Here is a 72,089-nt window from a genome sequence, read left to right on the forward strand (position 1 = left end):
TCCTAGAAGAGACAGTAGAGGAGTCTGAGAGTTTAGTCTGTTTTCTTTATTCAGCAGCAAGGGCAGAACTTTCATGAGCAGAGTGGATAGCAGTTCCCCTCCTCACTGAGAAATCACTAAGGTGTATCTTGATAAATTGCATATTATAGGATGAAATAGCAATTCAAAAATCTTGTTTATAAGTATAACTAGTTGAAAAATAGAAAAAAACAATTTTGCAATATTATCCAACTGTTTCTGTTTCATAGGGTTTGGAACAGAATATTTTAAATTAAAAAATTGTGAAAATTTTGGAATTTATTTTGAACTTTTCCATTTTTTCCCCTTTTATCCCTGAGTGCACTAAAATGAACATTGTTCAGGATTATTTTTTTCCACATTTTTGTTTTTCCTTTTGCCATATTGTAATTTTTCAAAACTTGTAGAAATATTGAAAGGTTGAGTGGCACAGTTAGTTATATTTTTTTCTTTTGCGGCTTTGTAACTTTTCCAAAGTTGAGGAAGTTTTGAAAAGCTACAGAGTTGCAAAAGGAAGGGGGGACAGGGGACTCATACATCTCATCCATTCAATTGCAGTCAGTGCCAAAAAAGAATAAGGGAAAATTGGAAAATGGGGAAAAAACTAGAAAAAATAAAATTTGTTTCATAAAAATAAGATTGAAATAATTAAAAATTATTGAAAATACTTAATGTTTGTAAAAGAGTAATAAAAAATCCAACCAGCTGTGCTTAACCTTGAAACCCGGGGACATCTCCCAAAATAGCATCTTTGGGCTATTATTATATCCTCAGGGAGGTAAGTTGTTCATTCAGATAATCTTCTCCTTGCCTGGGTTTTGGGTTCATTACAAATCCAAAAGTCACTGAGTTCTGAAAAAGCTTTGGGGGAAATAGGGGTAGAGTTTTACAAAATCTCCCTCCTCTTGGTCAGGTTCCAGGGAAGGACTTCATATTTTCTGTGAAACCTTGAGAAAAAGCAGATTTTTTGTAGCTTCAATCCAGAATGTTTCTTCTTTTAGAGTTGTTGGTTCATTTAAGCTCAAAGTGAAAAAAAAAGACAAAAAATGTAAAACCAGGGGAGACAAAATTAAAAGTAAAATGTGTCAACTGCCTTGCCAATAGGAATCAATGAATTCCACAAGGCTTTTCTCTCTTTTTGATTTCAGGGCCATGCACTCTTTGCTTCCAATTCGAATGCCAGTTTCTCACACTCGTCTCATCTCTTTTCTGCTATCAGGTAATGCTTTCTCACTCTTTTTGCTGCCAGGCTCTTGGCTATCACTGTAGGTGAATAAGGGTCATTCTCTGGTTCCCACCAGGTCCTCTCTGTCAGATACCAAGTTCCCATCCTGCTTGTTCATTCCTCACTCGTTTTCCATCAGTTAATCACCACCTCTCTGCAGTAGCTCCTGCATGCTGCAAAAATATTCTCTCATTTAACACCACCCTATCCTTCAGATCTGCTAGCTTATCAAGATGTCAAATCCCCACCTTTGCTCTGCACCTTTGATGGCTCACTTGATTGGGATTTGTAGGTGCTACCACAATGGAAATAATAAATAAATCATAATAGTCATTCTCTCCTTTCCTGACCCTTTCTTCTCTGTATCCTTTTTGGTCTCTTTCACTCCCCCAAAGTCACCCCTGTAACCACACTTTACTAATACTGTCATTTGTAATGGAATACATTCAAAAGATTGAATCTTACCAGGACAACTGTGAAACCTTAATGTCAAGTGTGTTAATTTTCAGCACTGAGTATTCAATCTTCTTCACATGATACTCTGTTGTGATGGGGTATGTTATGCAACCTAATATAATAACCAGAATTTTAGAGAAGTATTACAAAATCTTTTACTGGCTGGACTATGCAAATAAAGAACTTAATTTACATACGATCACAGAAATATAAACGTAATGTACTTACATCAAAATTAACTGTAAGAAAACAGGGTTTATTCCTGCTATAATAGCATGGTATAAAACATGATAGGTAATGCAAATAGCATTGTCACCAATTTCCACATGTGTATTTAAATACTGAAGTTGAAGTGATTTTTTGTATTTAATGTTAGCAAGCTTTTTAATTACATTATACTACTTCTGTATTATTCCCATATTTATATCACATGGCCATGTTTTTCCCCTTCCTTTTCAGGGAAAATCAGCTTTGTTTCCAAACAGAAGGCTATTATGGAGTTACAACAGCACTCAGAAAGGCAGAAGTGTGCAGCTGTACTACCCTAGAATCAGACCATAGACTGAGTTGCGACTAAGAGTTCCAGAATCCCCTGGAGTGGAAAATAATCTAGGCCAGCTCCTCACCTGGCATAAATTACATTTTTTGCCTCAGGAACTCAGTTGCATAGGCCAGCAAGTTTGCACTTTGGAAGGAGGCATATTGTGTGAAAGAACTCCAGAAGCTGGAAGACAGGAGGGTGTGTGGCTAGGAAGAATGAAAAGGCCAAGGGCACTGGTAAGAGTGGCTGGCAACAGAAGAATCTGAAGATTGTTTCAGGAAGTATTGTGTCAGAGGTAAAAAGGGATTGGGGGTATATCACACAGGAATGTCACCAAAGGTCCTGAAAACAACATGGAAACCTACTAAAGCTAAGTGAGTAGCCACAAGAGCTATTCAATGCAAACTTATGTCAAAGAATTGCACTTGTCCTGCAGAACTTAATTGAAAAAGACAATTCTTCAGCAAGGAGGAACACAGGAAGGTTATGTCAGAACAAAACATCCAGATGTGGCAGGACAAATTCTTACAAACTCTGGGCTACACTGTGGCAGAACCTGTGTGCATAAGCAGCCCCTTGTTAGCCTGTACAGACTACCTGCTTCCTAGGTTTATATTGTGGGGGTTGAGCACAGACTGCACAGGTTTACAAATGCCCCTCCCATACAGGTAACTGAGGAAATGGGAAAGCCAGCTTTAATCTATTTATTAAGTTCCATACTTTCATGGGAGTAGCACATTCCAAAATTAATGCCAGTATTACTTCCTTGCTCCCTCATCACTGACTCTTGGGTCTGTGTTGCTATTGAAAAACTCAAATAGGAATGCTCCTCCCAGACCAACGTTAATTGCACAGCAATTTGTCGCTAAAGACCACTCTGGCTTAGGCCTGGACTTCACTGCTTTTAAAAAAAAATGTATTTTTTTAAATTCTGGGTAACTAATGTGCATGAGCTAACCCACACTAACACCAAAGTGTTAACTAACACCAAAGGCTGCACTGTAGTTTTACCGTGAGTAAACTAGGTGAGGTCAGCACTATATCGCCACCTCAAGTTGATCTTGTCTAGTTTATCTCACGGTAAAAGTAAAGTGCCTTGTCTGGATGGTGGTTTTACTTCAAGATAGCTCATGCATGTCAGTTACCATGGGATAAAAATAAACTACACCTTTTTAAAAGATGAAGACATGGCCTTAGGATGCCCCTCTGGCCTTGACCAATATTATTTGATTAAATATATTCAGTGCAGCCAGCACGTTTCACTTGGGAACTAAACAGGTCATCTCAGTATGTATAAGGTTAGTCATCATTTGGGTTGTCTCATGTGGCCAGTTTACAATCTCAGGAGCATGGTATCTATGCAACATGTCTCAAAAATGTATGTCATGCCCCAAAGCTTGCCACTGTTTCATGACTCTGCCAGCTGTATTTAAAATAATTCTTATTTGAGCCAATAATACCTTAGAAGAAATGCTTATACTGGGGTGAGGAGGGAGGGAAAACTTCCAACCAATATCAATATCAAGTTGAGCTATAAATGGCAGAAATTATCATTAAGCAGTTTATCTTTATGACAATAGTCTTTATTTTTCTTTCAACTTAACTGTGACATCTTAATGCCTTGATAAAAGAATAGTGAATCTTTATAAATATATTCATTTCGGGAGACTTAATTATACTGAGTAAATGAACAGAGTGGCAAATGAATTATATTATTGGGTAAATGAATTATATTGAGTGATTTAGAATGAATAAATTATTAAAGTGGTTAAATGAATTGCAATGTGTAACCACAAACAGTGGTTAAAATTAAGTGCTTCCGTTTCTGCCAGCTTAATTATTTTGCTTTCCATCATGTACTGAATCTTTATTTCAGATCTGATTGAAAAATAATTTTTACCATTTCACCTACTTTATTTGATGTTACATTTTCTGAGAATTTAATGTCATTTTTATATTGTTCTGCTGAGGGTTTCTTTAGGTCAGCCCTTACCTGGGAACAGACAAAAAGTGTGGCTTGGAAATTGCAGTGTCCTCAGTACTGCAACAATATTTTTGACTAAATTCTCAGGTGAGATCCACACCTCTGGACAAAAAGTGAAACAGTTTAGATAACAGCAACTCCAAACTTCATTCTAAAAAGGAAACTGGATCTGGATAGGCTTGAGCACCCAAAGGTGCATTGGGCAGTGGCCATATATGTCAGATGTCACAAATAATGGTCTTTTAGTAAATCTTCAAAATGTAACTCATTAAAATTATGAATGTAAGTTATACATGGTTTTCATTTCATCTCACAAACAGGATGCTGGGTAGTTTACCTGGAACATGGGGCAAAAACAGACCCCCAGCAATACCCCATGTTTTATATTCTACTATCTGACTGGAGACAGAAGAGAATGGCATGAAAGGGTTGTTTTCATTGTATCATGTATAATAAAATAAAAGGGAATAAACCCATTTAGAAAGTGGTGAGGCAGAGTCACCTTGAACTTGTATTTTTATCCTTTTGGGTTGTTAGGTAAATGCACATAAGTCATGTCTTGAGCCGTTTGCAGTAAATTTACTCACCAAAGTTAGAGTTGAGTTTGTGATGCCAAACAGAGTCTTCACTGGTTTAATTAAAAACCTATTCTGATCCCCATGCCACTTGCCCCTCCCCCAACTTGAACTCCCACGTAGACTATCATCCACTAACTTAAAGTGAACTGAACATGGCTCACTGAGTCTGTCCGTAAGAGTGTTTAAGAGAGTGTAATCTGGTGTAATCTCTCATTCCAAGGGGCCAGAGGAGAGAGATGTAGCAGGAAAAGCAGCAAACAGGAGTGAGTAAGAATAAATAATTTAAAGTAGGCTGTTACTTCAACTTGTACTTTCTTCTAGTTCTTCAACATATAAGAAGGTAAAGGTCAAACAAACATACGTACCCTTAGCCTTCTCTAAACCCTCTTAATGCAAATGTGTAAGAATGCTGGAATACAAAACATTTTAATCTCAGGAGATGCCTATTCTGATCTGTGAAGGCAAAGTTAGCCACATAGTGGACAAAAACATGTACATAAAGACCCTCCTATGAGAACATTATACATGCTAGCAATTTGAAGTAGCATACAGCACATCATTTTCCATATAAATGTTTTTGCTATTCCTATGCTACATTGGCTTTCCAGATTGAAAAGATGTAGCAAACTGATTCTGCATAAGAGCAGGTGGCTACTCATGAAGTTGGTGCACAGGAGAGATGGTCATTATTTTGGACTCTAGTTCTCAAATGGATTCACTAATTCTGTATAAGTTTACCAAACTGAAAGAAAAGATGTGAAATTAAGTGTCTGGCAAACTTGAGGTCACAAGAAATGATTCAGGCTCCAAAAAACTCTTAAGAAGAGTCCTTCTAGTTCACTAACCTCAATACATTTCTCTGTCACAAAACAAAATAAATTAAAATAAGAAGCTTAATGGGATATTATAAAGTTAAAGTCTAGTCAATTTATAAAAAAAAAAAAAAAGTTAAAGCTGCTATACCTGATCTTAGCAATCACTGTATGGCACTTTAAGAACTCAAATGATTATAGAAATCCATTATATTCCCTCACCTGTAGTAATACGTCTAGTACTGGTTATCCCATCTCAAAAAGGATATAAAAATAGAGGGGGTTCAGAGACAGGCAACGAGAATGACTAATGGGCATAGAACAACTTCCTAATGAAGAGAGGTTTAAATAGTGTGTTCTTTAACTTTAGAGAGAAGATCAGTAAGAGTAGACATGATATACAAAATTATGAACAATACAGTTAAGAGATGGTGGGCAATTCTATTAATCCCTTCTCAAAATGAAAGAACAACTGTATAGTCAAATAAATGAAGATGAAAGAAAGGAAGTTGTGATGCTCCCCAGGATTATCCAGGGACGTGTGGCACCTCACCACTATCTGCCCTTAGCAGGAAGCAGTCTTGTCTGTGCCTGCTGCAGCTCAGCTCCCTGAAACCATCAGCCTCTGGCAACCCAAGCACTGCTTTTTAGGCCTCCACAGGCCTCACTCTCCTCTGTACAGGTAATGAGAGGCACACACCAGTCCCCAAGTCCTCATATCATTTCCTGCAGCATCCAGCCTCTTATCCATTGAACACTCAGAATTACCAGGCTTTCTGTTCCTGAAGGAACAGTATACTCCAGCTTGTGAAATTCAACTCAGGATCACCATTTTGCTTAACACCACAGCACTTTGATGATATATTTATAGTGAGACAAAGAAGTTTACCTAAGAACAGAGATTCTGGTGATAGTGAATAAGAATTTTGGAAACAAATGGTTACTTATAAACCAAAATCATAATATGCTTTCTAGAGACTAAACTAACAGGCTAATCTCCTGTCTAAAGAAGCTTATCTCATCCAAAGCGTTCTCCAGCGTTTTCAGCCAAGCCTGACTGAGAACCCTTTTTCCTGAAGCAAATTCACTGTTCTTTTCCTTCCCCAGTGAAAGGTGCCCAGGCATCTCCTCTGCCTCCCAAATAAGTAAAACAAGCCTTTGATGTAAACCTTCACATAGGGTTCTATCGCCCATATGCTTTTTCCTCTCTTACTGTTAATTTCTTTCTGAAGTCTGCACAATCCTTCATTTGCACTCAGTACAGACCTGACAGGAGACCTAGTGTGAATTAGACAATATTCAATTCACATGTAAAGAGATAGATGGCTAAGCATCTCTTCTCACAGAAAACCTGCTTTTCATCTTTGCTGGTGACCAGTCCCCTAGACAAAGACTTTAAGAACATATTTTCAGTATACATTCATAACTCTTGACATAGTATCTGTGAGTACATTTCACAATGAGATTGATGACCAAAGTGACACAAGCTTGTATTGAAGACCTCATATGAGATTCTTTTGGTGAGCTAGAATATAAATACCAAGTCAGGAGATTCCTGTTAATAGAATCATAGAATCATAGAATATCAGGGTTGGAAGGGACCTCAGGAGGTCATCTAGTCCAACCCCCTGCTCAAAGCAGGACCAATTCCCAACTAAATCATCCCAGCCAGGGCTTTGTCAAGCCTGACCTTAAAAACCTCTAAGGAAGGAGATTCCACCACCTCCCTAGTTAACCCATTCCAGTGCTTCACCACCCTCGTAGTAAAAACGTTTTTCCTAATATCCAACCTAAACCTCCCCCACTGCAACTTGAGACCATTACTCCTTGTTCTGTCATCAGGTACCACTGAGAACAGTATAGATCCAGTTATCCTTATACATCCCCTCTGTGCTCCTTGCCAGTTGGCATTAAGAGGTTCCCAGGCCACAGAAGTTTATAATCATCGATTGGCACATTCCTGGTGATTGGTACTATTGTATGTGTATTTAGAAATTTTGGGCTCAAGGATAATGCATAACAGAGGCTTGCTAGATCCGTGTTCCATTAGTTGAATAGTTTACTACTTGTGCACAGACTGTTTTTGATCCCAGAAGTAATTTCTCCCCATACAAGTGTACTAATTATGTGTCTGACAGGCTCTCGGAGGAGTGAGTAGTTTCTGGATGACACTTACTGATCTTTAAGACCTGAAAACTTTTACAGTCTCCTGAAAAGAAACAAAGATTGAGGTTTCCCCCCTAATGTGTACTTCAGCACATTTACTATTTTTAAATTATATATATATAATTTATTTGTTCTGATATATATAAATCAGAACAAATAAAGAACCCAGGTATGAGGCCAGATTCTCACTTTGTGTAAATTGGTGTCGCTCCATTAAAATCATGGAGCTAATGATTTACACCTGCTGAAAATCTGACCCAAGATTTCTTAAGACGACTGAAAGCAAAGGATACAATTTTATTTTATTTTTCTGATACCTGTGGATTAAATTTACAGACAAGAATGGAATTTTCCTTTTGCAGACTATATGGCCTCAGGAGTCCTTCATCATGATAAAAGTAATTATTCTGGTGATTAGGGAGGCCAATTAAGGTATATTCAGCCTCTTTGGAACTTAATGGGAAAGTTTTTACCCTCACAAATTTTATTGTTGTTTTTAAAGCTTTAGGAGATGGAGCTTAAATGAAAGTTTCACCAATTAATTAAATCTCAAGCAAACTATTTTGTACCACTAAAGGCTTGAATCGGAAGAATATGTATATCTGATTCCATACTAAAGAAGCCCTGTGAAAGGCAGCTGAAGCCTTGATTGGAGGAGAGGAGAAATGGTTCCCGTAGGTGTGCACAGAACTTGCATGTACAGCAGGGAGATAAATAGCCCTTTGAGTTGAAAAGAGGAATTACTGATACAGTGACTGTGTTCCCCAGAGCATGGGTCCTTTCACATATTTAGCCACTCAGCTCAGAGGTAAACAAATTAGCAGTTATGGATTCAAGCTGAAAATTTCAGACCTGGAGTCAGATTTCCGAATTTTCCCTCAAAGTTCATATTCAAGGGTCCAGTTCACATGATATATGAATAGGCCTAAGCTACAACATTTGCATCTGGAACCTGTCAGGAGTGTCAGAAGCTCCCTAGAAGTGGGGAGGCCACCAGCACCCAAACCATGGCCCTGCCCCACCTCTTCCTCTGAGACCCCACTGCCTGTTTGCTCCTATCTACCCTCTCCCCCCATCGCTCACCCTTAAGGCGAGTGAAAAGTTCAGGCACTCCTGGATCCTGTCCAAATGTGAATGTTCCTAAGTTCAGGGGAGTTTAGATCTGGTGTTCCCATCTTTAGTTGTGTGTAGTGTGTATATCTGTGTGACACTGAAAGTCATATGCATGAATAGTTGTTTGTAGTCACCACACAAAGGGCCAGTTCTCCAGAGACTCTGAAATATTAACAAATTCCCCCAGAACATTATCCCTGTCACCATGGACATCACCTCCCTGCACACAAACATCCCTCACAAATGACAGAATCACAGCCTTCCTCAAATACCTACAAGATAATGTACAATGCACAGAAATCCACCCCAACATCACCAAGCTCATCCTTTTCATCCTCACCCACAACAACTTGACATTTAACAAACATTTTGTCCAACCATGAGAACAGCCATGGTTACTAGGTTTGCTCCCCAGTGTGTCAACCTCTTCATGACCCACCTCATGGAAGAATTTCCAGATTGCACCATGAAACCAGCACTATACATGAGATACATTCATGATATTTTCATCCTGTGAACAGAGGACCTAAACTCCCTCATATATTTCCACCACAACTTCAACGACCATCACCCATACATCAAATTCCAGATCATTCCCCGCACCAGCATCAACTTCCTGGACACCACAATCAGCTTCAACAATGGAACCCTACAAACAACTGTATACAAGAAACTGATGGATCACCAAACTTGCCTCCACAGATCCAGCAACCACACCAGACACACACACAAAAACCTGTTATCTACAATCAGGTGCTCAGATACCACAATAGTTGCTCCAAAGAACAAGTCTGGGATACTCACATAAACACACTTAAAACTGCCTTCACCAAACGAGGACACTTATCAGAGAAGTAGAGTGCATCACAAAATGGGCCACACAAATACCTCAAGAGAACCTGTTTCAGTACTGAAAGAAACAAAAAGAAAACATGCAGTGATCACACACACCCCAGTTGTCTCCAAACACCCCACACTAGAACTCATGGGATGTCAAACAATTACAAGTCACACTATGGTTGTTCTTTCAAAACTTTACAACTGAACATTGACTTAATACAGCTTTGAAACTTTACTATGCAGAAGAAAAATGCTGCTTTCCTTTTTTACGTTTAACACAGTACTGTACTGTATTTGTTTTTTGTTGTTGTTGTCTGTTGTCTCTGCTGCTTCCTGATTGTGCACTTCCAGTTCCAAATGAGGCGTTCTGTTGACTGGTCAGTTCATAACTCTGGTGTTCGTAATTCTCAGGTTCTACCGTATCTCTACTATTACAATGATCAATTCTCCCTCTCCCCAACAAGCCTTTCAAGATCCATGGATCCTATACATCAGGGGTCAGCAACCTTTCAGAAGTGGTGTGCCGAGTCTTCATTTATTCACTCTAATTTAAGGTTTCGCGTGCCAGTAACACATTTTAACGTTTTTAGAAGGTCTCTTTCTATAAGTCTATAATATATAACTAAACTATTGTTGTATGTAAAGTAAATAAGGTTTTAAAAATGTTTTAAAAGCTTCATTTAAAACTAAATTAAAATGCAGAGCCCCCCGGACCGGTGGCCAGGAGCCGGGCAGTGTGAGTGCCATTGAAAATCAGCTCGCGTGCTGCCTTTGGCACGCGTGCCATAGATTGCCTACCCCTGCTATACATGCTGATCACAACATCTGTTATACCTCATCTAATGCATCAGAGGTTCCAACAACTAAGTGGGTGAAACCAATCATTCACTACACTCTCAAATGAACTCACACAGAAAATAAGAGAAAAAAATCACTTGTGGATGAACACTTTTTAACAAAACAATCCCTTCATATCTAACTTCTCAATTGATGGCTGTGAACTCACCTTTAAGTTTGTATAACTAAGGTTAAGACAAAGGAGTTTTTGTACTGAGCGGCTGGAGTTGTCTATAATTTTTAAATCACCCATATGATTCTATCTATTTAAGAGGGAGAAGAAAAACACTGTCCATGCCACCTTCCCTCTACCCTCTGTAAGGAATACATTGGCACAGAATCACACTGGCCTTTGGCACTATAAGATGATAGAAGTTCCAGATCCTGGCATACACTGAAACTTAGCCAACTCCCCAGAAGGATTACCACATGTATACAATGTAAGAGCCACTTCACAGCCTTTTGCAACTCCCTTACACTTATTCACAGGATACCATCTCTACCTACACTTTTACTTAAACATCATTAAAGCATTTGAATCCTCTCATATTCCACTTCACTGCTCACAACAACCTTGAGAATAGAAGCCTCCTACTGCTACTGACATAACCTACACAATTCTGTATAGAAATGATGCACACTACATGCTGAAGATACACATCCAGCTTTTCCTTTGCCTCACATGCGAGGGTAGAAAACAGCTCCATCACACACTTCAAAGTAATTCACATAGGTCTTCATATCAAACACACCTTTACCAAGCAGGCACAACCACTGTCTCCACCATTTCGTGTCAGTACATTTAACACAGTGACTGCACCTGGAGCGTATGCAAATAATTCTTGTCTGCCAGTTCCAGAGGAACAGTGAAGGTGGCATCAGCAACTCTCCCCCGTACCTCCCCCCTTTAATAGTGTTAGATGGAATCCTGAATGTGACAGGACATTCTGCCATCCCAGTCTGAAGGCAGCTAATGAGCTCCACCGGGCTCAACCGATACTAACTAGGCACAACTGCAGAGCTTGTGCCCCATGAAGGAAGCATGCTTAAGAGCGAGAAATTGTCACAGGCAGGGGTGGCAATGAGGAGGAAAGCTGCTGTGCCACAGAGTTAGCTGACTCTTGCAACAGAGTTGCTAAGAGGAAAACTGCTTATAAATATCCACTGCCAAGAAGGACTCATCAGACCAGGTACAAGCCAATCACTGCAGGGAGGGGTAGAAGATTAAGTACAGCTAAACCCAAGGTCAGAGTTAATCACCAAAAACAAGCCAGACCTCTAGACATACTCTTAAAGGAAAACTCAGACTGATTGTCCCCTTAATTGGAAGGTCCCTAAACCTATGAATCTGGAAAGATTGGAATAAGGATCCCAAAGGGGGAAATGGACTTTGGAAGGGAAAGGGACTCTGAAAATGCCCAAGGGAGACCGGGTAAGAGCCCAGCCTGTCTCATTGTAGGTGAAAGTGAAGGGGTAGTAAAAGAAGCTGAAGAGTTTGTCCATTTCAGCAACTGTGGGACAGGCAGAGTAAAGGTATGTGTGGGCATAATGGGCATTGCTGAAGGAAGACAGAGTTAAGACTGCATAGTAGGCTACCTTAACTATGTATTGCCTGGTTTTCAGCAGTTTCTTGGGGGCTTGCTCAACTCAGCGTTCTGCAAGGGGATTACATGACACCTCACAACCTCAACTCTGCATTAACACAGTTTTTGCCATTGAATACTCTACAAATATGGCTGCTTTCATCCCAGAAATGTTCCAAAATGCTTTACCTTTGACAGGAGTCAATAAAACTATCATCGATATGCACCCACATCTGATGTGGAATGTCAGCTATGTAAAAATACTGTATATTGTACAAGTACACAACAACATTACACAAAAGTTAGATAGGAATACCTTATTCAATTGAAAACAAAACATTGGACAGAATGTAATTGATGATTTGGAAGTGTAACCAGGAAATCAAAGTTAATAATGCCTCTACTTTTACAAAGGTTTCATTGAATCTTTAACGGCCAAAGAGACCTCAATTTTTATATCCTATCCAAAAGACAGCATTTCCAGCAGCCCATTGCCACATTAACAGCATATTAAACCATTTATTCAATATTGACTTGGAAGAAAGCATGTCCCTTATTGAATTGCCAACACCACTTCTGGCAACAAACGAGATTCCGAGTTGAGCTTGGAGGTCTCATATCACTGGGAGTTTTACTACTGACTTCAATGGAAGCAGAATCAGGATTTACTCAGCAGTTCATATCCTTCTTAGGGCTTGTCTACACTAGCCACCGGATCAGCGGGCAGCGATCAATCCAGCGGGGGTCTATTTATCGCATCTAGTATAGACATGATAAATCAACCGCTGAACGCTCTCCCGTCGATTCTGGTACTCCACCACAACGAAGTCAGAGGAGCACAAGCGGAGTCGACGGGAGAGCGTCAGCTGTCAATTTACCGCAGTGAAGACACTGCAGTAAGTAGATCTAAGTATGTCAACTTCAGCTACACTATTCACGTAGCTGAAGTTGTGCATCTTAGATTGACCCCGTGTGGTAGTGTAGACAAGATCTTAGTATGGTGGGGGGAAAAACACAGCTTATAGTGGTAGAGCTTCAGTCCACAAACAGTCCAGTTCACTTTCATGTTAAATTGACTATGGTCAGAAGAAATTTGCAAAAGGAGGATAATGGCTTTACCAAAAAAAAAAAAGTCGAAAGAAGCAAAAGTGGATAAAAACCATGTAGAAAGCTACTGACAGCTAACTTTCTCTCTGCCTCCCTACACAGGCCCTCTCCATGCCTTTACTTCTGTCCATGTATTGCCATCATGGAGTTAGAGACTAGACCAAATACTTATTAATTGTAACCCATGAATTTTGGGGAATCCATTGTGGACTACTATGTTATTTTCAATTTGCACAGTTACCAGGTTGAATATAAACCACAAAATCCTTTCATTTTGGGCAGTGAGACGGTATTCCTCTATCTTGGCCAGTCTGGATGTACAAAGATGGCAGTGAATGGAATGGCTACAAAGTGATTAATAGCTACCCAACAGCTATTTGCTCAGCTAACATTGGTTATGATTCAATATTTCTGAATATACTATACATACCCAAATTTGAACCTCTTAGCTATTATGTTATCACTGTACCAACCACACAGATGGCAATAAGAATTTCTAAGTTTACTGCCAACAGAAATAAGAAAAAAGAACAGGAGTACTTGTGGCACCTTAGAGACTAACAAATTTATTTGAGCATAAGCTTTCGTGGGCTACATCCCACTTCTTCGGATGCATAGGATGTGGGATGTAGCCCACGAAAGCTTATGCTCAAATAAATTTGTTAGTCTCTAAGGTGCCACAAGTACTCCTGTTCTTTTTGCGGATACAGACTAACATGGCTGCTACTCTGAAACCAGAAATAAGAAAATATCCAGGGTTAGAGGTAGGACGCCCTATATATATCCTCCATCAATATGTTCCAATCCTGACCTGGAAAAAATGATATTTCAGTCTCTTTGGCATCTTAGACTGATAGCAAGGGTGTCAGTTAGTGCCAGTTTTCATTGTATTTGTATAATGGACTTGTATTTACTGGGAACTGGGCTGAGACTATCAAATTACACCTCTACCTCGATATAACACTGTCCTCGGGAGCCAAAAAAATCTTACCGCGTTATAGGTGAAACCGTGTTATATTGAACTTGCTTTGATCCACCAGAGTGCGCAGCCCCACCCCCCCCGGAACACTGCTTTACCATGTTATATCCAAATTCGTGTTATATCGGGTCGCGTTATATCAAGGTAGCGGTGCAATTTGATACAGAGCATTTAACCATGAGATGGTAAAAACTTTTATTCACTAATGAATTGGCTGGCATTGAATCAGAGAGCTAGAGATGGAAGGCTTTGGATTCCATTTACAGTAGACTGAAATATCAAGACCCTCATACTAACATTTGATGATGGGGTAGGGAAGGTGTGCAGAATTTAGGGTTTAAATGAAGTGAGGAAAAGCACTTGTTCCTTTCTATCCCAAATCTTTTCAAGCTAAAGTAGGGGAAACTGATATTTTAAGGTGACTACTGTGAATGTTCTGTCTACCTTCTAGGATAGAAAGTGAAATCAAAGGCTTCTGCAATTCACAGGGGGGAAAAAAGTCAATCACTGACAACTTGCTAAGCATTAACATGTATCATGCACATAGTATTTTGCGCTGTTCAGTTATTAGGAAGAGCTGTGTGGCTAATGCTTTCCACCCAAAGCCAAGTGAGTGCCATTTAGATTTTACTAAACAAATACTTTGCACAAATTTATGAGAAGTGTGAAACAGCACAAAGACCTATGTAGAAGAATATTTACTCATTTTACAGTGTTTCTTATTTTGGGAGCAGGGTCTCCAGAACATTCTATAATTGTTTTCTTTCATGGCAGGACTAAAGAGCTGCAACTTTTTTTTTTAACTGCTTTGAAAACTCAAGCATCATAAATAATCCAGTCATAGGGATTGAAAGATTTGGTTTTATTTTAATATCCACTTCATTTAGAAGGCTCTTGTTTATTTCCAGTGTATGATCAGACTTCTGATAAATAACTTTCTCCAGCCATGTCATACCTTGTAAATCTTGAGTAGCAAGCTGTCACGACACATTTGCCACTACAAAATTACCTGATACCATACTTAATGACATCTTTCCTGATTAGGTGCTTCTTCAGAGTCAGCCTTCTTATGGGCTGTTGAAGTTTTTGTTCTGACAAGAATGTTCAAATTGCTTTTAATATCATTGGGAACCAAGGTGAAGTACTATAACTCACTTTTAGAAGAGGGATTAGTATAGCAATTTGTTCAGCTGAAGCATAATGAACTGCATTTTTGGCAGCTGAAACTTATAAAACTACTGTTCCTTAAAAATGTCTTGTGAAGCAAGAGAGGCAGACAGTTTCCTCTGTTTTTTATTAGGGATGAGTGAACACCTACATGGTTGAGTGATTCAGTTCAGATAAGCACCCAAATGTTCAGATGGAGGTTCAAACCTTGTCTGAACCACATGTGTCTGCAAAAACCAGGCTGAAACCACATGAGAGAAACCTTCTCTCAGAAGGTTTATGGTACCTTGCTGCTTAGGGTCAGGCCAGATATACAGCAGGCCAGATATCTTTCTTGATAGATTTTTAGCTTTAGAGTCGTATTCTTCTTCAAGGAAAATAAAGTTATTCAGACATTTTCTAACCTCTTAAAACGGTTCAGTTCAGATTCAGTTTGAGTCCTGGACAAAAGTTCAGGATTTTGTTTTGTTTTGTTTTTTTGGTAGCTTTCTGAACAGGTTCACCCATATTTAATCTTCGTCTGTAACCTTTTAAGAGGTCACATACCATGGCCTGTTGCAGATCAAACAAAAATATCAAAAACTGGGAGGAGACTGAAATGAAACTTCTAAAAGGCATTTACTAGATACATCTGGTTTATGAAATATTGTAAAACTAGCCTTTGACAATAAATAGGAGATTTGTGATTAATATAAAAACTTAAGCAATCTTGAAAATGAGTGAACTATTTTGTCCATTTGAGATTAGCCCAGTTTAAACATGTAGTTCCATTTTTTTCCAGAGCCAGAAAATCCTTTTTGAGTGACCCTCTTGCTTTCTTTTCATACACTTACCCATAAACCTCCTTTCAGAAAGCTGTTTGCTAAGGAAAATGAAGTGCTTCATTTTATGGGCTCAGAGAGTATTGGGGGGATGATGGGGGGAGGGTGTGTATGTAGGTTCCTTTTTCTGAATGCCCCGTGTTCCCTACTTTCCATGTCTAACAAAAAGAATTAACTAAGGCTTCATTATCCATACTAGTTGATATTTTGTGTACAAGATAGTACACTTCAATTATAGCTTAAATGCCATTTTTCTTAACTTGTATGGATTAAAGTTCTTTAGTCCATCATTATAACCTCCTTGCTTTAATGCCAAGATCAATAAGGCTGACCTTCTCTGCACTGTTGTTTTTTATAAATGCCAATTTTTTTTCTTTTTTGGGGGGGCTGAAGAATTATACTTGAAACTAGATGGGCAGACAATTCAAAGTTTCAAATATCTAGGTTCCAGAATCCAGCAAAATGGAAGACAAAATTAGAACGAAGCTAATGAATGCATGGCTCAAAAGGAGGGAGATAAATGTTGTGGTATGTGACAGAAAGATACTAGTAAGATTAAAATGGAAAGTCTATAAAACTGTGGTCCATCCAGTTTTAACATGTGGTGCTGAATGTTGGGCAACAAAGAAGAAACACAAGCAAATGAACTGATCCACAGAAATGAGAATGTTGAGATGGATGTTGGAGTAAGCAAAAAATACCAAGTAAGGATTGTATATGTTAGAGACGTGCTCAAAGTAACACTCATAAATGACAGGAGTACTTGTGGCACCTTAGAGACTAACAAATTTAATTTGTTAGTCTCTAAGGTGCCACAAGTACTCCTGTTATTTTTGCGGATACAGACTAACACGGCTGCTACTCTGAACCTCATAAATGAAAAAACGAGGGAGTGCAGGCTCACCTGGCATGGGCATGTAAAGCATAGTCCTGACATCCATATGGGTAAGAGTCCAACATATCAAGGAAGAAGAGAGTCCAACCCAAGAAGAAGTGGCGGGATGTCATATAGGAAGACATATTAGTATGTGCGGTGATAGATGATATGACATTGAACAAAGCACTTTGGAGGAAGAGTACTTGATACAGCAGATCAAATTTGATGGGATTAATGCAAGGAAGAAGAATATCCCTCCCCCAGTGCACTGACTAGAAGCGAAAGCCCTTTAAATGGAATCAGACTGGCAAATTGTCTAATGTCAGCATGACTTCCTTCGATTTATATTAGTCTGCTCTTGCAGTGTGTCTGAATATTGTCCTTGTTTTTCACAAATTTTGTTTGTTTGCTTTGTAGACATTTGAGGTGTTTGAAAACAGCCCAACTTAAAAATAGTGCAGCTAGAGTATTGCAATTATGGTCTTTTCCATCTTGCATTTCCCATTTTTTAAAATTAGACTTTTAAACTTGCCATTAACTATACATTTTCCAATACTGTGTGTGAGATAAATGCACAGATCCTAGTCATTATTTTTGTCTTTGCAACTCCTTTAAGATATATAGAATATGTCCTCCCTGAAAGTGATAAACAGGACTTTGCCTAAAACAGATAATTGTAATCCAGTAGCATTTACATTGCCAGGTACCCTTTATCTAATCCATTTAGTCCATTAGCAAGCAACCTTTAACATAGTGTGATCTCCATATGGTCTCTGCTAAAACACTAATGAACAGAGCACAGATGATCCAGAGCTATTGTGGCAGGACTGTGTCAGAAGATTTTATTTGTAGGTATTACGAGCCACATAGGTACATGTGCCAGAAACATTCTCACTGCACCTTGTGTGCAGAGGCATGGGTGGCTTGATCTTTGTGGGCTACCAGGACTGCTCTTACTTGTGCCAATGAATAGTGTCTTCCATGGAGCCATGCCATAGGTCGGGTTTGCTAAAGCGGATTGTACTCCAGCCCTGATCTCAGCATGCCCCTATGCCTACAATATGGGGGGAATCCTCAGTTGTTGTCTTGGGGCTGCTTTTAGTTCCCTTTGCGTCACTACAGAGTGGCAGAGTTAATAGGCCTTCAGGTATACGTATGGTGCCTTTTCAAGCCAATAGGTAAAATTGAAAGTGATCCCACCAATGACCCATTGCTGCCCCAGCCACTGCCAGCTCTACCACTGCTCAAAACCTAGCTTATTAGGGGCGGAAGATCTGGCCCTACATTATGAGTGACATGTATTTTCCTAACATTTTTAATATATAAGATACTATGCATCAAATAGAAAAATAGCTTGTAAGGCAACATCAAGAGAATTTTTTTCCTGATTCTTTGACCACATTTGTCCCCTTCTTAAGTATCTGTACCAGCTTCCCACATAAAGTTACAAACTTCTCCCTCTGCCATTCTCAGAGGCCAAATCTCTGATCTCCCCTCCTACCTCTTATGCTCAGAAAAGCTCCCCGCTTAACTTACTATATATGACAAGGCTTCTTCTTCAAAGAAGCCACCTGTTCTATGAAGTATTCCTATTAGAAAGATCACATGATGTTCTCTTGCTGGTTCTGCATGTAATAATTTTAATTTTATAATTTAACTGTGGAAAGTATTTTTTAAATAGTTAAGATTAGTAAAGACAGATTAATTCAAAGCAATACTAGGACATTAAAATCCCTCCAAAATTGCATGTGAAAGTGAGGAAATTCATAGTTAAAATTGTATACAACTTTAACTCCCCCCTCATATCCCTGTCCCTCAACTCTAACTTCACCCCAAAGAGCCATATGAGTATACACACTATATAAAAGATGCCTACCTTAAGCATTAGATGCCCTAAGAAGTGATTCATGGTGGGATTTTCTAAGGCAGGGGTTCTCAACCTTTTCCTTTCCGAGGCCCCCCCAACATACTATAAAAACTCCAAAGCCTACCAGTGCCACACCAACGGTGTTTCTGCATACAAAAGCCAGGGCCAGCATTAGGTGGTAGCAAGCAGGGCAATTGGGGTCCCCATAAAGCTAAGCAGCTCAGGCTTCAGCTTCTGCCCAAGGTGACAGGGCTGGGAGCCCCAGGCTTCAGCCCCACACACCGGGGCTTCAGCTTTCTGCTCTGGCCCTAGCCAGTCTAACACTGGCCCTGCTTGGCAGCCCCCCTGAAACCTGCTCGCAGCCCACCATGGGGCCCCAAGACTCTGGTTGAGAACCGCTGTTCTAAGGCACCTGAGTAATTTAGGAACTCAAGTCCTGCTAATGTCATTGGATTACAGTAGCATAAGTGAGAACAATCAGACCTGAGGTGGGGTATACATGTACCACACAGACAGCCAGGGAAGGAATTGATTAACTTCTCATGAAACCAGAGAGAAGACCTGACCCAGGTTGGAGAAGCTGCTTAGCTTCCACCTGGATTCACACAGGCTGAGATGTAATGTGGAGGGGGGATCTGTGAGGGAGATGTTAGAAGGAAGTGTTTTGTTTACCAATGTACGGAGACAATAGAGTTAGGGACTTTCAGTATTACCACTCCCAAGCATTTAAAAATCATAAGCCACCCCCACCCCATGAGATTTTTTTTTTTTAAATGTTTGGGTTTTTTTTATTTTCCTGCTGGCTTTTGAGCTGTAGAGTTCCCATTTTCAAACTTTTCTCTGCAATCATGAGGACTAGAAATGTCTTCTTTTTTTTTAAGGCACCTGCGATTCTCACAATCATCTGACTTCAGGAACTGGGGCTCTAAGAAAAACATCAAATATCATGAGACTTGCTATTAAATCACAAGAACTGGTAACGCTACAGCTCCAGTGTCTGATCCTGAAAGAGACATTTATTTCTAACTGAGAATGCTTACTCCTCTCAGTTGAAAAAGATAGCAACAAGGAGGCTTCCCAAGTCAGGCTTAATTTGGGACCTGGAGACTCTGGGAATTGGACTGCTTTGTGCTGGCTACAAAGTAGAACTTCAGGTTAGAAATTCTCCGGTAAGACTGTTCATTTTCCTTTCATTCTCATTTCCTCTCTTTAAAGTGAGCCTGCCTAGATTTGGCAGTGGGATCAGTGGAAAAAGGGTTGAACAAAGCTTTGGTTTCCATCATTGTGCACTCGCCAGAATAGCCGAGTTCTGTCCTGGAAGACTGGTGTACTGAAGAGGTGCTCTTTGACACATCCTTTATTTTTGGATGAGACATCCCAGCCCAGGCCACCTTTGTACAACGCCCAAGAGGTGTAAAACATACCTGGGCCTAAAACTCCACACAGTCTCACTGTGGTAGCTCAGAATTTCTATAGTAGAGTCAGAAAATATAATATTTGGACTAGGGCTGTCGATTAATCGTAGTTAACTCATGCAATTGACTAAAAAATTAATTGCAATTAATCGCACTGTTAAACAATACAATACCAATTGAAATTTATTTAATATTTATGGACGTTTTTCTACATTTTCAAATTTATCGATTTCAATTACAACACAGAATACAAAGTGTACAGTGCTCACTTTATATTACTATTTTTGATTACAAATACTTGCACTGTAAAAATGAAAATAGTATTTTTAAATTCACCTCATACAAGTACTGTAGTGCAATCTCTTTATCATGAAATGTAGGGGATTTTTGTTACATAACTGCGCTCAAAACCAAAACAATGTAAAACTTTAGAGGCTGCAAGTCCACTCAGTCCTACTTCTTGTTCAGCCAATCGCTAAAAGAAACAAGTTTGTTTACATTTACGGGAGATAATGCTGCCCACTTCATAATTACAATGTCACCTGAATGTGAGAACAGGCATTTGCATGGCACTGTTGAAGCTGGTGTCGCAAGATATTTATATGCCAGATGTGCTAAAGATTCATATGCCTCTTCATGCTTCGGCCATCATTCCAGAGGACATGCTTCCATGCTGATGAGGCTAGTTAAAAAAAATAATGTGTTAATTAAATTTGTGACTGAACTCATTGGGGGAGAATTGAATCTCTCCTGCTCTGTTTTACACACACTCTGCCATGTTATAGCAGTCTCAGATGATGACCCAGCACATGTTGTTCATTTTAAGAACACTTTCACTGCAAATTTGACAAAATGCAAAGAAGATACCAATGTGAAATTTCTAACGATAGCCACAGCACTCGGCCTTAGATTTAAGAATCTGAAGTGCCTTCCAAAATCTGAAAGGGACGAGGTGTGGAGCATGCTTTCAGAAGTCTTAAAAGAGCAACACTCTGATGCGGAAACTACAAAACCCAAACCACCAAAAAAGAAAATCAACCTTCTGCTGGTGGCATCTGACTCAGATGATGAAAATGAACACGTGTCGGTTCACACTGCTTTGGATTTTATCAAGCAGAACCAGTCATCAGCACAGACACATGTCCTCTGGAATGGTGGTTGAAGCATGAAGGGACATATGAATCTTTAGCACTTCTGGCATAAAAATATCTTGCAAAGCCGGCTACAACAGTGCCATGCAAACACCTGTTCTCACTTTCAGTTGATGTAAACAAGAAGCGGGCAGCATTATCTCCCGCAAATGTAAACAAACTTGTTTGTCTGAGCGACTGGCTGAACAAGAAGTAGGATTGATTGGACCTGTAGGATCTAAAGTTTTACGTTGTTTTATTTTTGAATACAGGGGTTTTTTGTACATAATTCAACATTTGTAAGTTCAACTTTTATGATAAAGAGATTATGCTACAGAAATTGTATTAGGTGAATTGAAAAATACTATTACTTTTGTTTTTTACAGTGTAAATATTTGTAATCAAAAATAAATATAAAGTGAGCACTGTGCACTTTGTATTCCGTGTGGTAATTGAAATCAATATATATGAAAATGTAGAAAACATCAAAAATATTTAAATAAATGGTATTCTATTATTGTTTAATCACGTGATGAATCAAAATTATTTTTTTTTAATCTCTTGACAGTCCTAATTTGGATTTCTCCAATGGGCCTGAATGGTGTCAGGTCTATTTTTCTCAGCTTCCCCAGATCCTCAATATTCCTATATTTCAAACACCTACTTCTGTGTCAAGCAACCCTTCCCCCCTTCTCTAAAGGTCTCTCAGGCTACATTGGCATGTAGAATTTGATCAGTTTCAAATGTTAAGCTTGTGTATGCAATCCTCCCTTACTTCCTAAATTCTTAGTTTTTTTTTTTTTAATCTTAAAATAGCATTCTGGGGTAAATTTGCTGCTTAAAGAAAGGAATATTCTTATGGAAAAAGTATTCTTATGGACTACTCTCTGAACATATTGAATACAGTGCTCAATATAGCTTGACATTTTGTCCAGGATTATGCTATACTTAGTAGTTTAAAAAAAAAAAATCTTGTTTTGTTGTCATTACCTGGCAGTTAATGCATGACTAGTATTTATTAGTACCAGTGATTATAGCAGTTGTTATATGAATACCTGTGAGACACTTAAGTGCTGCTTGACTACTTCTGATTAGTGCTTTATAGCCTTTTGAACAGATGACTGGTAAATGTATAGCGTTTTATCTCAGCACACTGTCACCAATCTAATTTGTGCTCTTAAGCAAAAGTGCTATGTGTATGAGAAATGCCAAAGAAATTGTTGGCTAATGTTATGTAACTGAAGCAAAGGGACTTCAATTCCAAACCAAAGCAATCAGAACAAACTTAACCTCTTCAAAAAAGTCAAGTGCATCAAACTAACAAACCCAGGAAAAGCTTAGTTCAATAAATCTTAAAGTGAGATAGGGAAAAAATAAGATGGGGGGGAGGGGCGGGGAGAACAACCCCCTCCTCCCAATCTGGGTGTTAGTTCATGACTCCTCCTCACAACATATAAGAAATGTTCTAGATGCTAATACAGTTCAGCAAAACTTCAGAGTTATGCCTCTGCCACTAGTCTTTGCAGTAAACCCAGTATTGCTGATCTTATTGATGTGATTTAAAATGTTTGATTCTAGTTGCTGGAGTTGCATCCGACTGCTGGAGAAATTGCAGAATCACTTACTGGATGCATGTATGGCTCTATCCCTGAGTGATCTTAACTGAAGTTGGGTGGGTGTTGCTTCTGATCCTTTCACCTCATGATCCCTGTTAATCTCCCATTGCAACTACCCAGGAGAGAGAGAGAGACCAAATCTGACAATACACACTGAGATCACAATAGAAGACAGACAACAATGTTGACATAAAGAGCCCTTTTCAGGGCCTCAGCCAAAGATGACACTTTAAATCATCGGTTTCAGCATGAAGGAATTCTCTGCAGAGAAAGCAGACATTCTATATGGCATGAAAATAGACATTGTGTGCTTGCAAGAGATCTAAAGAGACAACAGCACCAAACATCACTGGCATGCATATTGCTGCAAACATAGAAAGTAACATGGAAAGTAATATGGTAGCAAAATACATATGTGACAAGACTGGTGAAAAAACATTGCTGAGAAACACCATACTACAATGGAAATTTTCACAGTTGAACTTAAACAGCAGTTGTTTGTTTACAAACCACCAGGTGAACAATCAACTTTCCCCTGCCAATAAAAAACAGATCTTGTCATAGGTGACTTCAGTCACAAAACCATCTGGCAATACAACAATGGGGAAGAAGTTGAGAAGTTGGTGGCAACAAACAAATTGACCTGGGTTCTATGACTTCAAGGACAAATGTAACTTCCAAAGTGCACAACAGAACAAGGGGTACAATCCTGACCTAGCCATTGTCCCCTCTGAAAATGCATACTAATCCAGAAGGGAGGCCATGGCAGCAATCCCAATATCACAGTATAGACCAATGCAAGTGACAATAGTGGGTGCAATACAACACAGGAAAACAAAATACCTGCTGAGATTTGACTTCACAATGTAAAGTCTTCCCAGTCAACCTTTCTGAACTGGATGAATCCATCCGTAATATTACTCTAACACATGAGCACTATGAAGAATTTGTCTCCCTGGTGTGGAAGATTGCTCAAAAGCATATCCCTGGGAGGATGTTGGACCCTATGGGTATGTCCACACAGCAAAGCAAAACACGTGGCTGGCCCATTCCAGCCAGCTTGGGCTCATGCTGTGGGGCTCTTTTATTGCTATGCAGAATTCCAGGCCCAGGCTCTGAGACCCTCCCACCTTGCAGGGTGCCAGAGCCCAGACTCCAGCCCAAGTCTGGAAGTTTGCACAGCAATAAAACAGCCCTGCAGCCTGAAATAGGCCAGCCATGTTTTTTTCTTTGCTGTGTAGATGTACCCTACATGTACCTGGGCTTTCAGAACAGATAAGCCAATGAGCAATATTCAGAACTGTTAGAATCGTATCCCTTGGATGAAGAAACCACTGGGCTTGAGGAAATGCTTATGAGAGAGATTGGAAAGGAGCAACGCAACTGCTGGAAGGAACTGATGGAAACAAAAAACTTTGCCATAGTAGCCAAAAAAGCATGGACCACCCTTTATAAACTGAACCCTGATGGACAACAACCAAAGCACATCACCGCAGTCTCTCCCAATCAAGTCACAAACCAACTCATCCTACATGGGAAGCCAGCCCACAAAGCAGGGCACAGAATGAAACAAGTCAAACAGTAACTTAACTCACTCCTCAAAAACAACAACGTCTACAGTGGGTAACTCAACACTGAAGACCAGCCAATAGCCATTCAAACTTTGAAATGTGGAAAGGCAGCTGGACTTAATAGTATATTTAATGAACTATTACTATACTTTGGGATGGGAGAACAGAAGTGGCTGCTTGACTTCTTTAACTCTTGGAGGGAGACAATGCAGATTCCCAGGCTGTGGAGACAGGACAAAGTGGCTTCACTATTCAAGCCACATAAAGATCCTAACTATGCAGAGTACTACCACCCAATATCCTTACTCTGTTCAACCGACAAGCTATGAGAGGATATGCGTAGACTAACACCAATAGTGGATGGGCAGCTTACTGATGACCAAGCCAGTTTCATGCTGTTGCCAAGTTGCAAACCTAACTCAATAAAAGATGGCCTTGAAACCTGAGAAATTACATGGGTGCTGAACTTTGTTGATCTGTTGGCTGCTTAAAACACTGAACCATTGTGCACTTCTACTGAAATAGGCAAGAATTTTGAGAAATAGCAAGATAGTGCAGGCTACCTCCTCAGTGCTCAAAAGTCAATATTTCTTTGTCAAAATGGATGACCAAAAAACTCGATGGCATACTCAACTGAATGGATTGGCCCAAGGATGAGTGCTAACATCATTGCTTTTAAAGTCTACACATATGACCAATCGCAATTCCCAGGTGTGCAAAGATTCATTTATGCAGCTGATCTCTGCATCACCACACAACTGGAAAGATTTGAGGACACTGAGCTCTGCGTTGGGTTCCAGCCTAGTGCCCTGTACCAAATAGTTAGGGCTGTTTTACCCTTACTGCAGTTTTCCCTGAGCCACTTCTATCTCTTTTCTCAAGTTCCCCTCTGCATCTCCCAGTCATTTTCCTGGTTAGTCAGTGGCCATGAGGCCTCCTTGCCTGGAGACCTTTTCAATCCCTACCCTGCTAAATCAGGGTCTTTCTCAGGCCTCCCTACCTAGAGACCTTTTCTTCTTCACTCCCTTCCTCTCCTTCTGATTCAGGGCCCTACAGGAACTTTCTTACTCCTTACAGGCTCTTCCCTCCAATTCTTCCCCCCTCAGCTGGGCTCTATCAGTACTTAAGCCTGGCTCCTTTTTATACAGCAATTGCCTGATTCCTGCCAGGTGGGGTTCATTCTATAATCAGGGTTGACTAAGTCCCAGGCTCTGCAGCTCACAGGGTAAGCTGCCATGTTACAGTGCTATATAAATGTCAGTTATTAGATTGTTATTAGCATTTCAGCCAGTGACTGCCACCTACCTAACTCTCTCATACATTCCAAAGGGAGCACAACAGAAAAGCAAAACACTGGAAGCATCTATGTTGCTTGCTGAAATATTGAAAAAAACCCAACACTCTGGGTCACACTGTACAATCTTCATTCAAGTTGGTGAGCACTTAGTCACATGGGTAATCACATTGACACTAACAGAGTCCTCAGGTGACTAAGTGCTCACCAGTTTGGGCAAGGTTGTGCAATCTAGCCTGTAAGCTAAGAATCACTAAAACCTTGATTCTGTTCCCCTACTACTCAACGTGAGCTGGGGTAATCTACTATATGAGTAGTTCCATTGATGAGTATTCCCTAATTCACATTGAGTATGCTACTACTCAGCATGAGTAAGGCTGGCAGAACTGGGTTCCAAATAATAAAAACAATACAAAAGAACAGTGCTGGAGACCAAGTCTTATGTAAGACACATCCTCTGATAATTGCTGAAGAAACATGCAGCCTTGAAAGAACTATAGAAGACCTACCTTGGAATTGTCCCACTTTTTATCTGCTGGTCTGAAGTACTTTCCAGAAATGGAATGTGATGTGTAGTGCCCCACCTGTAGCCATTAAACTTTATTTTTCTTAACCTTCCTAAAGTTTTGGGTTCTATTTGACCCAATCCCACAGAAAAATGTAAGTACAAATCTTCATGCCAAACCTGTCTCTTTCACACCAGGATGAGACCAATCTTTCCACTTTGGTTTTATCATCCTATCTGTTGTGGATTTTGTGAAGCAAAACAAGCCATTAAAAAGATAATCGAGTCAGTAAGACCCCAAATTAACTATGCAGGTATTCCAACATCAGATTGCTGCCCCAAAATAAAAATAGTTATGATATGAATTTTTCAACATTGTTTTTATCATTATAATTTCAAGTGTTTTTTGTTTTTCAAAAAAATGCACTGAAAGGGTCTTGGAGCCTGAGACACCCCAGATAACATTTGGCTCATGTATCATCACAACAGTCCAAAAGATTGAGTTACTTCAAAGATAACGCTGTCAAATCTTTTTTTTTTTTTTCTGGAAAGCCTACAACTTGCTAGGAAGAGTTTCTGGGGAAGCCACAATTGTCAAATACAGTTTCTGGCCTGTCCTCCGTTGACAGTTGCTGTTACTCAGAGAAAGAATTGCTGGGGGAAAGACTCACTGTTGCACTGCACATGGCATGGTGTCTAAATGCATCTATTTGGATTTTGTTGAATCTCACATGGCATTATAAAGCTTTGAGTAAGATTGATGTTCCCCTGTGATCTGGGTACAGAAATGGTGAAACCATTGGTGCAGGAAAGGAACATTTCAACTTTGACTCCTGCTTCTAGGGAAGCACCAACTACTCCAGAGCCTAAGAAATGGGGAAGATGTTACATCTGTGCCAGAGAATGAGACAGAAAAAAAACATCACCAATGTGTGAAGTGTAAAAACTTATGTTCAGAACATGTCACCTATTTGCTCCATTTGTTCCAAGGGCAGTAGAACCTCAGTTATGAACACCTCGGTAAGGGAGGCTGTTCGTAACTCTGAAATGTTCATAAATCTGAACAAAACATTATGGTTGTTCTTTCAAAACTTTACAACTGAACATTGACTTAATACAGCTTTGAAACTTTACTATGCAGAAGAAAATGCTGCTTTTAACCATATTTTTTTAAACGAAACAAGCACAGAAACAGTGTATTTACCTTGTCAATTTTTTAAAACTTTCCCGTTATTTTTTAATAGTTTACGTTTAACACAGTACTGTGCTGCACTTGCTTGTGTGTGTGTGTATCTCTCTGCTGCCTGCTTGTGTACTTCTGGTTCCAAATGAGGTGTGTGGTTGACATGTCAGTTCGTAACTCTGGTGTTCATAACTCTGAGGTTCTACTGTAATAGGCCATTTAGTGCCACTTTGCTGTGTTTGTGAATTTTATATTGTTTCTGGTGTGACCTATTTTAATTGTCTAAAGATGTGCTCAGCTAGATTCCCCACCTGTATAGAATCATAAAAATCTAGGTCTGGACAGGACCTTGAGAAGTCAGAGTCCAGCCTACTGCACTGTGGCAGGACCAAGTAAACCTAGACCATCCTTGATAGCTATTTGTCCAGCTTGTTTTTAAAAGCTGCCAATGATGGGGACTCCGTGACCTCCCTTGGAAGCCTGTTCCAGACCTTAACTACCCTCATAGTTGTAAAGTTTTCTCTAATATCTAACCTAGATCTGGTCTATTGTTCCCTGGGTCTTCCTTGTTCCCCCCCTTTTTTTTAAAGACAGGTACTATGTTTGCCTTACTCAAATATTCTCAGACCTCTCCTGTGCTCCAGGAGTTCTCAAAGATAATTGTTAATGGCTCTAAGATTGCTTCAGCTAGTTCCTTATGTACCCTAGGATGAATTACATCAGGCCCTGCTGACTTGAATACATCTGATGTATCTAAATATTCTTTAACCTCTTCTTTCCCTATTTTAGTTTGCATTCCTTCCCTCTGGTTGTCAATATTAATTGTGTTGAGTATTTTATCATTCATCTTGTTAGTGAAGACTGAAGCAAAATATGCATGAAGCATCTCAGCTTTCTTGGTGTCTTCAGTTATTCTCTCTCCTTGTCTGCTAAGTAAAGGACTTACACTTTCCTTTGTCTTTCTCTTGCCCCAATGTATCTAAAAAACCTTTTCTTATTACTTTTATGTTCCTTGCCAGATGTAACTCAGTTAGTGTATAGCTTTTTTTAAAATGTGTTTGATCAGGAGGACAGTTAGCTGCCAACACAGGTACTATGCTTTCAAGTCCAGGGAATTTTAACTTGTTCATGGTTTTATAGTTAACTGGTTATGATAAAGTCAGTTTTAAAATGCATCTTTTCCCCCAATTTGACATACTAAGGTTCTCCAAGATCCCCAAAAGGAAATAAATTGGGTGATTTTCGGTCCAATATGAGTGTTAACTATTTGTATATAGGTTTCAGAGTAGCAGCCGTGTTAGTCTGTATCCGCAAAAATAACAGGAGTACTTGTGGCACCTTAGAGACTAACAAATTTATTAGTCTCTAAGGTGCCACAAGTACTCCTGTTATTTTATTTGTATATAGCGTCAGTTCTAGGTGAAATAAAGAGTCATAGTTCTGCAAAAAGCCAACTAACACACAATCAAAATTCACTTATCTACAAGCCTGAGAATTTACCTTTAGGCTACAATCTGGAGTACTGGCCAGAAACAAGTTGACTTCATTAGAAAGAGCCACTTATAAAGACTGATCTGTTGGTGTGAGCGTTGTATGATAGGAAGGCAGTGCCAGATAAATGGTTGATTTCCTAATCCTCAAATCAAGACTCCTAAGTGAATAAAAAATACATAATATAGAAACAGTGATAAGGGGTCATCACAATTGGAAAATGCTTCCCAGTGGTCAAAATATCATAATTTCTCTCCCACTGTTGGGTAAACTGAGACAGGCAGGTTAAAAGACTCAGTGTCATACAACTAAGCAGTGGCAGAGTGGGAATAGATTTCCTGATTCCCAGGCTCCTGTGCGGATAAATTGCATAGTCAAATGCTTGACCACACTTTGGTTAGTTATGAAATATACTCAAGATCAAATAACCAATATCAGTTATGTTTATTAATATGGTACAGGAAAAAGGTTCTATACTATACCAGTCTCACGCAGCAATGTTATGTTCACCTTACACAGAATGTGTGCTCTATTATTTGATGTTACAAGTTACACATTTCTTTACACATCACTAAAATCCAACTCATGAGTTTGTTCCAGTTCCCTAACTGTTCTGTTTCTTCCTTTTCTCTGTTTTGCTACTAACATTTCAGGTGCAGGTCCGTGAAGGTACTTCCCTAGCTTGGACTAAGACACAGGATGCATGGATTGCGATTCTGACAAGTTTTCTATCTGCTTGTGCCAAATGCTTACTTCAGCAAATGCAAATGAGTTATGGGATACATAAGTGAATAGGATTATGGTATAAATCAGATTAGGCTACATCTCTGTTACAATATTTGTTCTTAATATTGTGGGTACTTAATACATATAATATATGCTGGCTAGCATATGAATATATTAGTCAACCCCTACTCTAACCACTAGGCAATGCTATATCTATTTTAATTTGATTTATAGTGTATTAAATTTTCCTGGTTTTGTTTCTAGTTACATGATATATTCAGGATATTCATATACATGATCATTGTATATCTCTGCCATAGCACACTATAATTGAAATTCGACATATACTGCTTGGAAAATATTTATCCATTTTATTTGTCTGCTTTTGAAGCATTTTTTAAGCAAATTTTAAAGCAAAATACGAGTTTTCACTAATAATGACCAAGGAAAAATTATGGTAAATGAATATGAAATGGGAGGGGAGAGAATTACTCGAATCTGGAATATTCCATCTCACTCTTGGTCTGATTTATAGAAAATGTTATTGTCTCTAGTGTCTATTTCAAGAAACCATTTTGCAGTGTGCTGGTACAGGATATATTATCCTGCAAGTTAGACAGTCTGTTTAGTAAATTATTAAGGCAGCAAAGGTAGGCACAGAACAGAATGAAATTTATGACTTAAATAATCAAAATTGTAATGAGTTTTTCACAATGATTCATTTTAAGAGCCCCCTTCTAGCACTGATACCCTAAATGGTCTATCAGCATTTCAGTTATACAAAGGCATCAGATAGCCCCAGCCTACTCTTGTGTAGTTTGATCTTGTTGCTGGGAACTCCTTTTCTAAACATCATAAAAGAAGATATGGCCTCCTGGGACTTAGGGCAGCCACTCTGTTAGTGAATAAAGTGAAAAGTACATGGGAGATATTGGGTCCAATTAATCCCTTCTGCAGGCAAACCCATAAGAGGAGTACAGTAGAAGAAATCAATGATAAAATTAGCCTTACATGGATTTAGTCTGTATCATTCTGTTTGAGGGAGAAGTTCTCAGTCCCTTAGGAACAGGCCCTGGGGCTAGCTTCCCTATTCTGCAGATCTCCAATGATCTATTCAACTCCCTGTAGCACAGAGCCACTTGTTCAAAGATTCTGTGCCCTGCAGCAGCTCTGATCCCATTGCTGGACAGCACTGTTCTGTTGCATTGCTGGGGATTCACCTTGCCATGCTTATCCCCCTTAAAGAAGGTTCATCACTCAATATGGGGATGAAGAAATGTAATATGGGTTTTGGCTATATTAGATTTCCTGGTGAGTCTCTGTGGAACCATTTGGGGGGGTGAGGGATGAGTCACAGTCCTGTCCCAGCCTGGGCACTCTACCCATCCATTCTCCATCCCGTCCATTCAAGGAGTCCTGGGTAAAGGAAGTGTGTGTGGATGGAATGGAACACCACTACCGAGGTGGCTGAACCTACCTGCTACGCAGGATGAGGAGATGCACACGGGGAGCTCAGGGGCACAATCATACTCTCCAAGGTGGTTTCAGTCTCCCAGACCCAGGTAAAAGAAGAGAGTCCCATCCCCTTATTAAAATAAATCCATCTCACCCCAGTGCCCATATTAAAATGATAGCCCACCCCTACCAAAAGGCCAGTAACCTTGTGTTTTCTTGCTCTTCCTAAGAAACTGAAATGTAAGTTCAAAAAGTCAGAATTTAAAGTTTCATAATAGAATAGACTATGAGGAAAACTGCTTTTTTAAATAGAACTTTAACTACCATTGTAGCTATTTTTCTCCAATGGACAAGGTGAAGTGAGAAGCTAGTGTAGCAGGGATAGTTCTGAATTTAGAGCCTGATTTTAATAAAATGCATTAGTCACATTAATGAGGATGTCCATTTAAGACAGTCATTTAAATTCAAGAACAGTAATTTAACAGGAGTCCTATTGTTCAGTTGAATTTATGTTAAACAGAGATGAGATGTGCAAAAGAATTCAACAGAAAAGCAGAGTAGAATCCTCTGACCTACCCTGTGGGGCTAAGCTGAGAATCCTAAAACTTCAGACGTATAAAAGTGCCATGAATGCCTGGACAAAAATCTGTTTACTGGTACTGACAGAGGAACTTCTGAGGAAAATGTCTGCTGTGCCATAGACAGCTGTTGGAGGTAAAGAATTTAAGATTCATAATATAATAGATATTTATATAGACATCAGGAATATCCAGAGTTATCATGATTAGTGAAAACAAATATTTTGGAAGGTATATTAACCTTGCGCTTCAGGGCATAAGACACGTCTATAACTATTAAGCCTTGTCTTTACTACAAAAAAGGTATATTTTTAACTTGAATTAACATCCTAGTGAAGATTAAGGCTATGGGTGTCAAACAGAGAAGTGGATGGTCATGCCTAGTGGTCGGGCTGGGGACCACGGCCAAGAGTCTGCAGAATCAAAAACAAGGTTGGAACAAGGCTGGAGGAGGAATAGGCTGGGGCTAGAACAGAAGCAGTCTGTCAGAACCACTAAGTGTCAGGGCATACTCGATGTGTGGTAGCAACGTTGAGCACACTGGAGTGGCTGCTCTTATTGGGAACGTATGTCTGGTCTTGGCATGACCTGGTTAGACCTGCACCTGTGCATTGGTTGACATGGAGCCCTCTAATCAGGCTCAGGCTGAGGGATGACTCATCAACTCAGCTAGCAGTACTCATCAGGCTCAAAGATGAGTCATTCCCCCCTCCCGCCCGCCACCCCCAGTAAAAAGACATCTACCAGAGGTCTTCAGACTAGGTTATTCGTGATGTGACTGATGGAATTCTCAAAGCAGGTCAGGGGCATGTAGGTTTTCAGTTGGTTCCCATGAATGATCAGCTGCAACATGACTCCCCCAATCAACAAGGAACATAATCTTTCCTTGGACAATTTTGGAGTCCAAGATCATCTTCACCAGGTATTCCTCATTCCCCTGCACCATGACAGTTGGAGGTGATGGTTGTACTTGTCTGGGGAAGGAGTTGATGTGCCTTTTCAGCTAGAAAATGTGGAATAGTGCATGCATTCTCATTGCCCTAGACATTTGGCATTTGAAGGCCTCAGGATTGATCTGTTGGATGGCCCAAAATGGGCTAATATATTGGTAATCCAACTTCCTTGAAGGCCAGGTGTTGTGTTGAGAGCAATAATTTATCTCCAACTGTGATTTGACCATCAATGAAGGTCAGCGTAACCCTTGCAATCTCTTTTGGGCAACTAGGTGGGTTTTCAATTCTTTCTGGATACAGTGAAAATGTTTGACTAGATCAGAGCCTTCAGGTATGTAAGAGGCTTGTCGGGTGGAAAGGTGAAACAGAGTGAAAGCAATAGTTGGCATAAAAAGGTCTCTGGTAGGTTGATCATTGGTCTGTGTAGCAGGGTGGTCACCCCGCTCCTGCCCTTAGGGGATTAAAGCAGCCCTGGAGAGGGCTGTGGTGAAGAAATGCTAGGCTGATTGGGGGAAGCAGCCCTATAAAAGGGCTGTGAGCCAGGAGCTCAGAGAGACTCTCTCTCTAGCCTTTTGAGAGAGAAGGACCTGGCTGCCTGGGAAGCTGAGGAGGGTACCTAGGGTGGAGCAGTGCTGGGGCAGGGCAGAGGGAGCTGGGGAGCTCCAGCCTAGCAAAGCCCCAGGCTGCAGGCTGAGTTAAGGGCCCACAAAAGGGGTACTAGGGCTGCAAAGGGGCAGCCCAGGAATAGGCAGAGGCAGCTGGTCCAACCCCCCTTGCCGATGATGAGTGGTTTTACAGACTGCCATATGCCCCAGTGAGCAGGGTCTAAATGGAGACTGGCAGCAGCCACTGAGGCAAGGTGGGGATAGGAGGATGGGGGTTCCCCTGGGAGGGGAGACCCAAAGTGAGGGGGTACAGTGGTGGACAGAACCCCTGTGCAAAGGGCACCGGGTCTGGGAGGGACACGGGGCCAGTGGCAGGCGAGACACTGGCCTGCAGAGGCACTCCGGGCTGGAAAGATTTAATTCCTGAGACGACCAGCGAGTCGTCGCCCTGCCACAAGTGGTGGAGAATGCGGGCACATGTGGTCCGCCCCGATACAAGGGGCAGGGCAAGGACTGTGGGACTATTGCCCGGATCCGAGAGACCAAAGATGGACTGGTATTGGAGGGCCTGGGTGGCCCAGCTTGCCGAGCAGCAGAGGGGTTGTTCCGGCTGCTGCGGGGGTGGACACCCGGATCATACGGGAGACCGGGCACCAAGGGATGGAGGCCAATGCCGGGGCCTAAAAACTCTTTCGCCTGTGAGTGACCGAGACACTACTAGAGGGAGTGCCCCTACTAGGATGGAGCAAGGAGACCCCACCCAGAAAATGCACCCCCTATGAGGTCAACAGGGAGGCCACAAACATGTTGAGCCTGCAAGGAGCCCGGGCACCTAAGGAAGAAGTGCCCTTATGGGACTCGCAGGACCCCGGCTAACCCTGAGGGAAGGGTTAAGCCTGAAACAAACTGTGGCAGGGCCGTGGCAAAGGTCAGGCACAGGAAGTGCTTTCTCTGCCACAACAAGGGCCATATAAGATGGCACTGCCCCCTGAAGCAGAAAGGGGGATGTCGGAGACACGGGCCCGGTCTGAGACTGGCCAAAGGGAAGTGGCAGTGAGGACCGAGGCCCCCAACAAGAAAGGGGCTGGGGCAGAAAGGCCCCAGCTGAACCAGGGAACCCACACAAGAGCCAGGAGGGCTACAGTGGGATCTCATACAGAGAGGGAAACCCACGCAGGAGCTGAGAGGGCTACAGTGGGGACTCAGACTGTAATAGAGGGAATAGGTGGCTCCAAATAGTGGAGAGCCTGCGGCAGGAGAGGGATTCCCTGCGGGCCCAGCTGCGAGGGACACTGGGGCAATAGGGATTCCCCCCCATGCAGTCTTAAGGGGGAGGGTGTATAGCGGGGTGGTCAGGGTGGCAAAGGGCACTTGGGTCTGGGAGGAACACGGGGCCAGCGGCAGGCGAGACACCAGCCTGCAGAGGGTGCTCCAGGCTGGAAAGAGCTAATTCCTGAGATGACCAGCAGGAGGCGCCATGCCAGTGAGTCGTCACCCTGCCACAGTCTGAATTATTGTACGTTAATTTGACAAGGGGCAAAAGGGATACCCAGTCATTCTGATAAATTATAAAGAAGCAGAGATACTGCTCCAGAATTGGGTTCACTCTGTCTGGTCTGAAGGTGAGAAGCTGAGGAAGCCCGTAGTTCACCATCCATAATATTAGATGGTAGGCCATGGAGTTTGAAGACAGAGTTGAAAAACAGTTGGCTGGTTACTTCCATGGTAGGAATTTTAAGGCATGGAAACAAATGAGACTTTGTAAGTAGGTAGACAATAACTCAAGACTGCCATGAGGCACTGAGAATTGGGAAGGTTAACAATTAAGTCCACAGAGATGGACAACTAGGACTGAGATAGAGTTGGCAGTGGAATCAGACCACTGATGGGTGAGGGGTCTTTGTTCACACACAGACATCACAGGAGTCTATGGAGGACTGAATGGACAAATGTAGTTTTGGCCCCAGAAGTAAGAGACTGCTTCCATGTTTTCCAGTGACTGAAGTGGCCGCCAGGGTGAATTAAGGCATGGCTGGAGTATCTCTAGATGTGGTTCACCATCGGGGACATAAATGCAGTCCTTAAACATGAGAATCCAGTTCATTACAGAAAATTTTGAGTGAAGACCTAAGTGGGAGGGGCAAAGACAGCAAAAGCAAAGGAGGATTGCTGAAAGTTATTGAGAGGATAAGTAAATAAAACATATCAGCAAGAGTCAGCATTCTAACAGGCCCAAAGAAATGGAAGTGGGAGCTAAGGTCAAAAATGCTTGCTCTGAATGTTGCAAGAGCAGGAATTTGATGGGTATGGAGAGCACATCTGCCCTAATTTCCCATGTAAGGTAAAGGGTAGGCCTGTCTAGCACACTGACATGCAATTTTTCCTCTGTAAGGAAGGACCATAGAGTAGGTCTTCCTCTTTGTTATTCTGCCATTAATAAAGTTTAAAGCAATATTTGGTATTGTAGAATATTTGCTAACTCATATTCCATGCAATTGTATATGTGGGCATGTACAAATCTGACTTGAAAAGCAAAGAGAGAATGTAAAAAACTCCACAGTTAAGTATACAATCTAGAGTTATTCAGTAAAATTTCAGTGACCTACCCAGCCAAAAATGAATAATCAATATAACCCCATGTCTTCCAACTGCTGAAATATGTGGTGGCTTATGTATACTATAATGCACACAACTCAGCCCCTTTATATAGAACTTTCCCTTTTTCCCTCCCTCCCTTGTAGTGCCTCCAACCCCATAAGTTTTAACATTATTTGGTGGTTTTAGTTTTAATTGATAACTGAGCTTTATAAATTTGATTGTTGTGCAATACCCCTAGTGCTTTGAGATAGCTTTAAGTACAGTTACTATTGGGGTTCATCTAGTGTAACCTATATTAATGCAAACAAATAAAAAACAAGATCAGGGATCCCTCAACTGCTGCAAAGCAAATGACACATTTATTGTTCCTATGTCTGGGCCACAAACAGATGTAGTAAAAGGGTTAGCACTGCAGCTTTCTGCCAATTAGTACATGAAGAACAAAACTTTCTATTTTTAATTCCTGCTTTACAGGGCCGGCTCCAGGCACCAGCTGAGCAAGCTGGTGCTTGGGGCGGCAGATTGTTCGAGGCGGCATTCCGCCCAATCCTAGGGCGGCACGGCCGCTTTTTTTGTTTGTTTGTTTTTTTGTTTGTTCCGCTCCGGCCACCCTGTAGGGGGCGGCGGCGCGGAGAACCAGAGCACCTTGCAGGGCAGTCCTCTTCCTTCCCTCCCCGCCGACCGGAGCGGAGCCCTCGCGGCAGGCGGCAGGAGGCGGCGCAGCGGGAGGGGCCGCGTGGCAGCGCCCCTGCTGTAGCCCTGGCCGCCCCCTTCTCTCTCTCTCCCGCCCGCTCCCTCCCCCTCCCCCGCCCCAGCCGGTCCCCCTGCACCCGCGCTCCGGCCGCCCCATTTTTTGTTTGTTTTTTTTGCTTCGGGCGGCCAAAAAGCCAGAGCCGGCCCTGCTGCTTTATATCTCTGTTAAGAGTATAGCTGGAAATCATTTTTGGAAAAGGAATACTATTAGATTAAAGAACAAACTAACACCAATCTTATTAATTCAGTTTCATCATATCTGGTTTCATACTAGACTCTGCACAGTTTTTCCACTTTTACTTTGAACAGCAAAATAGACCACTGATGAAAAAGGATTTATCCAATTATTATGAGCAAAGTAGCTTTAACTTCCTTTAGATGTCCACTAGCAAGATATAAAATGACACTTCCCGGACACATCACTAACACAATAGGGCCTTTATTGATTTTCATATCATGTTCTTCAGTCTGAAATGACTCTCTCGAGGACTTCACTTCCCAGCAGGAAAAAAAAATTGCCTTTTCTATGTTTGAATTCAGGTCTATTAATGCATCCCTAGCTGGAGACAGTGTCATTTTAGTTCTATTCCTTTGTAGTTGATGTGTCTACACCTTGCTGGTTCAGTGTCCTAATGGATCCTAGGGTTACAGGTCAGAGTATGAAAACAAAAAAATGAAATTGCTTAGTCTGAGAATCAATACGAAAGGACTCTTAACACTCTTTCTAAGGGTAAAATGTGCAAGCAATGAGGTGTGATGAGTGCATTCAACCTTGTGCTAAAACTATAAATAGAGTATCAACCCCAAAGACGTTACAAATGGAAAATAAAGAAGAAAAATAGTTAATATTGTTCAGCTTGTACTACCACCATCAGGAAAATCACAGTGGAAGAAATGTTATTTTTTTCATTTGTCATTATGAAGGTTTCTGAGGTGCAACATTGATGTCTTCTCTTCACCATGTAATTTAAATACTAAAAGACAATTTGAGTAGTTAAATTACTGCTTTCAGTGAGATAAATTTCACAAACTAGGATGATTTAACAGTGGCCATACACCTGCATTCACACAGGATTATGAGTTAAATCGGGGGAAAAGGCATAGTGATATGGTATTTTAGAATTGAAGGAACGTGGCAGGGAGAGAAGACATTGGTTCTTAGAGCCTCTTAGAATAAACATACATAAAATTAGCTATTATCCACAATCTTACTTTTGTGAATACATTAATTTGGACTTTTTTATTTGTTATGGATATAGATATAGATATAACCTCTTTTTATACTGCCTGGCAGTATTGGTTATAGCACTTACTGGATAAAAAATGTATGAAGCTTAAATGAGTGGAAGATGAAAAAGTTAAAAGGCAGAAAGTGTTTATACATACCTGAATTTTTACCAGTATATTTATCATTTCCATAGACATAATACTACTGTGTTGGTAGTTCTCATAGGCGTTGGCACCAGTGGCAAAATAAGGCATTCACTTGCGGGATAAAGAACTGAGTTTTATTTACAGATATTAAGCATCATAAAACAAAGCTCTCAAGCCCGATTCTGACCTTATTCATACATGTAATTCATAACTCTGTTGGGTAAGGGTGAAACAGATCAGAACCTACCCCCCCCCCCCATGTTTACATCTTAGGTCTTTAAAGTAGGGGTGTGCACATGAATAAATTCTCAAGTCTAGCTTAATCTTGGTCTCAAGTCCCTTTTGGGACATTAAGCCTGTGGACCACATAAATGTTCCTTTCCGGCAAGAGGGAAAAAATTCTCCTGCAGTCCCCACGTTTGTCTGCTGTTTATGAACTGTTCTGGCCCTGCCTCCAGGAGTTCATAAAAGTTACGAGTTGAGTACTAGAAACTTCATTTTAGTGGATTAAATGGAAGATCACATCCACATGGATAGCCAATGACCTTTTTGCATCTATTCACAGAAATGACTTACTGCTCTTATTCAGCGGTCTCGATACAGAAACGACTAGTGAAATGCATACAAGTCATAGGCAACTATATGCCATGTTCTATTCCACAGTAAATTAAAACCAGTGTACAACTAATTAAATGACAGTACTACATTTAATTTTCAATACTGGGGTAGCTCTGATAATGCAAACCTGTCAGACCCAGGGTTCATTTTGGAGAGCCAAATAAACCTAGTTCAAGTATTTTTTCCTCCTTCCTTGCAAGTGATTAAGGAGAAGGCCTCTGCCAGTTTGCGTGACTGTCAATTCTCTCTTCTTTTTAAGCTTCCACTGAGCTTTTGAAGAATTAACCATATGTGTCTTAACTCCATAAGGAGCTTTTACAGGAACTGGACTAGTCAAATGTACTGCTCTTTCGCTCTCCTGATGTACTGTTTATCAGATTAGCTGAAGAGCTATGGGTGAAATCCATTGCTATGCAGAAGGACCACACTGTGCTTGTACACTTCTTAAGGCTCGCTTAAGCCCTATGTAACGGGATGCCACTCACCGCTAGTGCACCTCCTCGTATCTAAATCAGGGAAAGCAGTTGTCACTGCTTTGGGTGTCTTGCATCTACATCAGGGAAAGTAGTTGTCACTGCTTCGGGTGCCCCTTTGCTGCTCGTTGCTCACTTATGCAATAATCTTTCTTCTGGTATCTTAGCTTTCCGACCAGGTCACCATTTAGTCCATCCCTTCTGCAGTCACAAAGTCCAACAGGACCACTGTTGCAGTGCCTCTCCAGACAGTGTTCAGCCATGGCCCAGGGCTCTGTGCCACCCTAACAGTGCCTGGAAGGGGAACCCAGGCCCACCCACTACACTAGGTCCTAGACCAGGAAGTCTACAACCAGCAATCCAGGTCTGCTCAGTCCTAGTCCCTGTTGCTGTTTACCTGGCCTCCTTCCTACCCATCTTATCTTCTCTTGCCTGCTTATGTTTTTTCCACAAGAGCCTACTCTACTCCCTGTTGCTACTTCACCCCTTCCTAGCTTCTTATTAGACTCTATACTCCAGGGCAGAATCCCAACACTTACTTTCCCCCTGGCCTTCATTCTTGCTCCTGACAACCTCCCTGCTTCCAGGAAGTGACTGCAGCCTCCTTCCCCTGAAACCCTCTTCTGCCTCCAGCATCTTAGCTTTGTAGTACTGTCTCAGCCCTTCCCCAGCTGGGCTTCACACTCAATTAACCCTGGTCCTCCTCCCCTCAGATGATGTCTGATAATCTAACTGGCTTCTCAGGCCCTAGTTAACCCTATGAGGGTTAGCGTGGGGTACACACCCTACCATATGTGAAATGAAATCAGGGTGTATGTAATCCTAACAGAAAGAGTTTGCAGTATGAACCCCTAGCAAAAAGGTAGAATATACAACTGGTCTTCAGCACAAGCTGAGGAAATTATCCCCATCCCAAGCTATAGCAATGTATTAATGAAATTTCTAGCTTATGATGATTTCATGTTCTCATCTTTCTGCAACTTTGTCTATGAAACAGCACTGACAATGTACCCCCCAAAAGTGTATGGTTGTGGAGCTGACTGACCTTACTTTGGAAAACAGAGAGGTTTTCTATGGTTATCGGGGGAAGGAATGTTATCCAAAAACCAGAGTTAATTTTTACAGTTTCATGCCAGTAGCACTGCAGCGCAGCCATAGAATTCCCTGCTCTCCTGCCCCCAGCACCTTCTACATCTCCAGCAATATTAACAACATCAAGGACCAGCCACCGCACTGCCCCTAACTTCCTACACAGACATCCTCAAACACCCACCCATTTATCTACCTCACCAGAGTTGCCAAGATCTGTGCTGCTCCACATGCTACCTCCCCCCACCCACTGTTTGGGGCAGGGCATGTTGACAATAAGCTTAAACTATGTACAATTTGACAACTACTAAAAGGAAATACTTTTAAACACACTGTGTAATTAGACTGTGAAACTCATTGCCACAGGAAGTCATTGAGGTCCAGAACTTATGACTCAAAATGGATTGGACACATATGGATAACCAGAATAGCCAGAGTTATCACAATTAATGAGAACACATTTTGTGGAAGGAGTATTAAACCTCATACTTCAGAGTTTAAGCCAATCTCTAACTAACAGAGACCAGAATGAGACCGATTATCCCACATCTGTCTATTGTAGGGTTCTGAGGCCTTCCTCTGAAGCATTTTGTATTGGCCACAGTTAGAGACAGGATACAATTCTGATCAAGTATGCCAATTTCTATGCTCCTCAATTAATGGATATATGAAAATTACTTGAAAATATACTAATTAGAACATTAAACATTTGCATAAACTATCACATGGTGTCAAACAAAACTGGCAGCTCTGTAAGCGGTGCTGGCCCGCTATGCACAGAGGTGAATTTTACCTTTTGTGAGCTGTTGGTTTTTCAGCATCTAGGTCCTACCTACATAAGAGAAATTACAACAGTGCAAACCCCAAATGAAGACACACTGTGATTTAGTCTTGCAGTTAACTAGGGTAAGCCTTCTTTATAGATGCGCTGCACCAGTACAATAGGGGGTTTGTATTTGTATAACTACAACAATGTAGTGACAACAGGCAAATATCTCTAATATAGGCAGGGCATTAGACTGTGGGATTAATAAACTGTTTCTTTCCCTCCTTTTAAACAACAATGGAAGGTGTTACTGCGTCACTACATCCTGGTCTCAAATGGGGATTAGTGTTGCCTTTGTGTGCCATATCTAAATTTTCTGTTGCTCTTTAGTTTCTTACAAATGATATCTTTATCAAGTAGTATGTTTGCTAAAAGCTTCACCTTGACAGGAGTGTCAAGGGCTTGTATACTTACAACTAATCATTATTGTTTTCTCTTCCAACCAACAAGCACAGGCAGCAATTGAACCACAATGTCTCAAAGGTACAAGCTTAAACTGGTTGAGTGCTTTGACCCTCTGTTTCCATTCTCTAATGTATTTGTCAGTTCTGTATCTGGCACTCAGGTTTTTTTCAACTAAAATCTGGGTGGTGTCACACCTCATTCAACATACATAGCCTCCTTGACACAAACTATAATCTATATGTGCTCTAAAGCACTATCTGGAATATCATAACAACTAAACCTACTATTTCCAACAATACAAAAGGTTGCAAAGATCCTTGAGGTTGCAATTTCTGTAACTAATTGAATCACATCTGTGGTCTTATTTATAAGCAGGGACAGGATTTAGAAATTCTTGACCTTCAGGAGTCAATGAAAGATGCTGCTGTCCTTGTTATCATTTTAAACTTGACTGCCACTTGCTAACGCTGATTTAATGTATCATCCCAGCTTATCAACAGAAATGGTAAATAGTCCACATTAAATCCGAATGTACCTATCTCATTTCAGCCTCCTGGGGATGAAGGCCCATTGCAGAAGGGGGGGGGGGGGGGGAAATACCTTGATAGAGTCAAACTTAAATATGTCTAATATATGCCTGAGTTCTTTATAAAGTGGGTGACTAATAGAAAATGATTTATCTCAGATTTTCTCATTAAAACAAAGAAGAGCAGGATAATGTATTCATATTTCTTTATCCAGTTTTTAAACCACATAAAAGCAGGCAGATCCACTCAGGACTGACAAACGGCTAAGGGCTTCCTGGATTTTCAATAAGACCATACCACTCTTTGCTGCATACTAAAGATCAAAATGGATGAAGGTATAGAGAGGCAAGTTAACTGAGCAATGCTGGGAGTCAGGATTTCAAGTCTGTATTCCAAATTCTGCCACAAAGTCACTGTGTGAACTTGACAAAATATTTAGTTTTCAGTTTTCAAAATTAGGTATCTAAAGCTAGGCACTGAAATCCATCTTGGGTACTGTAAATAAGGGGCCTGAGCACCAGCCATGCCTACTGATTTAAATATAAATTGTGAGGGCTTGGTTCTTTTGAAAATCAGGGCACTTATTTACAATGTACACTTGAAAAGTTCTACTGGTTTCGAAGATCTAATGTTTTGGAATTATATTTCCAACAATAGGGAATTGTACTAGAAACCGTAACAATTTTTCAAAATGGAACACAATATAAAAGGGCTGTAGGTGCCTAAATACAGTTTAGGCACCTGACAAACATTGGAAAACTCTGGCTTTAATCCCCCCGGGCCTTGATGTATGTGCCTGTACTTCACCAATGCAGTAGAGACTTTCTTCATCCTAGAACTATTTTCTCTAAAGTCCAAAACACTTTTAAATGAATATTTTGAGTTTGGCTTCTCTCCTCTCATGTGAACACAATCTGCAATTCTCATTCATAGTGAGTAGTTCCTTTCATTGAGAAACATTCACCTAGGTTCAGAGGAACATTCTTAGAGCAAAGTACTACTCAGTGGGAATAAACATGGCAGAATGTGGCCCACAATGAAGTGGCAAACAAAAAAGAAATGGAATAAAAATTCAAATATATGCAATACTCTTTATAGAACCATATTTTTGCTTAAATTAAAAGCCACTGCTTCCCAAATTTCCAAGCAATTGGCAAAAAGCCCGATTTTAATCTTATTTAGTGACTCTGCATAGCCACTTAGTATTCTTGGTAGTGAAATTTTAATTTCTTAAATATCATGAGATGCTGCAAATGCCTGCAATCAATATTATAAGCCATTTAACCCCTCCCCCCCAATCTGAAATACTAAAGCTCATTGCTAGGGAAACTTGTCATGACATGTACCCTACCACATGCAAAAATCTCTTGACAGGAAAAAAATGAACTTGTGTCATTCCACAACAGTACAGATAAAAAGGAGAGAATCCCTAGGCAAGAGTACTGACAGGAGAAATTCTCCAAAAAGCCTAATTGCTCCTCAGATTTCCTATCTGCAGAGCAGTTCACATATTGACTCCAATGAAGAATAAAACTTATAATATCCAAAATGTTTCCTGAAAATGTCAATCAAATGGAAGCTAAGAGAATGGGCAGAATGTCAGCTGTTTTCAGAGACAGGACAATGTACAATCACCTCTGCAGAATGAACTATATTTTGAATAGGGTGGCATGTGTGTGTACAGAGGAATAGATAGTATTTTAATTAAATCAAATAACTCCCTAATCTAGTGGTAAAATATTGGACCTCAATATAAATTTAAGGTTTGCAGCCAGAATTACAACTTAGCCAAAGACACTCTGCTGCACACAAACTGGGATTTATTTTTCAGCTTCCTAAAAGACTATTTGGAAACCTTTGCAGCCTCATATTGAATTAAGACTTTGGCAGTCAGGAAAGAAATGTAACAGGCTCGAATTTAAAACTCTTATTAATGTTAGTGGCGGGTATTAGTTTTGATATTTGCCTTGATTAAAGTAGTTAAATAACAGACCACTTGTAAAATGAAAAACTCCAGGAACAGTAAAGCTTGAGGAAGAACATATCTGACACTATGCTAGTTCCACTCACTTGAAAGGGTTCTGATGACCACTATTAACACGGTAAACCTGCTATATAAATCTCTTTGATTTATTACTAATCTGGGACCAGATTAGGTCTGGCTATTACACAGGGGGAAAGGAGGAACAGCAAGTATGAAAGCATTTCTCACCCCAAATCCCCCTGCATAACCTGCAAGGACCAGACACAGCTGCAGTTCCACTATTCAAAGGAGGACATAGGTCCCTACAGTAAGCAGGAGGGGATGGGGCTATCCAAATACTGTACATGCAACAGCAGAGCTGGCCAGCCACTGAGGAGGGAGCAAACGCCACCTATAAACACAGATGTAGGAGCAGGTGCAGTATCTCTACTTGCCTTTGAGTTCTGGGAGGAATTCTGCCTTCCTTGTGCTAGACAGCTTCACAGTGTAATTCCTGGGATGGCATTACTGTGCACCTATAAAAGGACTGTGGTGTGTAGGTATCATTGTGCCCTATGATTGTGGACTAGAGCTGGACAAATTATTCATTGAAATCAAGCTATCTGACCAATATTGATATTTTCGTCAACATAGTTTGTCAAATTCAATCAGCACATTCTTTCCACCACTTCTTTAATTGTTTATTCCACAATAATACTTTTCATTATTTGACTAGCTCTACTATTGACCAAGTATGTTGTAGCAAACCTAGCTTTACTGATTATATTGTCAGCTTTTGGGGAGAGAGACCATTGTTGTGTGTTTGTACAGCACCTAGCACAATGGGACCCATGACTGGGAACCCTTATTGCTACTTAAATCCAAATAATTAATAATTATTTTCATATTACCCTTAAATGCATTTTCCACTGAACATTGATTCTGATATTTCTTATATAAAACCAACTTCTTTAAAGTTAATCCATTAAGAGAAAACAGACAATGCTAATAATAATACAAAACTTAATCTTTAAACCTGTTATTTTTCCATGCTGAGTAATTTCATAGAATCATAGGACTGGAAGGGACCTCAAGAGGTGATCTAGTCCAGTCCCCTGCACTCATTAGACTATTATTATTATTGAATTACTGTAGCATCTAGGAGCCCCAGTCATGCACCAGGACCACATTGTGCTGGGCACTGTACCATATGCCAACTCCTGCAGCCCATTCTCAGTTGTTGCTCAGGAAAAACTCCCTTTAGATGCAGTGATTACAACAGGATCAAGCCCAGCACATAGGGCCAAGGTAAGGTTCTCTGCTCTATCAAGCACCTGCAGTACCTCTGCACAGGAGGAGATGGGGGTGTTGAATGACTCTGCAGGGGCCCTCTGAACTTCTTGTATCTAGCAAACATGGGGTCTGAGCCACCAGACGGACCTAGTGCAGAGGTGGCCGGGGTACAGCAAATACCCCAGACTCAGATCTAGTGTCCCCAAAATCATCACTCTACCCTCACCTACTTGGGGCAAGAAGGGGCAGAGGTTGCTATTCTGCCCAGAATAATAGCTGTGTTGCAGCCTGTATCCTGCCTGGAGGTTGGGAGTGGAGTACAGCTATGGGCCTACTTGGGTACTACCCAATGGGAGTAAAGGTGGCAAAAAATCTGGCCCTAAATATCTTGAGCCTGATTCTCCACTGCCCCACCCTGCCCATTATACCTATGCAAAATATGGGCAAAACAGTGTCATTCTGGTTTGGTAATATTTTATAGGTACATTTGCACAGAGCTAAATGGGTATGCAAGGGGGCAGGTCTGTGGAGGATCAGGCCCATTCTTTTCATAAGGGAATGCCATTGATGTCACAAACCTTAAGCATTAATCATGTTGTAAATATAAATGCACTCCATATGTTTAAGATCTGATATTGCATACTTTATAAAAAAGATAAAACATAAAAACACTGGAGGCAGATTCATTGTTTTACTCTTCTGCCAGTCATATGCTACAACCCTAATCTAAAGATTAACTGAAAAGGAAGAGACACAGGTTTTTTCCCCCTTGCAACAACTCAGCAGAAATGAATTGGTGTAGCAGCTTAAGAAGAACTAAAACACTCTTTTCTTCTGCTTTCAAGTTCAACCCTTTTTGCCTGAGGAATTCTCCTGGCTCACGGGTTTGATGTCAGCTCTTGATTGTGTTTTGATGTTTCTGCAGATCTACGATTGAGTTCAATTCTCAGCAGCCAAAACAGACATTTGTCATCTCATATGCATCAAATTTCCTGTGGCACACTGCCCACTTAATCATGCAGGCAAGGGGAGCGCTGACAGAGCAAGGGGGCTGACTGCAAGCCACTGTGACCTAGCAAGTGTGGTGTCACATGTAATTACCATTATTTATAAGAATCACTCAAGGCTTATTGGTGTTCCTGCACACCAGTTTGACCGCACCAGAGTGTTTAAGTAAATATTTGCACGCAACAAGGAGCTGTTGAAAGTGTTTTGTCTGTGGCCACAGCCCCATCCCATGAAATATTCAGCACATGAAATGTCTCCAGTGATGCAGAGTGGTGGGTTTTCACTCTGATTTGATTAGCAGTGATGATTCTTTCATGAGGTGTGACTGTCCTTCTAGATTAGCATCAGCCCAGATACCTTGCAGTAGTCACGGAAGAAGGGAGCTGGGAAAAGCAAAGCCTAGGAGCACATTAAAAGCTTTCTATTTTGGAGGCTCTCTCTACTGATTCATGTTATTTTTTTTATTTAAAACCTGAATTTTAATTTTTAAAAAATCACCTTAATATCTAGACCTTCAAAATAAATTGGAAATCTAAAAGTCAAATCAAAACACTAATAAAGCTTAGCTAGACATACTAGTCTGGAAATTTCTTAACTAGTAACAAGGGGACATTAAATCTTAGACCATGAATAAGTTACAAATGCCATATGGGGATAGCATGTTAAGGTGTATTTCTCAAATATGGATAATCATATTTTGGTATATTAGTTACAGTTTACATGTTAGCTATATTGCCTCAATATTTAATTATACCAGTTCTTAAACTTTGTCCCATTTTAAGTTCAGTATAACTGTGCTAAGATTATTAAGGTACTTTAAATGTTGGTTTACACTTCCACCATAACACATACACACATTAGTTAAAATGAAGTACGTATCTGTGCCTCCATGATCAGCCTTCTCTCTTGGATAATCTGAATTATGGTTGAGGTATGTAATTCTGCAGTAAATCCTTTCCCCCCTTAAATATAAACTCTGAAATGAAGTCAAGAAGGTGTTAAAGCTCCCATTATAATGCTCATGAGCCCACTAGACAAGTTACAGAATGGAATTTGGTCCAGTGCTTAGAGCAGGAGATAAGGAGTCAGGACGTCGTAGCTTATTCCCAACCATAACTGACCCGCTAAGTGACTATGAATTTTAGTTGAACCTTCATGGACCAAATTCAGACCTAGTTTAAGTGGGTGCAATTCCAGTGAATTCAAATGAGTTGATCCCGCTTATACCACTCACAACATAATTGGCCGAGTTTTCTGGTTGGTTGGTTGTTTTGCTCTGTATCCCAACTGACTTTTTTTTCTTTTTTTTTAATATATGGTAAAAGCTACCACACCATGTGTGTGTGTGATCTTCTCAGTGTGACAAGGCAACCTAAAACGAACACACACAAACATACAAGACTGCTCCACCTGGCTGCTCAGTGGGAGACTCCAGTCCTCCTTCTCCTAACTCTTCCCCTGTTGTCATACTGCCCTCCTCCCCAACTCTTACCTATGCCTCCCCATCTGATTTTTCCCCATCAGTCTCTTGCCTCATCCTAGTGGAAGCTGTCCTCTCCAGCCTCCTACTCTCATCTACTGTTCAGTTCCCCTGTTGCCTTCACATTCTCCTCTCTTTACACTGTTACCTGCACCCCACACTCTCCTTCCCTGCCTTCCTCAGTTTCCCTTTCTTCGCCTTCCCCTCCCCATTCCCATTTCCTTGCAATTGCTCTCCCTGCTCTCCACTTTCTCTTTTCCTGCTCCCCACACATTCCCGTTGACCAGCTCCCTTCAGCAGGGCTGGCTCCAGGCACCAGCAGAAGAAGCACGTGCCTGGGACAACACATGCTAAGGGGCAGCATTCTGTCCATTCTTGCGGCGGCAGTTCGGGCAGTAGTCCGAGCATTTTTTTGTTTTGTTTTGTTTTTTGCTTGGGGCGGCAAAAATGGTAGAGCCGGCCCTGCCCTTCAGTCCCTCACAAGAAGACTAGAGAGGTGGCCATCTTAGTTCAGAGCAGCCTGGCTTCTCTTCCATTAATGAGAGAACCAGCAGCCCTGTAACAGAGAACATAGTTGTAGAACCTTCAGAGAATGAGACTACAGCTTGAAAATGGGGACAACCCTATCTTCTTGTCAGACAGCCAAATTTTAAGTCACTGCTGCCTGTGGACAAGTGATCCAAATTATTATTTCCCCCCCAGCCCATGTTTATGTGTCAGTCAGAGGAAGAGTACACACCGCCATCACATTGTTACCTAATAACACAGCGTACATCTGTGGGTTTTTCCCCACAACTAATTTATTAGTTTTTATAGAAGAGATTGCCTATTTCAAATCTATCCTTGTATTATTCTTTTATTTGGGGTTTTGGTCCCGTCCCCCCAACACTCTGCTGGTATTTCCTCTTCTTACTTCTTCAAAAGTAAAGCACTTTTGAAATATATTTTGGCCATCTTTTAAATTGCTGAAATGTAAATTAAAATCAAGAGCTATCTATTGTTACACAGGAGAGTATCTTTATTACTATGAGTGCAGAAGAAAATCCTGCTCCCAATGTCCCTGCATGCTGTATTGCAGCCCAAAGTGAAATCACTAGACCACTTCACCACAGGTAAAGAAATGAGAAATCGAGGGCTATTGAACACTGAATTTTCACAGTGGATCAGCAGAAGTTATTTAGCAAAGGTTTTCCTGTAATAGAATGGGAGAATTCACAGTGTTCAATATACTTCAGTTGTACACTTCCGCTTCCACTTATGTGGCTTTGTATTGGAAAAATTGGGCTGATGGGTAAACAGAGTAGCAATACTGACTGAAGACCAGCTACCCTCTCCTGGCTAGCTATAGAAATTGTTGTCTTTCGACTTCGGTGTGTGTCTTAGGATCTGCATGAATCAATTTAAAAAGAATAAAAAGCTAGTTTTAAACTTGAGAAATTTCCTGTGTTCTCAGGCAAGTTTATTAACATGCTACTACAAAAGCAGATGTCCAGAGCTGCTAAACATGTAGCTAAACATGTAGTTCCTATTAACTTCAGCACAAGCCATGATCTTGGGTGCCCAACTTGAGAAACCAAGTACTGAACACCTATCCTCTGAAATCAGACCCCCTTAAGGTTTTTCAAGTTGGGCACCCAAAAATTGCAGTTGAATGTCCAGAGAAATTGACATCATGGTGCGCATATGAGAGGCTGTATTAGTAGCACTGAGGGGTTTACTTCCTTGGCAAATGGAGCTTTCTTCTGAATGGTCAGCCTGCAGAGTGAGCAGTGCAACCCTCCTGAGGCTTGTGTGTCTTGGAAAGCTTCAGATGTTGGCTTCAGTGGCTAGGTACCCATAACATGTTATGGAACACTTCCAATTTGGCCGTTGCATCAAAGAATATATTAATACTCAGTCACGTATATTCTATAGCCCCAATCCTGGAACACCTGGGAAAGAATTCACTGTAGTAACTCAGGGCCTTGCCCCTTTAGTGTCCCATCTCCGGCCTTTGAGGATATTTGCTACTAACTGTTGCAGATGGGCCACATACTATTGGGCACAATCTCATCATACCATCCCCTCCATGAATTTATCAAGCCATCACTTTGGAGGACAATGCAGGGCCACTACCTAGTCTCTGGCACACAAGAGGTTAACTCTGGCTTCACTTGCCCTTCCATTTGCTCAGGTGCTCAAGAGAAGAGCTGTTGGAATAGCTGTAAGAGACAATAGGCAGCACAATGTTTGCAGGAAGACAGTGTTTTGTACCCAGGTGCTGAAGGCTAAGTGAAGCTAAGGTTGGGAATGCTTTGTTTTATGTATGTTTTTAATTTATTCTGATAGCGTTTCTCCTGCTCATTGTTGCTGGTTCATTTCTGCTGAATCACAAACACAAACCAAGGGAAGGAAGCAAATTCAGAATCAACTGGTGATGAATTTCTCTTACCTTTGGTATAGGAGACCTTTTTCCAACATCTAGAGATGAAACACATACAGCATTTGAAATCTGGATTTGAATCCAGATGCAAATACCGCAAAGGTAAGATGTGTTTAAATCTAGGGTTTGCACCATTATAAATATTGGAGACATTTGCAAAATCTAGATTGGAATTTGTATTTTGAAAAACCTCCTGCCCAGAGAGTGAAGTGGTGTCCTAGTTCATCTCCATGTATAATATTACAGTAATCACAGACTCTGAGAAACTGGTAGTAATACTTTACCTCTCTATAGAACGTTAAAACCACTTTACAAATATTAGTTAGTTCAGCTTCTCCAAGCCTTATTGAGAAGTATTATTCATTCCATTTCACAGCTGGGGAAAATGATCAGAGGAAGTGGGTCCCACGGTAAGCAACTTGCACGGTTTAGAATATAACTGAGCATTCCTCGCCTGTAGTTTGAGCTTTAACCACTAAACAAATTGGTACTTCTACAAAAAGGAGATGGGGGAAATTAGGGTTTGATCCGGCACCATTGATAGCAATTTAAGTTTTGACATTGATTTCAGTGGGGTGCTGATAGGCCCTAGATGCTCACAGACCGATAGTGTCAAATTTTGCTTTTTTCAGGATACGCACAATTCCTCTTGATAGTGCATTCAATAAAGGCACTATCCCATCTGGTTCTAACAAGAAGTGATGGGTATTATGCCACTTGTTCTGAAAGACTATTCCACAGTTTAGTCACATGCACTCTCATTAGTTTCTAACAAACATTTACAGGTCACCTTTCTAAATACACCCTTTTTAAACATGTACTAAAAAAACAGGGCTTGAAATTCAGAAAGAGGAAAAAATGGTCTAATTAATACAGAATTTTTAGAAGATGTCTTCGTTATATGCTTCACAGCTATTCCAGATTTTCTCTGTTAGGCAGGGACTCTGATACAGACTAGTCAGGCTGCCTGTGGACTAGCTCACAGATATGTAGCTGCTTAGTAAGTGAAAAGTATAGATATAGGACTATAAAGAAAATGGAGAATTTATTTATAATAGACATGAAATAACTGCAGATAACAGACTATACACAGACTCCATGACCTAGCCTGGCTTGTCTGCCTTTAAAATGTTGGTATGATACCTTAAATATTTTTAAAAACAAACAGTATTTTATTGACTGCAGCAATGAGCTAACACTTTCTCATTTTAAAAGAACACCATTGTGAGTTCAAAGGTTCAGCTTTCAAATTTATTCCTTTGCAATTAGGACACTGTTCTGAAAAACTACAGGGGAGGGACGGAAATCCAGTCAAAATTTGGAGCAGAAAATGGAGCACAGGGATGGCAGAGTGGAAAAAAAAACAGATACAAGTGACTGAGGAAACAGAGCAGCATTGAGAGACTCTAACTGTAAAAAGCAACTGTATATTTACTGTATACTAGCTTAGTTTGGGGGTTGTGTTTCTTTTTGTCTCTAATATATGGCTGAGGCTTTGCTATAGGTAGAATGTTTTCTTTAAATTGAGTCTTCATGGGAAAACTCAGGGAGAGGAGGAAAAAGAAAAATACCCTTGAGTTCAAATTACCATAAGGGGGGGAAGAGTTTGCAAATTTACACTAGTTCTTCAAATCTTGTGAACCCAATAAAGCTTGATGTTTGCAAGATGTCACACTCCATGAGGCTCACCCATTCCTCTGGGCGTTTACAGTAACTTTTCCCTGATCAGTATTCAGCACCAGTCCGGTAGCATGAAGGAGAAAAACAAAACCATAGAAACATTAGAAGAAGGGGAGATAAAAGGAGAATAGTGAGGAGGAAAAACCATGTCTTGTCTTAATTGAGCTGGGGATAAGGCAGAAAATGATGATATGGCCTGCAGCTACAGTAATGTATTTCTGATGAACTAGCTTGCGTGAGGGGTAAGTATGGTACCTCCCCAATATGTATTACATTTTAGAGTTGCTACAGAAGAAGTAATTGAAAAGCAGGTTTACCAGTGTACAAAACACAGTTTCTGTTGTATGCTAGTTAGAAGTGAGGGAATAATTTGCAACAAATTATATTTTAAAAAATCCCTTTTTGTATCTTGCTTGTAGAATATCTGCAAACAGAACATCATTATTCAAAACGTATTTAAACAGCTCTTCAGATTTCTTAGTCTGTGGCTTAATAATACATATTCAAAATTCCAGCTGTGTGGTGATTGGTCATATAGGTCATAGGATATTTTTACCATTATTTGATAGGATGAATGCACAATCATTGCCTCTGATAAAATTTAAAATTGGGTTTTAAACAACATACATTTGTATATTTACAGAGAAAATGAACCACGTGTGACATGTGTACAACACATTGATTAATGCACCTGAATTTGATCTATAGTGATGAGGGCAGTACAAGAATCTATATAGAATACGATATTTTGGGAACATTTTTGCCAGTAAAACTCTACTTCTCAATTTTTGGTAGAAAGCAAAACGCATGCAAGAATGGTTGAAGAAAAATTGTTGAAGTGAATACTTGAGAGTTTATTATTCCAATAAATTGGGCCATTATTCAGCATTATTTCAGTGATTTAATAACTAAACACCCACTGTTTTCTCCCAGTAATTCTTTCTTATGTAGTGATGACATCATTGATAAGATCCACTTTTAATGAAAGATGTTAGCAGCTATCCAGCTATCAATAAGAAAAAAATCTGTGCTAGTCACAAGCTTCTAGTCTGCATTTCTAGGACCTGATCCTGTAGTGATTTAAAAAAAAAAAAAAAAAGAAAGAAAAATCACTGTTACTTATTTAGTTTGATGCCAGACTTTAAAATAAAATATTCAAATGGGTAGTTATCATCCTTTATTTTTTTATATATTTTTGCAGCACAGATGATCTGATCAGAAATCATTGATATTATTCCTTTGAACACGTGTATTATGTAATGGGGAAATTACTTTACAAGGCCAAAACATGTTTTTAAAAATTCAGTTTCTAATTCAACAGTAAGCACACACGTAAGTTTTCCCCAGCATCTATTCAGTTGTTGCAACCAAATACATTTTTAATTATCTTCTAAAATAAAATAAAAAATCAACCTGAAGCCATCATTCACCTAAAGGGAAACTAAGCTTTCACAATGGTTAATGTGGAACCTGCAAAATTAGCACATGCTAGTGTAAGCCTTACAGTATGTCAATTTTAATAAATTGGCAGTGAAGAGGCTAGATTGTGGTAATTCCTTTTCCTCTGACATTTTTAGCTTGATTTACTCTTGAGGTTTGCATGTTTTCATTAAATATGTCAGATACAAATAAAATATAGATGAGGTGTTGCTATAGCTAAGAGTATGTCATGTTAAAGATAACTCAGTAAGATTTCCAAGCGTTCTGGCAAGAAATGCTCTATAATTAATGTTTCTTTATCCTCTTTAGATTGTGTGATGCTCTCTTCAGGGGGCCCAGAATCCTAAGCCAGTCACTCTTCAACTTCATTAAGAGAGCTTTGTTGGCGCTTAAGCTGGGTGTCAGCTCTTTGCCACCCCAGTTTGTCCACCTCACCAGCAAATCCCTTGAGGCTCTGCCAGTCTAAACCTTGCCTTGCAGGTAACACTCAGTGAACACAGTTCCTGAGTTCCCCAGAGGCATGTCTCTGCAGTGTCCTCTCCCTCTTACAGGCCACTCACAGAAACTAGTGAAGTCCACTATCTCCAAAAAGAGAAAGAATACCAACCAGCCTCTTGGCTCACCAAGGACACAAGCTTTATCTTAATACACAGCACTGAGATAATTTTACTGTAAATCTAAGCATAAGTCTATGTTCTTTATTAACAAGCTTAATCGATACTAAGCAAGAGTAACAGACAAATGGTTTCAAGTAAAAAGAACTTTCTAGAGTTTTAAATATAACAGATTACAATCCTCATCGCAGGGAATTTCTCACCTATAGTCAGTTCTCAGCATCTTCAACACATACAACTGAAAGATCCACTTTTCACACATTTCAAGAGTGTTGGCCTCTTTTTTTTGTACATTAAGTGATGGACAACTAAGGGGTTCTCTCCTTTTTATAGTCCACTAAATCTTTGAAAGATATTATTTTGAAATATAGACTCAAATAAAGTTTTTCACCCCTGCTGCTTCAGGAAGCTGATGCCATGCTGTCTTTGAAACCTCTTCTCAATTTGCTTTTACTGTTGACTTAGAGGCAAAGGTATCTTCCCTAATCTCTGGCATCACCTTGCTCAATTTGCATTGGAAACACAAGCAAAACATTCCTTTGCCTAGGACAAACTTGTTTATCAGCTGTACTTTGATTGCTTGGTTTATACATATCTGAGTATCATTCGACATACATGTAACTGTTTATACACAACCCAGACATACATCATAAAGATATTCATTACCAGCATGTCAACAGTTGTCATGGTACCTTACAAGATACTCTTAGGATGAATATTATGACTGCAGGGTGTTTTGTGTAGGAAGCCTGTCAGGACTGGTAACAATTGCTACAGTCAGAGAACTCTCTGCCTGTGGGCACTGAGGGACTCATAGGGTCACAGCTTGCAAAGCTGCTTCTTTTAAAAAACATATATATAAGCTGCTTAGGAAACCTTCAGCTGCTGATCAGAAGGAGAAATGGAAACAACAGCCTGACAACTTAGGTAAACCTTTTGAGAGCGACACATAGGAGCCTAAATTTCATTGAAATCAATGGGAATTACTTAGGCTCCTACATGCCTTAGTGACTTTTGAAAATGTGACAAAATGTGACCTAGGTCCTTTTGTAAGTGTTACCCTTACCTATACGACAACTTCTAATAGCAACTAAAGTGCAGTCAAACGAATGTGACTGTTCCTTGTCTACACTGCAGTTTACAATCATATTGCTTAACATTTTCACTAACACAAATTAAAAACAGATTGTAGTGTAGACAAAATCTAACAGACACAACAGGTTACTGATCTTCTTTACAGCAGTGTAAATCCAGAGAAATTCCATTGCCTTCTGTGGAGTTACTCTGAATTGACATCAGGGTTTCTCAGATTAGCATCAGGGTCAAACTGTTTTTAAAGGTTATCTCCAGCAGAATACTGATGTGTAGGCTTTGTGGCGTTAAGTCCCATGTAAGAAGGGGCATCATTTCAGAAAAATTCAGGAGTAGGGGAGAAGCAGGCAAAGTTCTGTTAGTACAGAACACATATGGGATTATATTACATCCTGCAAATTCTTGGGGGTGGGGGCAAAAATGGAATACATAGTGGAATGTATGAAAAGTAATGAGGAAGTACTGCCCCTCCTCCCACATAGTAAATGATGCCCCTAACTATAAGCACTCAAAATTAGGATTTAGTGATCCACAGGCTTTGTGCTAACCCTCAGAAGACCAGGATAAATTTCAGCCAGAGAGCATCAGTGCACTGAGCAAATGGAGCTGCTGAGACAAAAAGATGCCATTCAGAACAGAATCATTGTATTCATAATCTCTCCCATCCCTTCTGAATGTAAGCTTCTTTCTTTAGTGCCCACATGCAGGGTTTAAAAGATGTAGCGAAGAAGAAAAAGAGGGGAAGAAGAGACTGACCCCACTTGAAGGATCTCTTTTTGGCACAGAGAGGGGCAGCCTCAGAGGATAGCGGTATGCACTTTTTTGGCATGTCTGAGAGATACAATGACTTTGGATAAGCTCCTCTTCTGCCTGTGTCTTGATAACCAATTCTTCACAGCCCTAGTCAGTTAGTGCTTCTCACTCGGTAATTACTCCAGAACCATTTCTTCTGCAAGTCACCACACTGCTAGTGGATGTCAAACAAACATAGCCTATGTATTTAGTGCCGTTGATGTGCATTACACTATACAGACAAATAAGACACTGTGCCTGCCCTCCGGAGTTTACAGTCTTTGGCCCTGATCCTGCATGCTGATCCACATGGACAGACTTTTGTCCACAAAAGCCCCCACTGAAATGATTAGGGCTCATCCAGGTGTAAGGGTATGTGCATGTGGATCAGTTCACAAAATCAGGTTACAAATTATGGCATGGCTCAGACCCAGGGGGAAGTGTCCATGGCAATATTTTTAATCAGGAAAATTTGTGGAACTCTGACGTGGGCTCATTCTCTGCCATTTCTTGATTACCAAGATAATTGAGTGAGTTATTAACATAAACTCCTCAAACATGAGCTTGTTGATCCTACTCAGAATGTAGACACAATGGACGGACTTTTCATAAATGTGTGCTGTATGTGCAAGACGTGCAATTGTATTTACAGTTGCAAACAAATAATGAAAAAGTGAGAAGTGTGCACAATAAACATGCAACTACAAGTCTGTCAAAAAGCATTTGCAAAAAATTTAAGAAAATAGAACCCAATAGGATAAAAACCATCTGTATTATAGCTACTTCAGATTCTACAATACAGCTGAATTTATGGGAGAAAAATTGAGGCTTTACTTTTTAAATTATGAAGGAAAGTGCTATACTAAAGGATGCTAAATCAAAAAAGCATAAAACATGACATTCAAATGAGACAGAGTTTGGATAACCCAGGCTTGTGACTCGGTTAGTGTGCTCAACTCCCAGTTACCCAAGTCAGATGGCGTTAAAGATACTCAACATCTCATAGGATCAGTAGACTCTGATATACTAACTTCACATTTCTTGGTTTGATAACTGAAGTGACACTTAATACATCTGTTGTTGGTAAGCGTGTGAGGGAAACAGCCCTCCGATGCAAGACTCCCGATGTAATGGTGGGAGACATTTATGGATTGATTAATGTAAGTGTTCAAAATCTCTGAAGCAAATTGAGCAGAACAGATTTACTGTACTGCATGTGTCATTAAGTTTGCAAACTTTTCTTAAAATAAAGTGTTTCACTAAAGAGGAGACTCTTTAAAATATATTCCTGGCTTACAACCATCCTATATTTTAAGCTGAAACATAGGTTTTAAAGTGCACATTGGTTAAACCAAATTTATAACTTCTCTTTATCCCGAAAGAAAAAAGAAGCAAGATATAGCCTCCCACTTCATCAGACAAAAATAAAAATGGCATAATTGGAGATTGGAAGGTCTCCAAACTAGCATTCAGAACAACAAAGTCCAAGAAAACCAAGTATTAAAGGAAAGTTAAATTGAACTAAGCCAATAAAAATGTTTTGAATGTTTCTATTAATCAAGCAGTGGTGGAAAGAGGATAAACGTACAATGTGAGTAATTTGTCCCTCCACCCACATTACGTTATCTTTTCGTGGAGTTTTCACACACCCTAGTTTACTAACATTCACTTCTTTGCACAGAGCTGCACAAGACATATGCACCACTCTGGGCCCATTTGAATTTCACCTGGAATAAACTAGTTCTCCCATGAGTCCCTTACAAAACAAGCCAAATATAAATAAGGTTAAGTTAAAACAGGTTGGTTGATGGGGATGCTTCACTCTTTACTAGATTTTCACTTTAGCTTTACAGAACACCTTTTAAAAAGTGTTAGTGTTGAATTAATTTAATGTACCTACCCTAACACAGACTCACTCTCCGTAATTTAAAAAAAAAAAAGTCATCTAATTTAAACAATTTAAAAATGAAAATTTGGTCTTCAAACCCATTCCGTTGTGATTTTTTTTAACACTAGGAAATTCTGAGAGCATTCCTGCAATATAGCACACCATTCAAATATAAATTATCTGCCATGCTAGTAAAATCCCAGTGGGAATAATAACCCAAGAGTTGTAACCATAATCTAAGCATGAACTGACAATGGTTCAGTGAGAGCTAATTCACAGCTAGACTCTTCATCTTTAATCATCATATGTCTGACAGTGGTTGACTGTGTTTCCATATTCATCACATTAAAAAGTCTGAACTCAATTCTCTGGGATAAAAGGTTAATGTCTAGCTACTGAGCCTTCCAGTCACCATATGGCTATACAAAAGGGTGGCTTTGCATCCTGAAGTTTCTAATTTGACTATAGAAGGGTAGCTCATTTTACAGTTTACTGCTGCAGCAGCCAGATATTTAAATATAATTAAAAATCCCGCTTATGTTTGAGGAGTCTCAAAGTTGTCTAAACCCTTACAGCTTTTCTTCACCGTCTCCCTCAAAATGGCAAAAATGTGTTAACTAAGACCTGGTCTACACTTCAAAGTTTTACTGGTATAACAGTTTTGGTTAGGAGGTGAGGGTGGGGTTATTTCATTTTTAACCAAAAGTTATACCATTACAAGCCCTATAGTGGGCACAGATGCCTTGTGCTGGTGTAGCTTATTCCCTTTCCTGTATGTGAGTAAGGTATACCAGTGTACAACACTTCTATAGCAGTATAACTGTGCCCACATTAGGGGGTTGTACCATATTAACTATATTGGTATGATTAATGTGGTACAACTTTATGTTTACGCAAACTCTGAGAAAGATTTCCTCATTCACAGCAAGTAAAGATAATGAGCCCAATTTATTCTTGCCCTGCATCTTGTGTAGTCACTGATACAGTTCAAAATGCTGCCAAATAAGTTATAACATCTTGCTCCCACTTTGCACTGTTATAAATGACTAGGCAATTTATAGGCCAATGGTGAATTGGGCTCAAATTGATATAAATATGAGAAATTCCAAAGCAACTGTCCTATCTTTCCACATTTCTAGATCTTAGTGGAGGATGAACATTTCTCAGTGTTTCTCAGAGAACTCAGTGAACAAGAAGTAAGGGAAAATCCAGTAAACGCCAGTTTGCTTGGGTTCAAAACTATGGCACCGTCAAAGAGGAAGAACCAAGCAGAGGACAGAAACTCCTTTTAAGCGACTCACATTACCAATTCTAATATGGAATCTTCTCTAACTAGGGGCCGAACTTAGGGAAAGTTCTTTCAAGTGCTTGTGCACAACTGCACATTTTCAGACATTTAAGTTTTCTATTTGTGTAAATCTTCATTCAGTGAATTGGGACTCTTCAAATTTGTAATTAGTACTTGGCTCTCTTCAAAATTATTTGACATTTTGAAGCATTAAAATCAGAAACCGGCACATCGTTTATATTGCTGTATGGCATGGCTGAGAGTTATTACCGCAAGTTTAAAACAGTAAAAAGCTGTTGCAAGTTGTTTTCTTCTCAGAGAGTCTAGGAAATTAAAGCAGAAACAATCTATAGAATTCGAACTGGTCAAAAAATGTTTGGTTGGTTCCACCTTTCCCTCCTCTCCCTCCCCCCCCCCCCATAACATTTCAACAACAACAACAAAAGTCTTTGAAGTTTTCCATGGCAAATTTCAATACTTTTTTGGTGCGGGGGGAGGGGGAATGAATCTGATATTTCCATTTGGAAATGCTGGATGCAGTACATAGGAACTGTAGTTCAGGTGCCTCATATTCACATCCACCCAAATGGCTGGGCTCCCTGGTCATGATGCACCATAGTCTCCCTTCTTGGTGAAAAGAGGTAGTGCATCAGGGCAATCACATCGCCAGAATGAATCAAGGGAGGTGAAATCTAACTGGGAGATCCCAGAGAATGGGAGCACGGGATGCCCAAAATACAACTCCCAGGAAGCCTTATGGCAGCATTTCAGAATCAAAAATTTTTTTTTTTGTCTAAAAGCTTTTGGATAGTTTCAATTTCACCCCTCCCCCCATTAAAAAAACTAATTTTCCATGGAAAGCAAATACAAATTGATTCCTTCCCCACAAAATGTTACAAAACTATTTTTTTGTCAAAGAACAGTTCTGAAATAAATCTTTCTGCCAATTTTACATAGAATACATTCCCACTGTCCTTACTGACCAGAAAAGTGACTCAAGAAAAGTTGCTAAAATTATTAGCTAGGGAAAGTATTTATATAATTCTAGCATTAGTCTCTAATAGAAAACAATCATACATCATATGGCAGTGATTAGAATGAGTGTTACTATCCACAGTGCAAAAGGGGAGGCTTCTGCCTCTCTTCCACTAACTACCCCAATCAGTGACAGAACTTTATCTGCAAAATAGGGCTCATGTGGGCTGCTTTGATGCCTTAATAATCTAAACTGAAATTTGAATTATATTCTATTATTGCATCTGCAAACAGCTTCTTATAGTTGTGCACTGATGATCAACTCTTTCACCAAACTCACCCTGTGTACATTTGAAAGCCTAATTCAAAAACAAAATAATTGACACATCTGGCTTAACTCAAAGGTTACATATATAAATGGGGCTTTTTACATACTGAGGAGGAGGAGGATGAGATTGGATTATAGTAGGAAACTGAAGAGGAGGGTATAAAACTGTGTATGAAAACAGGAGTGTCTGCCTGCCCTTCCTCCTCCAACCAATCTCTATATAACTCCACTGAAATCAATGGTGTTACACCGGGGATGAATATGGCTATAAGTTGATATCCTCTGCAAATGATGTTACCCTTACGCGTCCTTGTCTGTTTTTCTCATGGGTCTCTTTGCACCTTCCTTCACACTACTCTTTACACATGGAGAGCCCTTCCCTTTCATTTGTTGCTTGTATTATTAGGCGGGAAGATCTTTGGGATCGGGCTGTATCTTCCCCTATGTTTTGGCAGAACCTAGCACATTCTGGGCATTACCAGAATACAATATTGCATACTAATGCTAATACGGGCTCCAGGCTGTGCTGCTGCAACTGCAGCTTCTGGGCATTGCACATGGGAGTGTAGGAGATGCAGAATAGAGGAAGTGGCAGGGGTGCAGGAAGGTGGTTTGAGGGGGGGAAGAAGGGGAGAAGTGAGGTGTGAAAAGTGTATCAGGAGGAATAAGTATGGGGTGATATGGAAATGTCCTGTCCAGTCTTGGAATGGGATCTCTGGGTGAAGTGGCTGGGGCAGGAGACTGACACGGTATTGGGGACGAAGAGAAGATGCAGGGGATTGTACAAGGTAAGTGCAGAAAATGATGCAGGGAGGTGCAGAAAACTGGGTAGGCTTGGAGGAGAATAGGGAAAGGCAGAGGTTTTCCCCTCCCCTGTTAGCCTTTAAACAGATATTTAAGCTTGGAACTCAAAGCGTTTTAAAATTTTCAGTGTGCAGAGGAGTCTCTCAATTTTCTTCCACTACCCCTATATCGCAACATTCCTGTACTCACAACTCTTAGGTATTGCTGAAGTCTTCTGGCAGACAACCATGATAGGGTCACATAAGATCAGTCAGAGCAAGACTCCCCTCCTGGGAGCCCTACATGTCAACTCAAAGGAGCAGATATTAGTGCTCTCTTAACACACTAATTTAAAAACAAAATACACACACTTAAAGCTGAGAGTTCAGTTATCTGGAAATGAATAGTTAAGGACTTCAGCAAGTTCCCCACTGCCATAGAAAACTTAACTGTGGACTTACACAGCCTCCCCAAGTGTCTGAGTCTGTTCAGTGTATTAGTTCCTTAAGTTAGCAATATCTGTTGATGGCTTATCTAAGACAAATTAAGCAGAGTACTATTTTTTGTGATATGCTACATCACATTTGGTTAATCGTTTTTCTTGAACATGACATTAATCAGTATAGTTCCAGTAATTTTCTTGATTATGGCAGTGATCAGATAACTGGGACATTGTTTCCTTTCTCTCTGATTTAGAGAAGTGTGATTCTAATCTTAATTTTTTAGTGCTTGATTGGTATTTAAAAATATACCAGTCTGCAGCGGGTTCCCTGGAGTGATAGTGTATTTCATCATTTTAGTGAGCTTTGCCTTCTCCCTTGTAAAACTGATGCTGTATCCCCATCTACTTTCTTAGTCTTCTTGCTTATATAGAGACTTTGATTGAAGCTTGATAAACCCTGCTGTTTTAGGTTGGATCCCTTAAAATGTGGAGTACCTGTCACTAGATTATTGAAAAAGTTGATTCTGCCAGTGTTTTAAAGTGAAAAAAGAAATGTACAGACACTTGTGAGGAGTGTGGATAGAATCTTTGTGGGTTGTTTTTTGTTTTGTTTTGTTTGGTATTTGGCTTAATAAAGTTTTAAGCAAAAACATGACTGGTATGATCTGTGAGCATTGATATTTTTAATATGTAGTATACTGACTTCACAATGTATACAAATCCACTCTAAAAGCATTTACTCTGTTCATATTTGTGGGGGATTTCTATGTGCCCTTCCTCTCCTTCCAATATTTTTTTTAATAACGATCCCAAACTTGTTAACACAGATATACACATAGCAATTGCTACGCCAGGTCACACCAATCATAGATGTAGTTAAAAACCATGTCTCCAATAGTGGGCCATTTTAGATGCTTTAAAGGAAGGTGAAAAACTTCCATAACTGACCATTTATGCAGTAATACGGCATTTGGGATAGGATACATCTTTTCCCATCCTCACGCAGTGTGTAGTTGGTCTATCCCACAAAATATCTCCCGTCTGAATGAAACAGTTGAAGTCCATCTTTGCCTGTGATCATTTTCATCACCCATCCCTGGTCCAATATCTATTTTTGCTAAATCCTCTCTGAGATAGGTGACTAAAAATGAACATATTATATGAGGTAAAGACTTACTCTTGATAACATACGGCATTATAGTATTTTTTTAATTAAAGCACAACCACCTGTATTTGATGACCATGCACATCAAGAAGTTGTTTTAACCAAGTTGTCCAAAAGGACATACAGGTTTTTTTCCTTCAGTGGTTACAGTGAACATAGAACACATTGTGCAGCAATACTTCAAGTGCTTCCTTCCAACGTGCTTTAACATAGCCTTGTGTGTAAAAAAATCCACAAATTATTTCTGATGAAAGGTTGGATGGAACTAAGCTATTCCTCTGCCATTTCATGCAGTTCTCATGGGGTCAAATGGAGCATTCCATGTTGTTCACCTAAATATTTTCTATAAAAGATTCAGAGACTGATTTTAAAAAAAATCCTTTGAAAAGACTGTACAGGGATGCAGAAATGACACCCTTGCAGGACTACACCTTGCATAAGGAGACAAGTCATGGGGGATTAGGGGGTAGTTGGTATTTGTGCACTTTGGTTCCTCTTAGCTGCCCAGGACTCTTGGGGAAAATGCTGCTGCTTACCTAATTATATCAGTTATTTGTTGAATGCTGATCACTCTACTTGGCATTTAGCTGAATATCAAAAACTGCTGGTTGTACTCTTTTTATTTATTTTGTGCAGTGTGACACTCCCCTCTCCACTAATTATTCATTTTAGCACATGGGATGGAGTAGTCAGAGTCTAGACTCTCTGGTAGATAATTAACAAGTGGGAATAATCACCTGGATTTGGCCATACATCAGTCATTAGGCCTATAAAGTAATATACTAAATAACCGTTTAATAAATGAAGCATTTTGTTTGCCAGTTCTCTTAATGCCCCTTCAGTGACCATTTTAGTGATACTGTAACAGCTGTAATCCAGTGTTCTATCTTGTTTTGGATGATGCAGTTACCTGTCAGTACCTGTCACGAGACAGGGCTTCTCCCTAGCTTTCAAGCATGCCCTGCCCCCACCCAGTATTCTTTAAATAGGCTTATTGGCTAAATATATGTTAAACCAAGCCTGCACAACATGCGGCCCGGGGGCCGCATGCGGCCCGCGGGGGCTCACAGTGCGGCCCGCGGGGGTTGAGTAGATGGGCTCACTGTGCGGCCCGTGGGGGGGGTGAGTAGGCAAGCGGTGGGTGAGGGAGGGGGGCTGAGTAGGCGAGCAGGCGGGCAGTGGCGGGGAATGAGTAGGCGAGCCAGGCAGGTGGAGGGCTGAGGAGGCGAGTGGGCGGGCAGTGGCAGAGGGGGCAGATGAGCCGGTGGCAGGGGAGGAGGGGCTGAGTAGGCGAGCGGGTGGGCAGTGGCAGGGGGGGGCAGGTGAGCCGGTGGCGGGGGAGGAGGGGCTGAGTAGGCGAGTGGGCGGGCAGTGGCGGGGGGGCAGGTGAGCCGGCGAGCCGGAGGGGTGGGGGGCTGAGGAGGCGAGCGAGCAGGCAGTGGCGGAGGGTGAGTAAGCAAGCCGGGGCAGGGGGGCTGAGGAGGCCAGTGGTGAGTCGGTGGCTGACCTGTTCTACTGATCTGGTCTGGCTCCCATCCCCTCTCCCAGGGCCAGCTCCAGGCACCAGCAAAACAAGCAGGTGCTTGGGGCGGCACATTTCTAGTTGCGGCATTCTGGCGCTGGCCATCATAGGTGCCGACTCCGGGGCATGGGGAAAAAGTGCCCTCGCCACCCCAGCTCGCCTCTGCTCTGCTTCCGCCTGCTACCCTGAGTGCACCGCCGCCGCTCCGCTTCTCCCCCCTCCCTCCCAGGCTTGCCGCGCGCGAAAGAGCTGTTTCGCGCAACAAGGCTGGGAGGGAGGAGAAGCCAAGCGGTGGGGCGCTCAGGGGAGGTGGCGGAGGTGAGCTGGAGCGGGGAGTGGTTCCTCTACCCCCCCGTTACTTCCTGTGCCCCCCCACCCTAGCTCACCTCCGCTCCGCCTGCTCCCCTGAACGCGCCGCCGCTCCGCTTCTCCCCCCTCCCTCCCAGGCTTGCCACGTGCAAAACCGCTATTTCGCGCAGCAAGGCTGGGAGGGAGGAGAAGCCGAGCGGCGGGCGCTCGGGGGAGGCGGTGGTGGTGGAGCGGAGGTGAGCTGGACCGGGGAGCGGTTCCTCTACCCCCCCGTTACTTCCTGCTCCCCCTCACCCTAGCTCACCTCTGCTCCACCTGGTCCCCTGAACACGCCGCTGCTCCACTTCTCCGCCCTCCCTCGCCTGAGAGGGAGGGGGGAGAAGCGGAGCGGTGGCGCGCCTGGAGGAGCAGGCAGAGCGGAGGTGAGCTAGGGCGGGAGGTCGCGGCGGGCCCGCAGGAAGCAATGGGGGGGGAGAAATGCGGCACGCCGGGGGAGGAGGCGGTGCTGGGGATTTGGGGAAGGGGTTTGGAAGGGTGGAGTTGGGGTGGGGCCGGGGGCAGAGGGGCACGAAAAAGAAAGGGGAGGCAGCCAAAAAATTTTTTGCTTGGGGCGGCAAAAATCCTAGAGCCGGCCCTGCCCTCTCCAAGGGTTGCAGCTGTCTGGAGGTGCCTGCCTTCCACACCTTCCTCATTCACACCTCATTCATTCAACAGGGCAATTAATTAAAAAGTGGGGGGAAGATCTTATTCTACTTCTAGCAAAAAGACATTTTTCTTTTACCTTAATTATACTACCTTAGGGGCCCGCTATAACATATTACCGAGGTTCAATACTGCTGTTTCGGTGGGGCGGCGCTGGGGAAGGAGGGTTTGTTTCCGTGGGGCGGGTGGCGCTGGTGGGGGGGGTTGGCGGCGCTCAGGGGGTTACGGCCCTCAGCTGTTTTCTTTGGAGTAATATGGCCCTCGCCGCTTTACAAGTTGTGCAGGCCTGTGTTAAACAAACACAAACAGTTCTCCCTTCTCAGCCAGTCCTGCTCCCCACTGGCTCTGCTACTCTTCCTGGGCACCTTGTTCCAGGGCCTCCCCCCAGGAGTTAGCTCAACTCCTCTCTCCAGGCACAGCCTACCGCCATCATTTTTCCCCTTCCTGCCCTTTGACATGTCTTTAGAGCCCCAGGTGCAGCTTTGCCCCCTTTAATTAGCTAAGTTGGGCCCACCCACACAATACCATTCCCTTTTATCAAGATCTGAGAGGTCTTTCCCAGTGCTTTCTGTCATCCTATCAGTGTGGCCCCTTCGCAAGGAGTAGGTGCCCTGTCCCTGTGGGAACTAACAAGGGATTAAATCCTTTTTTTTCTGGACAGGCAGGCAGATGGGTGGCAGATCCTCAGACAGTGTAAATTTTCATACTCCATCAACTTGACTTTATACCATTTATACAAGTTGAGGATCTGGCCCATCATCTTTTACAGTGCTGCCAGATTAACTGGGGAATGAAGGAGGTCACCAATCAAAGGGAAACAGAGGCTCCCAATACAGACTCCAAACTAAGAGGAAGGCATAACTGGGGGGAACTGACTACCAGCCCTGAATGAAGGAGGTCTATGCCACTGCTACAGACTCAGGAGTGAAAGTAACTTAAGGAACTTACCGGTACACAGGGCTGGGGTCCTGAGTGGGGGGGAGCGCTTGGGCGGAAGGGGCAGGGCCTCAGGTGGAAGGGGCTGGGCCTTTAAATCCCCGGGACCTTTACATCGCCACCACTACCCCGGGGCTCTGGCAGCGATTTAAAGGGCCCAGGGCTCTGGCTGCAGTAGCAGCGGCCCGGAGCCCTGGGCCCTTTAAATCACTACTGGAGCTCCATGGTAGGTGTAGCTGCGGCGGCAGCCAGGAGCCCTGGGGCTCTGGTGGTGATTTAAAGCACCCGGGGCTCCGACCACTGCCAGGAACCCCGGGCCCTTTTAAATTGCCCGCCTGGTGAAGCTGCCCCTGCTGGTATGGTCAGCTGTGTACCGGCTCTTGCTGGTACACCGGACCGGTCCGGCTTACTTTCACCTCTGCACAGACTACAGGCTTGTCTACGCTACCCGCCAGATCGGCGGGCAGCAATCAATCCAGTGGGGGTCGATTTATCGCATCTAGTATAGACCACAAATCGACCGCTGAGTGCTCTCCCGTCGACTCTGGTACTCCACCAGAACGAGGAGCACAAGCGGAGTCAACGGGAGAGCATCAGCTGTCAGCTTACCACAGTGAAGACACTGCAGTAAGTAGATCTAAGTACGTCGACTTCAGCTACGCTATTCATGTAGCTGAAGTTGTGTATCTTAGATCGACCCTGTGTGGTAGTGTAGACAAGCCCTACAACCAAGATTATTGCCATCCTTTGCCTGATTCTTTCTGGATGTGCAGATGAAACAAAAAGAAACTGCCCTTCACTTGTTTTCTCATATGAGTATTTAACACTAACGGAGCTACCTCAGGATTGTATTGTTTCCCAAGGCTGAGACCAGAATGTATTTTACTACCTTTCTGTACCATACTTAAAAAAAGACCAGGGACCCTAAGTCCCCCTGTGTGGCTAACATTCCTGGATATCTGTGTAAAAGGTAACATTTATTAATCAATCATGTTTATTATGATAGTGCCCAAGGACCAACCAATAATGGGGCTTCATCATGCTAGGCACTATACAAACACAGAGTAATACACAGCACTTCCCCCGAAGAGCTTACAATTTCTATAGACAAAACAGACACTGGGTGGGAGTGAATGTGAAGGTGGCAAATGTCATGTTAGTCCTATAATTTGGGGGGAGGGGCAGGGTTGAGGGTTAGTTAGGGTTTAAGCCATATGGCAAGAAGTGAGGGGACACTGAAGGGAGGGTCAGGGCAGGGGAAAGGAGGTGTGTAAAAGACCCAGCTGTGGAGTGAGGCTAAGATGAAGAGACTGTGGGGAAGGCAGTGGGGGAGTGGAGCATACAGTCAGTCAGCACAAGGCAGAGAAAGTCCACTTAAAACTGTAGAAAATTCTGACACCCCAGAAGTCCAAAGGTCCCAGTTTTAGTTTGCACTCCACAAACTAACTCTATTCTTCTCCTGAAGTAGAAACTTCCCACTCATTGCAACTGTCCCTAACAACTGAGCTATTTGCTGGTTCTTATGAAGAGCAGGTGACCTCCATGTTATCACCTGATCCCTAGCCTCACAGCACCAGCTAGGCGGCAGCTCCATCATAGGTGGGGACTGAGCCCAATTCCCTTCAGTGGGTCACTTCACCTTGTGGCACATCTCCTCATCTAGGAACTAGTCCACCATTTTATTTCATAAATCAGCCTTCAGAAGGCAACAGCTTCTGATCCTGAACGACCTACTAGTTCAATGGATTCAATAGTTTGCATTCCTATCTTAGCCCTGCACTTTTATTTGTAAATACTAGAACAATAAAAGGAATTAACCTACATTCACTTAACAAACTCATGCCTACTGAAGCATGAAAACTTCAGAGTTCAAGCTGTAACTTTATCCTTAGCTCACCCTGTCGTGTGAGGAACTGAAAGGTCTCCAAATAGCAAGTGATTTCACTTATCATACAGCATACACTGCAGTACAGGGTGAGGTAAGGACAGACTTGCAGCCTTAAGTTTGTTTTTCCTGGCTTTGGCTCTTGTAAAATGCAGTGCTTTAGCCTAATGCATTGCCACAGGCAGCTTAATGCCACAGCTCTTATAATTTTCTATGTTCACTGAAGCTATTTAATGAAAGTTTGGAATGAGGTGGGTTTTTCCCCTCTCCTTCCCCTCTCAACCCCACATCTTGAAGGAACCACGCCAAATTTATGAAACACAAAAGAAAAGGAGGGTGCTGCTTAGCTGCATGGGCTGCTGAATGGAGGGTGCTCCTAGATTCTTGCTGACTCAAAGACTTTAAGGTCAGAAGGGACCATCATGATCATCTAGTCTAGCCTCCTGCACATTGCACGCCACAGAACTTCACCTATCCACTCCTGTAATAGACCCCTAACCTCTGGCTGAGCTACTGAAGTCCTCAAATCATGTTACAGAGAATCCATCATTTACACTGGTTTACACCTGCAAGTGACCTGTGCCCCATGCTGCAGAGGAAGGTGAAAAACCCCTCACCCTTTTGAAAAATGTTAATCAGTTCTACTTAACATATAAAAAAGAGTAATTTGCTGAGCAAGAGAGTTGCCTGAGTTTTTGGAAAGCTCGTCCCTTTTTCTGGCTATTTCAGAAAGGAGCCTTCTTTGTACAGGTAAGTTAAAATGGTATTAAGAGGATGTACACAAATGTTAACAAACTGTTAAGATCAAACAAGGAAAGATATCAGGATTCATATGAAAAAATCTTAATTACTGTATTCCTTCAAGATATTTTTTTTTAATTGGAGTGCCAGAATGGATATTTATAGAGTCAATTATCACTAGGTTTAGTTACCAAATAAATGGCTAACAAAACTATTAGTGACAAATTTGGACTCTTTTTGGAGTTGGAAGAACAGTTGAATCACAATCCACGCTGGCCTGCATAGGTCACATTCAGGTCTGTTGAACTAAAACCAAATTCAATTTGTTTCAACAAATATACTGCATGTTGACTACCTCACAGCATCATTGGGTGATATGGTACATACAAAGTGGTTACTAACTAAAAGAGAAAAATTCCCATTGTATACTTTACAGTTCTTGTACTAAGTGCAAGGGACAACTAGGGCTTCTCCTATAACACTTTGTGGTAACTGTTGGCAATGCAGTAAAAGTACATATGTTGTATGGGTACCATGTGTGATACTGAATCGCTCACTTGTGGCTTCGGCAGTCCCACTCTCATTGATGTCAATAGGAGTCTTTCTGGCCATGGGCCTTATCCTGCAGGATCCTGAAGCAACTTCAACTCTTATTTACTTCAGTAGGAATTGGGCCAGAAGAATCTCACAGCTTTTGAAGTATTTCCCATCTTTTTTAAACTGTCTCTGCATATCCATCCATAGGAAACATCACAATGATCATGTAGGATAATCTCAGCCAATCAATGACAGGGAAGACTCACTATGTAACTTACACCATATGATCCTCTTTACCTACATCCCCAGGAATACATAGACTAAAATTTGGCAGCTATGCAAATAGGGTCTTCAGGCCTCAAAGACAGTTTAACCAGGCTATTTTTCCTCTGTGGAAAAAGGGAAAACAACTGAGCTCTGTACAGCTCCGGGACTCAAATCCCTTCCACAAACACACTTTTACAGCTCTAGTATTGGGTTTTACTTTTAAGTGCCAAAAGGAAATAAAATTCACTGGAACTGGTTGCTGAAAGTTAGAATAACTATGGAGGTACTTTGGACGATTCGGAAAAAATGTAAAATATATGCCAGTTCCCCGCTCCAATTAATTCATTCTATTTAGTTTTGTGTATAGCTAAATGAAGGACACTGTATTGTGTGCATACAGCAGAAATTAATCTTTATAATCTTGGAATAACTCAACTATAACAATATTAAGAAGACTTCCTTCTGAAATACCCTAATTTTATGTTCCTGAGTGCTTCTTATGACAATGGAGCATATCCTCTGTCTTTCCAGTCATGCTCCAGTGCTACTACAGTTCTTTATATTACAATTGTTTTAGATCCTCCAGATGGTTTTTTAATGTTTCATTACTTAGGGACCCTAATGTAGTTTCCTATAAGGATTTTTAAAAGGGCTAGGTGAAAAATTAATATTAACTCAGTCTCCTTTATTACAATAATACATTTAGGGCTATACCACGTATACCACAAAAAATGGCATGAGCCAAAACCAGTTAGTGCTCAACTGTAGCATTATGTTGTTACCAAAGATACGGGGAGGCAGCTGCCACAAATGGAGTTCATGAGTCCTAGGAGAAGGTGTAGGGTCTCCTTGCCCCCTTCCCCTCACACCCTCCCCACGTTATAGAAGAAAGCTCTGCAGGCTTTTGCAGTTGTCAGATAAGAGAATCATACCTGCCTACAACGAAAATTAAAAAGCCTGATATATTCCTCCTCGCTGACCTACTACTGCACATGTGTACACGACTTACTCAAGGTTGTCTGGGGGGGAAAAAGGTGGTAAACAAAATTTAGTCCCCCACTCCCCCAACGTGGAAAATAATATCCCTGATTATTTTTAAAGAATTTTGACTGAGGTTTGAGGACTGTCATTAACGTGGCCCGTTATGACAAGACCCTTATTTCCATTAATTCCTGTTCTGTTCAAGGTCATGTTCATAACTAACTGTGATGACTGCAGTCATGGTGCCTGCTGCACTGCACCCATTGCTGAGACATCACCTAAAGCCCAGACAGTCTACAGTCTGACCCTCTGCGAGATTGAGGCTCACCTGAGGGGGTCCCAAAACCCAACTCTCTATTAGACCTTTGGTGGCTCCTCAGAACTCCCCCTGTCTCAGCAGGATTGTCAGCCTCCAGCAAGAAGAAACAGGCTTATTGAGGACCAACAGACTTGCTAAGGTCCAGGGACCTAACAATGATCCACGGGGGTGAGAGTTGAGACCCCTAACAAGCCTTGTAAGGCTCACTATGGGGGTCTGACAAGCCACCCAAGGTTTCCTGGAGGCTTTCACATCCTACAGAACACAGAAGACCCATAGAAAATTAAGGAATGTTCCCTTATATCATAACCATTCTAAAGTCTCGCTCCTAGCAAGTCTCTGAGCCCTTGTCTAGTAAGACACTTAAACATGTGCTTGCTTCAAGCACATGATCTGGATTATTGAAATGAATGGGACTGCTCATGTTCTTGAAGTTAGACACATGTTTAAGCATATCATTGCATTGGGGCCAGAGGCCTCGGCCCTTGGAAGGATCAAGTTTTAAAAGTCCCAACCTGCCTAAACGTGAGCAGAATTGTGCTTCAAAAGAGGTAACAACAAAAATCTGCTTCAGATGATGTTGTACAAAATCAACCAATGTTTGAATTGCTGCTTTTAAATAGATCATCTCACAGTTAGGCTTTCAGCAATGTATTGATACATAGATTTCCTTTCTGGTTTGAACTTTCTGCAAGGAAAAAAAAAACCTCTGACATTCTTAATTAGCTATTAAATGAGGGCAGTGAAAAACTAATAACTCTGATATAATTACAGGAAATTAAAATGACAACTGAGCATTTCTTCTTGGTAAAGTTCCAGCTAAAGATGGACTCCCTACAGAATTTTATGCATGCTGTGCAATATCCAACAAACTACACTTTACTTTGTATTTTCAATTATCTGGCATCTACAATTGAACTAGGCATCAGTTTTTGATATATCAAAAAAGGGTAGCTGACCATTTTCTCCATAGTATACGACATTTGTATGGATTGTGTGGGGTTGAAGGACATCAAAGATGTGTCAATACAACTTGAAAACTGGTTACTGGTTTCATATATTGCAATCCTTTATCAAATAA

Source organism: Emys orbicularis, chromosome 1, assembly GCF_028017835.1.
Source record: "Emys orbicularis isolate rEmyOrb1 chromosome 1, rEmyOrb1.hap1, whole genome shotgun sequence".
Classification (NCBI taxonomy): Eukaryota; Metazoa; Chordata; order Testudines; family Emydidae; genus Emys; species Emys orbicularis.